The sequence below is a fragment of the Cupressus sempervirens genome, chromosome 10 (genome assembly GCF_028749045.1).
Source record: "Cupressus sempervirens isolate cs-2001-9-10 chromosome 10, ASM2874904v1, whole genome shotgun sequence".
Taxonomy (NCBI): Eukaryota; Viridiplantae; Streptophyta; class Pinopsida; order Cupressales; family Cupressaceae; genus Cupressus; species Cupressus sempervirens.
This window is the reverse complement of record NC_143127.1, coordinates 53,529,760-53,601,848: the sequence shown is the minus strand read 5'-3', so window position 1 is coordinate 53,601,848 and position 72,089 is coordinate 53,529,760. Positions and strand designations below refer to the sequence as shown.

Here is a 72,089-nt window from a genome sequence, read left to right as displayed (position 1 = left end):
TTTGGAAAAGTTTCTTGGAAGACCAACAGGTCTATCGTAGTGCAGATTGGAGAATACATAAAGCAACTTGGAGATAATTTTGAGACTATACTAACAAGTTCTTTTAAAGAGTTTAAGAAGTCAGTGAAATGAAGATAGAGGATAGTATTGCTAGTAGAGAAACATTTCAATGATGTTTGTTTTCTAGTTGATGTTGATTTCACTTATGTTCAAGCTATTGTTCCAAGGGTTAGATGGCTCAGGCTATTGCCTTATGAAATTAATGCAGATGAGGCATTTGCAGCCATCACTGCTTTACTAGAAAAGGAAGTAGATAAGAATGCTACTACATTTGGAAATTATGATGTAGCCAAGTCTAAAATCACAATGGACTTGAAGACAACTTCTGTGATGAGGAAGAAGAACAAAATCGTGAAAAAGCTCAAGGAACAATTTGGTGAAGACGTAGAAGGAGATGAAGAAGAAGACGATGATGAAGAAGATACATCTGCCCAAACACATCTATCAAGGTGAGGACCAAGGAGAAGAAGTAGAATTTGATGAACGTGTCAAGAGAGAAGAAGCCAATGAAGCACCTATTGCTATAGAAATGAAGAAGAGAAAAGCAAAGAAGCTAGCAACAAGAAAACCCAAGAAAGATGTGAAACCTTCACAACAAAAGCCTACAATTCCTGTCATTAGGGCTAGCACAAGAGCTACTATTAAGAAGACTCAGGAAGTTGAGAAGCCTAAAGGCAAGAGAGCTAGTATAACTACTAAGGAAGATGAACTTGAGCAAAGAAAAAGGAGGAAATATATAGCTCTAGCTGAATCACACAAGGAGAGAGGATTGAGTCAGATGATAATGACCAATTCAAAATGGTAAGTCACGGTCCCTCTTCTAATTTGGACAACTTGTGTGATAATATCAAGAACAATGTTGATTTATCAAGGTTCACACATGTTGAATCTGATAAAATTGGGAAGATAGAAATGAATAAAGTAGAAGAATCTGTGTATGACATGATGGCAACTTTTAAGAAAACTCCAATTGAGATTGCCAACTCTTTATACAAAAGTCTATCTGACAGAGTTGAGAAAAGGTGCCAATACAATCTCTCAGCTAAAAGGAATATCATAGAGACTACTCTAGCAAGAGTGATGCCAAACTTGGAAAATTCTACAATGACAAAGGCCATTAATAAGTATAAGGGGAGATTTGCTCCAAAATACAGAGCCTTTAACATTTTACAGAACAATGTTGAAGATGTTGTCCAAAAGACCACCTAGCTATGGAAAGTGATATATGGGGTAACAAGAGATGAGTCAAACAAAAAAACACCTGTGGAAGTAGGTGAAGACAAAGTTGAACAAGAGGAAGTTGAGGTAAAAAAAGATGAATATGTAAGGGAAGGACATGAGGAAGGCACTATAAAACAAGCAGATATAGAGGCTACAACTGAGGAAGAAGAACAACAAGATCCAAATGTACCAGAGGTACATATGTTGAGTGTCAGTCCACCTCATGTGGACAAAGAGGATCAACAAATAAAAACAATAAAGATCAAGGATGTCTCTGATAACACCATTCATAAAATCAATCCCTTAACAGAGGAGGATATGAAGAAGATGTTGATTGATACCACCACCAAGGAAAAACTATGCAATCATCCTATATTGGTGAGTGTGGATGAGATTGAGAAGGCAGAATTGGCATCTATAGTGGAGAAAACTCAAGAATTATCTAGTGACCCCCTCAATCTACAGAAGTGCAATGTACCATGCCTATGGTAGTATATCAAAGGAAGGACACAATGTTAGCACATTGGTGCAAAATGTTTAGTACATGCAATTTCAACAGATGAGAAAGATGGGATTCTAGTCCAAACAAGTTAGGAAGTCAGTATTGCACCTATAACACAAGCAAAAGGTAATAAAAAGATCATATAAAAGGAGAAGGATAAGGCTGAAGATTCAATCTTGACTATGAAACCAAAAGAAGTGATAGCAATTCAAACACTAATTACCCTACTAGATACTGCTACTCCTATTCCTAATTAAGCACTTCATAGGCCAAGTGTAGAAGTTGCACCATTGCAATCATCAAGGCCTACTGCTAGCACATCTAAGGTTGATGACATCACATCTTATGGTGATATCAACTTAGACGAGGTGAATGAACTACCAAAGTTTGATCTTTCATCAATCACCATAGAGCAAATGGGCATATTGCAGGATGCTCTAGCTGGAAAGAAACACCAAGAACTGCTCATAAGGGAGCATAGGTAGAAACAAGCATTTCATGACATCAAGGACATATTTCTTGATGCATTAGCCGACCTACACCTAATGAAGCCACGCCAATCATTGAGCAGTTGGAAAATATTATGGAGAAGATCAATGATGAAAACCTAGACACAAATGTCAAATTGTTTGAATGGTCTGAGAAGAAATTTCATACCAAGGTCACTGAAAAGACATCAAGTGTTATTGCACTTAATCAGGTTGAGTTAGCAACCAAAATTGATGGTTTGAAGAAAGTGTTAGAGAGAATTTTCTCTCTTTACACCAAGTTGTGTGATGTACCTTTGTTCATACAAGAAGTGCAGAGACGCATTGACCACTAGGAGGGAGATTTGAAGTCAATAGTTAAAATCCTACAACAATCTCTTGGTCAAAGTTAGTCTCATTTAAAAAATGTGTTGTCAGCATAAGGTCAGTTAGCAGCATTGCAATCTCAAGATGCCAACATTTGGGATACATTGATCAACATCCAATCTAGACCCCTCACATGGAGGTGTTACACAAGGAACTAGCCTTTGTAGAAACATTGATGAAGAAAGATCCCCATCTTTCTACTCATGAAGGCCTAGTTGACCTTGCTGCCAAGTTAGCTATTCAAATAAAATCTCTAGAGGTAGCGTGTGACAAATGGGATGCAACACTAAAGCTCATAATGTAGGTCCATAAATCACTCTTGGATAAACACACTATCTGTGTACCACCCATGACACAAGTGTCAAAAAGGGGGAGAATGCATAAGTTTTGGGGGAGATCATTCAAAAGGGAAGTTAGTACATAAATAAAGAGCTAGCACAACAATACAATAGATCTACTCAATAGGAGTATTCAGATTCTGAAAAGAACAATCAACTCAGGGGGAGTTATAAAATTCTGAGGTATGATTGTTAAGTCACAAGTTTTCCAAAATATTGAAGTTTTGAAATTTTGTATGTAAACCAAGTACTAAATGGAGATTATCTGAGTTATGCTCATAAGTTAAGGATATTCATGCATGATCAAGTTTTTTTCCCACTCATGTCAAAGGGGGAGATTGTTAATCACAGATTGGTTTTGGCATATGAGTGACAATACACTTAAGTCATTCACGAGGTAAAACTTAGTTCATGCCAAACAAGTAATGTATGTCGAGCATAAGTTGTTAGATAGTATATATCGAGCAAGATATAAAGTATGTACCGAGTAACTAGTAAGTGTCAAGTCACTCAAGTGTTGAGCAGATAGTTAATCTTGAATGATTTAGATGCTAAGTGATCAATGGATGTTGAGTCATTCAGAGATCGAGTTACACCATTAAAGATATAGTGGATGTTGAGCATCAAAGACTTCAAGTGTCGAGTAAAACAATTTTGGACATAGTTGTTTGTAATAGCACAAACTTCTATGTAAACCATTTTTGAGTCAGCTTAAGGATTGTTTTGCGATCCTAGATGATAAGGATGAATCTATAGTAAGGATCCCTATGCAGTGCATGCAACCAATCAATGAAAGGGATGGATTAAGTGGAAAAAATGGGTGAATCACAATCATTGATTCATACCTAACCCTAAGTCACCTAGGTCTTCTTAAGGGAGACAAACTCTCAACATTGTATGAGAGGAGAGAGAAGTTTGCATGCACAACCAATGCATTAATGGTGGCTAAGGAGTTGTGAATTGAGATACATTAGCAAATTAGTGAAAGGATAATAGAGGAAAGAAGTTAGAGGGTAAAAGTGACACATCTGGTCAGAGAGGATCAAGGATACATGCAAAGAGGTGATATGTTATCTAGCAACAGAGTGCTAACAATAGGACCATTGCTGAGACATTCTAATAGGTGAATTAACTAAATCTCTTATCAAAATAGTCCTAACATGTTGTAAATCCTTTAATAGAGTGCTTACTTCATTGTAAGTTTAAGTCCTTTAATCAACCACACTTCTAACAGGGTTTTGAAATCCTTTAATAAGGTAAGATCTAACAATCTTGTAAGCCTTTAACAGGGCAGACCTTTCATAGGGTAGATCATAGTTTATGATCAAACATTGTAACCTTCATTGGATACACTTTACAACTATAGTAGTGAAGATTTGTGTGTGCCATCCCCACCCCAGTTTTACCTTCGCATTGGAGGGTTTATGGGTAACCAAATGTCTTGTGTCATATATGTGTTGAATGTTATTTGCTTTCATGCTATGTATGAATATGTTTTGTTAGAGTGGGGTTGTCGTTGCACCAAAAGATCGATCTCTCAATGCCGGATACAACCACTCAACTTATGGTACACAAGAGGCAGTTTACCCCTTCTCATGAATCCTAAGGGGAGCGTTGAACAAATTTCCAATAATCTCCCCCTCAATATTACCTGAGGGTCTGAGGATTTGAACCTGTGACCAAGCTCTTATAGCACTTGTTAGAGTGGGGTTGTCATTGCAGCAAAAGACTGATCTCTCAATGCTTGATACAACCACTCAACTTATAATACACAAGAGGTAATTAAGCCCTTGTCATGAATCCTGAGGGGAGTGCTGAACAAATTTCCAATAGTTTTACCTTCTCATTGGAGGGTTTCTAGGTAACTAAATGTCTTGTGTCATATATGTGTTGAATGTTATTTGCTTTCGTGCTATGGATGAATATTTTTTGCTAGTTGTTTTAGTTTACATGCAAATTATGAGACAAATGTGTGGTGAATGATTTTATGGTTAAAGTTTTGAAGGACTGATTCACCCCCCCTCTCATAGTTTACTTTCCCTATTGTATTTCCAACAAAAACTATGTACAAATAGACTCCTAACATGGTGCTACGTAGGTTTGTGCTCTTTTTTTTATTCATTAAATGGTGTGTGAGCCTTTACGTGTTTTAAAATAGACATAGAATAAAGAGATCATAAGAAAAAAGACTCTAGGTCGAATGCAAACTTCCAAAGCTTTTAAAATTGAGAACTCATCCTCCTCCGTGCATTTCCATCAGCTAAACTACCATCAAACTGTGAAACATGGTTTTAGTGCAGGAGAATGCCCCAAAACTAAATTTGATAGTTAACTATTGGCACAATTGCAATTCATCAAAAATTATCGCAACTACAAAATTGTGAAGTTACACATCTGTGGAGTTACAAAGCTTAAATAACATGCTTTCACCAAAATTTCTAAAATTACAGAGTTGCAAAATTGCACAGTTGCGAACATGAGGATATCTCAAGATCAAGATTGGCAGAATTTCTTCAAAGTCCAAAATCTCAATTTCTGGCATCTAGGTCTGGATGTTCTTCAACCAAAATGATGTCTAGATGAGTCACCTTGAGATTTTGTATTTCTACAATGGTTTCATAAGGATTTGACAAGTCTAAGGCTTCATACTTATCCCTCACTTCCTTGTGGAAATCATAGACCTTTGCCCACACTTCAACAAAACTATCCATCTTTGAATCTAGCTCTTTGAGTGTCTCCTCGGACTTGAAAATTCACAAAATATTGTCCTCGAAGGACACTATTTCAAAACATGCTTGGAATTGCCACATTGTGGTTTCTGTTGAGTATAGATGTTTTCTAGAGTTATCCTCAAAATTCTTCATGCTTGTCATATTATATTAGTTATCTACCTCTAATATATGTGCTTGAGCTTTTCCCTACATATCTTGGATGTCTTCAAACATGGACGACAAAAAATTATTCCCATCCTCTATGTTTTAATCTAATCATCAATCTTATCTAGCTCTTTTCTTATATACATGACCAACAACATCCTTTTATACCTTAATCCTCTGTAGGGAAACAAAGTCATTGGACCATGAGTGTACCTCGTCTACTAACCCAAAATCTTGGTTGATTATTGTTGCCAGCTTTCCTGAATTACTTTATATACCATATAGCAAATTCATATTTGCCTCGATGATTTCTACTCTTGCTCTTCAAAATTGTGATGCCACCTTTTGCAAGCATCCAAAAATGAATCATTTGGTACAAGGGCCAAAGCTCATTTTTCAAGGGCAACCTTTAATGCTATCTAAGGGTGATCAAGGTCAGTGGGACCTACCACCTCTCTTACAAACTCTAGCAAGATTTCATTAATTTCTTCAAAATGTGGATCTCTTCTTCTTCTTGATCCAACTGATGAAAGACTTAATGCTACCCATGGTTGTCAAAACTTTAGCTACATCCTTTGTGGCCTTCCCTAATACAATCTCTTACATATAATAATTTTGGGGTGTTATAGTTTGAGGATCAATGTGTGGTGGAGGAATGTCTGTGTGTTCCACTAGATTGACTTGTCGATTCCTTGTTATAAATGCAAGCTATTGGGGATTTCTAATGTTTGCATGGTTGGTTGCACTGCATATGTCAGTACTATCATTCTCTCTACTAGGGTCGTGACATAAGTTCTCTTTTGCATTTCTACAGGTCAAGTCATCCATTTAAGAGTGGTGCCCAATAATGACATAAATAGACTAGGTGATGGAGTTGTTACTGATGCTAGTCCTTTTCCTTTATTTCCCTTTCAAGATTCTTCTCCACCCTTGGTTGTTATACCACTAGCGTGGCCATTAAAGTTCTTGGAGGAAAGAAAGCTTGTTGCACTGTCGGCAAAATTTTCTCTTCTCTTAAAGCTATTTGTCCTTCTGCAGGAGCTTCCTTGACTGCTAGAGCCTGCTCCACTTGAGTTGTATGTACTTGTCCCTTTGTGATATCTTGGTTTTGTTCATTGACATGAGAGGAGGTGTTTTTATCATCTCCAGTTCTATTGGAGGTGGAGGAGGTGTCTCTTGTTTCCTCAAAGGTGGAGGAGGTACTCCTATTTGACCCTATGGGAGTGGAGGAAACATGCCCAAATCATAATCCCATGACTCTCACCAGGGTGTATCTCTTATCTCCCCTTTCACATAATAGGTACCTATGGGCATAACATGTAAGTCAGAGAACTCAAAGTCATCTTACCCATCCCCCAACATGGACTTAGTCCATCCTTCCTGCTCTTGATCTATGGAGTCCTCAATTTGAATAAGTTGGTTTTGTGTAGTTGTGGTATTTGTGATTTTCTTGTCCTTCTTTCCTCCTCACTTGCTTATGTTGAACATGCCTACCTATTTAGAGGGATGTGTTCTACACAGTCCTCTTCCCCTTTCTTAGGTTCTTCCAACATTATCTCAGGAATATAAGGTGATTTAGTGCTCTTCTTCTTCAATCATCTTGTTTTAACTCTAGTCACCACCGTCTATATTCTACTCTTCTTTGGGACTAAGGGGGTGACCTAATGCTAAAGTTTACGGTTCTTCATATTGTGCTTCCTCTTCCTCCATAGCCTTTTTCTTCTTCTTACCCTTCTCCCTCTCCTCCTGGTGGACATATACAAATTTCCCATCTTGCATGTGTACTATTTTAGGCCTCATTGGAGAATTCTCTTTATACATAGGGATTACAACATTGGCCCCTTTACCTTTCTTCAGCCTAGTCGATGTCTTCAGAGTTGGTATATTAGGCAAGGGATCCAAGGGGAAGGGCCTTCACACCCAATCTCTAGTCATCTTAATGGCATGTTAAGCTCAATGCTAAATATCATTCTTTTCATCCCTGTTTACCTCAACATTCATTATTGGGTGTTCAAATATTTTTTTCCTTATTATTGGTGGGATCTACAATGTGAGGGGTGTCCTTATTCCACATCTTAAGGGGGATATGTAAGCTCAACACCTTTTATGTAATGCCAAATCTATTTGGTAATAGTCTTTGATCTAAACTTCATAGTCATCCACAAAGCTCAACCAATGATCCTCTATGATAGAATTAGGAAAAAAATCCCTTCTCGCTATATGCTTGAACGCCCCTATGTTATCCAAATAGGGACAGGCTACCAAGTACTCTTCCAAAGGATACTTCTCTCATTCAACATCAAATGTGCGAATATATTGCTTTTGTTTGACTTCATAGGGTTATATGTTGATGGGCCATGTCTATGTCTTCTTGTGTTTGTCCCAAATTCTATCATATGTTAAGCATAGTTGTCATGCAATCTCCAAGAAGATAAGTCTATTTGATGATGGTGTGGTAGCTTCTTGGGATGCAGTAGGGAGATGCCCACTTGAATGTAAGTCAAGGTGAGGTACTAGATGTAGTATTCCCCCACTTATGGAACCTTTATTGTGACCTCCACTGATTTCCTTTTCACATAATCCCCTTCAATGAATCAAATTATTGCAAAAATGAAGGCATCATTTACATCTTGTATTCGAGGTCTCATCTCAATGTTTATTATGTACCAATTGAGGGCACATAATATGCAACCATGCATTGGCATCTTCAATGCTCCCTATTCTTGTGAGCCTTGGATATGTGGCTCTTGCTGCTAATAGGTACACTATATATGAAGTCATGTAGAAGCGAGGGTCATTCTAGACCAAAGTCATTTGTTCATCCATGAAATCACTCATGATAGTCGCCCAATCAATCTTGTTTGTTCTAGTTTTGATCATATCTATAAAATGCACCATCCATGTTTCCAAATGGCTTGCGACAAGAAGTCTCATCACTCCACTCAAAATAACTATACAATAGCCAATATCCACTACCATATACCCCTTGGTCATATCCACCTTGCTAGGTCTATTATGTGGGGTTATGATAATCAAGTACATCTCTTGTACTAGGGTTTTAGCTTCCTTTTGATGCTCCTTGTAACATCTATTGATGCTCTCATATGTGATCTTGTAGTATTGATCAACCTAGGGTAGATGGAACACTTTCTCTATGTTATTAGGTTGGGTGTCTAGTACAATTTGCCCAGTGATGCTCTTCACAACCTTTTCATCAAGAGCACAATGTTGGTCCAAAGTCATGATGAGTTTTGAAGATTACACTGAGATTGGGTGCAAACCAACATTCACCAACCCACTCTTGTAGAGGACTAGAAATTCATTCCATGTATATGTCCTAGCTTCGTGTCTTGGATATCTGACTATAAGTTGATGAAATATGAATTAAATGTTACTGGTTTTGGTGAAATCTTGTTGCAATTGATGATGAGGATTCCATGGTGATTTTAGTGCATGCGAGGAGTTGTAGAGGTCACAGAAGGAGAGATGTGTGCAGGTCTATAGTTGGACAACTTGGGAGGAAGAATGAGTAGACTGATGGGGGGTCTTGTATTTATAAGATGGGTTTGGAGTTTGGCGTGCAATAGGGAGTTGCACACCTACACAAGGTGCATAGGTGCACACCTTCATCATTATGTGGGGAAGGGGAGTTTGAGGGGTTTACACATTTGCACAAGTATGCAATTTTGCACAGTTAGATCAAAAGGCTCTGTTTCAACCAACAAGCTCATACATCATTACCTTCTCCTGACTTTCAGACCTAGGTCTTGGTACCCTCGCTCCCTGAGGCACCTCAGAAAACACCATGTTTTGAGGAGCGGGTTCCCATGACCTAAAAGGAAATGTTGGGGGGGGCGGGGGGTCTCCTCAAATTTCAAATTCAAGATGGGGCGTGTGTTATGAAGCCACAACAACTTAGAACAATGTGAGAAAATATAAATAGATGCATATAATTGGAAGTTTTCTTTGGAAAATTATCTTACTAAACCTAAAGGAACTCAAAGTTAAATCCAAGAGCTCATAATCACAACAATAGAGATAATAAAATATTAATTATTGTGACCAAAATTTGATTTCCATATAGATGTGACCCATTTGACACAAAGCAATCGTAACTAAGAGTTGTGTTACAATAGGAGTCCTGCCTAATGCCAAAAAAAGAAAAACTAAGATTGAGAGGAAACTAAAAGGCAAAATTGACTAGTTGTAAGGTACAATTAATTGACAAACACACATATTTAAAACCTAACACCTAAAGTAAAATAACTTGTTTAATTACACAAAATGTTGCTTTAAATTATCTCGACAATTTGAAATGCATATTCAAATATTACTTTCTACTTATTATTAAATATTTAAATGCAAGATGTCTTTGATATTAACTATTTCTGTGCAAATAACTAATTATAATTTTTTATCTACTTAATTGTGTTACTCTATTCCCTTTGAGGTTGAAACTATCAACTTGAATAATGTTTATCTTAATGGCTACACTATGAACTTTCTATTTCAAGAATCCATTAGATACAAACATGAGATAAATTTAATACCTAATACATGAGTTGAGGATTAAATGTGACCAATTATAATTTCTCATAAATGAAATTCATGTTTATATGCTTGATTTCTTTTTAGAATAACTAGGGCCCAACTGTTCAATGAAGTTTCTTTCTTTTGGCATATGTGCAATCATGGTAGTATATCCACATGCGTGACAACAAAAAAGATATCAAAATTGGAATCATTAATTCGAGTTGAATAAATTTCATATTGTCCTTGCAAAGTGGGGTAAAATAGAACTTCCAATAAGCTATCAAGACACCCTATCAAATATGAATGTTTAATAGAATTTGTTTTTCCTTCAATATTTATCATTAATGAGGAAGGAGTTAGAATGGCGTAAGTAATTTGCTTGGAAATTTAAAACAATAGTTATTTTATGGAACTTTAAATTAACAAAGGTATGATTCATTGTTAGTAGTGTAAGATCACTAATTGCCCATGACATATTATGATATGTGATGATAATCCAAACGGATTTTTTTTAAAAATCTCACATTGAATTTTGTTTGACAAGATACCACATTACTAGGGTGCTCAAAAGCTTTAACATGTAGTTAATAACATTTATATTTAGATGCTTAGTTATTAATTTTAGCTCTCACATCTAAAAAAGACAAATAAATAGACTATTTATATAGATTTCAAAGCACTTAATGAGTTCCCTAAAATAGAAAACAAAATGAAATCCAATGAATTAAAAATGATAACAAACATTGAATCACACTTAAAATTTTGATAGAAGGGTCTTGCAGCTTCTGTTGTATGACATAACCTATTATTAGAAATACTATCAACTATTTGAAAAATTAGAAAACTAAATTAATCTTAAAGATTAAAGGATAAGTTATTAACCATGTCTCAAAGAAATACCTTGATCAAATTTTGTGTCACAAAATATAATGATTGTAGGGTATGCACAACATGGTGCTATTAGCGAGGACTTAGTTTCTCACATAGAAATGCCTAAAATCAATGATGTCTCATGTACCACAATGATTGCATGATATGTACGTGACACATTTGTTGGGTTTGCTAATTTTTTATTTTGGAGATTTTCAACCAAATACAAGGAGCACTAGTATAACTTAAGACAAAAAAATTGGCCAACATCATTCTAGTGCCAAAATGGGAGTTTTGGAGCATGGTATGCTCTAAATAAGGCTTCCTCGAGTTTCATGTGGTTGTCTTAATTTAGTATGTCGTGTACACGTAATGATTTCCAATGTTTGTTACAATTTATAGGTTCATTTACTCTCGGGTTTCTTCAAATGTGTTCATCTAAAATTTCATGTTTTTAATTAGGAGTTGGGGATTGAGTTTAGGCATATTTATTGAGATTTCAATTGGGTTAATGCACTTTTTGGGTTATAACTTTGTAGAAAATGGTAGATAAGGTAAGTACATTTGTAGGTGAAAGAGTTCATGGTTTGGTTTTTATAAGGAATGTGGCAATTATTTATGACACTTGCCTTCTTTCTCAAATCACAATTTACAAAGAGATTCTTTAGGATTGTTTATTAAAAAAATAGAGGAATTGCTCTTTGCGGAATATACAAACATGGTATACGATGCATATGAGTTTTGCTAACCAAGAAGACGGTTGACATTTTTTGTCACCCTTTAGCCCATTACATATAACCAATCAGAGACACCTTTTATGGTCTTTTTTTTTGACACAAGAATTGTTGTGTGTTTTCACCATATTCTTGGATGCTAAAAAACATTGTGTGTTTTAAGTGTCGAAAGACTTTGATTTATCATAAGAAGACATTATTGCTCCTTCAACATTCATAAGTCAAAACTATGGTGTGTTTTTTTAGATTTTTCACATTATTGTAGGAGGATTTGAAGAGATAGAAAATCTTGGTGTAATGGTGTGAAGGTCAAAAATCTACGATATTTTTTATTTTCCACATGATCGCATGTCATTTAGAAAGAATACAATGTTTGGTACAATGGTGCGTAGGCCAAAAATGTTGTGTATTTTTTTGCCTGCGTTAATTTTTATTGGTGACTTTGAAGAGATCCAAGAGATGAATATTTATTGTGGAGCTACATTTTTGGACTTTTACACTAGATGCAAATTCCTTTCCTTCCTATGTTGATACTTGCAGAGGGTATGAGCATGATTTTATTGACTGTAGGGACATTTATTGGCCCAAATCCTATCATATAATGAATCAAATACACATGAAAAATATATTTTATCTATTTTTTTCTTGATTTACACTATGCAATCTTAACTCCAGTGTAGTTGGAGTTTGAACTCCAATGTTGTAATTGATTTATGTTTAATCTCTTTAAAAGATAATTTTACATATTTTGGTGGTTCTTCTCAGAAAGTTTTTCTTTGGTTCTTTGTAGTAGCATTTATGCTCTACACATGTAATTTCTTTATTCCTTGCAATAATAGAATTCTCTTCTTCTTCTTTTTTAACCTAGTCTCACCATTTTGTATTTTGTGCATGTTATTTGCCTTATGCCAAATGTTTCTTTCTTATTTTTTGAAGTTAGTATGTTGTATCTATTTTGCTTATAAATTATATATAAGTGAATATATCTTCCTTATAACATCTCGTTAGTTCTAATGTGCATATGAGTTTTAAATAAGAATAGAGTTGAGTGTTGTGTATTTGGATATTTTATTGACGTGTAGTGCAATCCTAGGCAGAGAGAGTAACCGTAGTTTAATATGGTGCATCACCTTTTCCCTTTCAACATTTAAATTTTATGCAATCCTTCTCCCTTTTACTCAAACGTTAGAGTTAGGTGCATCTTGATTGTAAGGAAGTCAACCTTCTCTGGAGATTCTACCTAAAAGCCCAAGTCCCACTCTTGGATGCTATTTCTATGTTACACAAGGTCGCTTAAGAGTTGCAAACTTTTGTGTGAAAAAAGAGCTTTAAGATAAATCAAGTAATGAAGATGGAATTTATTTAGGTCTATGAAAGAGTAAAATGGAATGTTCTAATTCTTCTCCACTAGCCCCACAACACATTAGAGATGACAACTTTGAAATTGAAGAAGCAAAGGCATTAAAGAGAAAAAAGTAACACTTCGAGAACCTATAACAAGTTTCTGCTAATGAAATGGACCATGCCTAGAGAATTGAGGTAATTGATAGGGAAACTATAACAATTGCAACAAATGGAGCTCTAATAGTAGAAAACCCTCGTCTGAGATCTTCCAGTTCCATTAAACCTTTATTTACAAAGATTTCTCCAAATGTCGGTGAAGGCTTGTTGTTAGAAAAAGTAGACGGTGTTGTAGGTCTATGAGAAGGTAATTGCTACTCAACCCATAAATGGAAGATAATGGAGCTTTGGCCTATCTTTCTTTCTTTTGTCCTATTTATATTTTGAAGACATTTATGTCAATTACAAAAATAATCTTAGAATGACATTACTAGCCAATTATTAGGATTTGCATAGGGATTGGTAAAATTGAAATGAGGTGGTCAAAGTTCAACGAATTATATACTAGTCCTTAGATAAATTTAGGTTCAAGCATGCATTTGCAAGTCCTCAAAAAGCTGGAAATTAAGAATTGGAAAATCTTTTTAAAACTATAGTCTATCTCTATAATTTTTTCTTTAATAAATATTTGGGAATTTTTGAAAAAATGAGAAATGAGATGAAAATAGAATTCAAAAGATGCATAAGACATTGAGGAAACTATTGCAACTATGATTCAATATAATTACATTTGCATATTATCAAAACCAACAAGACAAAAACATTTGGGTTGTTTATAAAATAGATCCAACTCCAACATAGCCCATTTGTAGCTTTACAGATGGACATTATTGTTGAAAGATAAACCAAATTTTTTACCACAAAGAAAGAAAGAAAAGTGCATCCAGAGAGCACAATGAATTGACATTTTTCACATCTAATCATCACATTTTGTTAAAAAGAGAAGAGAAGAGAAGAGAAGAGATTGTTGAAAGATAAACCAATTTTTTTAGCACAAAGAAAGAAAGAAAAGTGCATCCAGAGAGCACAATGAATTGACATTTTTCACATCTAATCATCACATTTTGTTAAAAAGAGAAGAGAAGAGAAGAGAAGAGAATCAAAGAACACCCCACTTCAAATCTAGTGCAAATGTTGATATAAACTTGATAATTATTGAAAGACATAAAATTGAGATGCTCAATTTGTTCTCATGAAACATTAATGAAAACAAAGCAAAACAAAAAAATTTCTAAAATAAAAAATATTTTCTTATGTTTTTTGATAAGTAAGAGGTCGAAGTCAAGATTCACTCTCAAATAAGAAGCTCACAATTTACCGTTGTGTTGTAGACTCTTGCCTTTTTCTTATGTTGCTTTTTATTGACTGAACTCTTTTTTAATTTAAAAAAATATAAACCCCAACAAAATTATGTACAACCAACCATGAGAAATAAATAATTTTCTTAGACATCATGTTTTCCCACAAACTAGTAGCAAAATGGTTCAACCAAAACCACTAGCCTCTTCCTTAACTAAGGCAGGACTAAAAATAAAATTAGATATCTATGGAGAGTTTTCATTGGACTAATCTAACTGAACCTTTATATGACTCGTGCATGATCTTTTGAGAATAAACCTCTATATGACTTTGGTGCATGATCTTTTGAGAACAATCTACACAAGTATAAGAAACAATTTATAGAGCTATATCGATTAAAAAGGGAAAAGGGTAAAAAGAAAACGCATTATTTAATAGCTGGAGTAACAAAACCGATGCCCCCAATACGCGTCGACGGTGGAAGCCTGTCCCTTTTACATCATTCGTTGTAGGACGAGTAGAACGGAGTGACACTGCTGTGCCATCCTCAGTTTTAATCTCTTCCATTCGCGGTTTAGTCTCAGCGTCGAATTTGCAAAAGGACCGGAGAGAAGAACAGAAACGGAGACGACAAGAGGCATAAATCAGAGAGATTTATGACATTTAGGCTAGGTGAAGGTTTTTAAGAGTTTTATTGGCATCTGCGGTTGGGATTGGTAAAACAGATGGATTTAAACGAAGAGCAGTTGGACTACGACGACGAAGAGCGTGGCGGCGGCGGCGTTGTCGGCAGCAGCAGCAGCGGCAGACATTTGCAGGGCACCATCTCTGCTCTCACTGAAGCAGAAGAGGAGGAAGAAGTGCCCGATGACGAAGAATATGATGATCTTTACCAAGATGTGAATGTGGGGTTTATCGAGCCCCAGGAGGTACAGGTTCAAAACCCACAAATTCCTGTTTCACTTCCCGAGCTAGCAAGCCGGCCTCAAGTTGAAGGTCTTCCGTCTTCTTCGGAGTTTGGAAACCGGGTTACCGACTACACCGAGCCACAGGGAACGGCCTCCTCTTTTGCACCAGATGAAGAGAGCAGGCAAGGGTTTCAAGGGTTCTCTTCTTCTGTTGCAACTGCACCGGAACAAGAAAATGGTAGAGGCTTTCGGACGGTCTCTTCTTCCACAGCTGTTGGGGAAGAAGAGAGTGGCGGAAGGTTCCGAGCAGCAGCTCCGCCACTAGGGCTTGAAATTAGGTCAGTGCGTGCCGGCGGGGAATCGACCTCGGGACCTGCTGGTGGACGCGGTGGTGGTACGGGTAGCAGTGCTGCAGGTACGCCAACATCTACACCTAGGTCTGCCAGGGGGGATTTTGATTATGCTACGGCTAGTGGTGGCGATGCTAGTGGAAGTGGGAGCACGGTGTTCGTTGGGGATTTGCATTGGTGGACGACGGATGCTGACCTTGAAGCCATGCTTTCAGAATATGGGAGGGTTAAGGAGATCAAATTTTTTGAAGAAAGGGCCAGTGGCAAATCAAAGGGGTACTGTCAAGTACATTTTTATGATCCTAATGCAGCGCGCCTTTGTAAGGAGGGGATGAATGGGAGACTTATTAATGGGAAACCTTGCGTGGTCGCGTTCAAGAGCCCTGTGATCCTGAAGCAGGGTCGGGACGCAGGACCGGGAACTAGAAGTGGTGCGGGTTTGCAGGAAAAGAGAGTGATGAATGATGGTGGTGGTGGGGCAGGAGGAGGTGGTAGAATAGGTGGTGGTGGTGGGGGTTATCACGGGGGAGGAGATGGTAGTGGAGGCGGGCGGCATTACGGCCGCTCGGGCAGAGGAGGCCATGGGCAAGGCAGGGGTCCTGGAGGGCAGGGGAGAGGAAGGGGTGGAAAGGGAGCAAGTGGAAATAATGCTGGTGGACACTATGGGCACGGGCTTCTGGGACCGATGGGCATGCAGCCTGCAGGGATGATGCCTCCCATGGGGAACCAGGGTTTTGACCCGGGGTTTGGCGCTCAAATGGGTAGGGGAGGTGGTGGGGGTGGTTATGGAGGGTTTGGCCCTCACGGAGCTCATTTTGCTGGAATGGTGCCGACATTTCCCACAGTTGGATCCGTTGGTCTCCCTGGTGTGGCTCCTCACGTGAATCCGGCCTTTTTTGGTAGAGGAATGACTGCAAATGGAATGGCGATGATGCAGGGTGGTGGCAGCAGTAGTGGCATTCCAGAGGGGCACCAAGTAATGTGGTCGGATTCCATGTGGGGCACTGATGGGTCAAATAAAAGAATGGGAGATTCGAGCCATGCGGAAGATATGGGATCAGATTATGGCTATGGTGGATATGGTGGCGACAAGAGTCATGACAGAGGAGGAGGAGGAGGAAGTGGTGGTGGTGGCAGATCGAGTGCCCAGCGGACCAGGGATAGAGGGCTTGATAGTGAGTGGGTCGGAAATTCTGAGAAGAGACACCGAAGTGACAGGGACATGGACTGGGATAGGGAGAGGGACAGGTACAGGGAGAAGGACAGGGATGGATATAGAGAGCAGAGGGAGAGAGAACACAATTGGGATAGGGATGATGAGTATGGCAGAGATAGGGCTGCAAGGCCTCGAAGCAAATCCCGTGCTATTGAAGAAGAGGACCCTCGAACATTAGCTGAGTATGGGAAGAGGCGGCGCTAGGGATAGAGCCCAATATGCTTTACTGAAAACTTTGGCTCTTTTGGCTGCTTTTGCTTCATAGCCTAGAATATCTGGGTATATGTGGATCGCCTGAAGAAGATTGCTGAATCTTTCCCCACAGATCGTTACGAAAAAGTAAGTTTCATATATTGGAGGAAAGAAGGTGGTTTATCTTTTTAGTTTTTTACATTTGCCAGAACCACTTTTGCTTATAAATACACTTTATCACTAGCAAAATGACAAGTTCTTTCCCGAGCTTATATAAGCTGATAATAGTTTTCAGTAGGTCATCTAAACTTAAAGTATGATCTAAAAGTTAAGTAGGGACCTTTTAAGTGTCAATGGACAGTTATTCTATTTGCAAACTCAACATCATGGCAATGTGAGGTAGAGAGGGTCTTTATATTTTTATCTTGATGTTTCCTTTAGCTGAATCATTTGTGTATGCCATTGTTTTGTCTCATCTTTAGGTGATAATATATGTTTGAAAGGAAATATTAACTTGTTCAATGCAGCAACAAACTTGTTGAAACTCATTGAGGTGGGGCAACTACCCAAGTAATGGTTAAAATAGCCTTGTTAAAGCCTGTGGTATTGCTAATGTTCCATGAATAATAAGCATAATATTGGTGATATTTCTTTTGTGTTAGTATATTCCTAAAATGATTAGGTTTGGAAGATCAGTGTGAGCTTGCAGAAACACACAATTATTGTATTGCAAGCTTAACATCATGGCAATGCGAGAGTCTTTAATTTTTTATCTTGATGTTTCGTTTTGGGGTCATCAATTTTTTTATCTTGATGTTTCTTTTTGGTGATTGATTTGTGGATGCCTATTGTTTTGTCTTTTCTTTAGGTAGTAACATATGTTTGAAATGAAATATTAACTTGTATAAGACATAAACAAATTTGTTGAGATTCATTGAGGTGGGGCAACTACCCAAGTAATTGTTTCAATAACCTTGTCAAAGCCTGTGGTTTTGCTAATGTTCCATGTATAATTGGCATCTTATTAGTGATATTTCTTTTTATGTTTGTGTATTCCTAAAATGATTAGGTTTGGAAGATCCGTGTGAGCTTGCAGAAACATAATATTATGAAAAATGGAAGTATTGGAGGCACAAACTGCTTCTTCATATTTAAAAATTGACTTCATTTGTTTGTCTTGTGCTCGTGCATTTGCATGGTTAGAAATGGAAAACTTGTCAAGAATTGTGTTGATCCGACTTTGCTTTTAAATGATATCATGAAATATAGTTGGAACATTAGAGATGTTTTGAGAGCATTTGTTGGAACATGAGAGATGTGGTTTTGAGAGCATTTTCAGTTTATTCATATAAATTTAGGTCTTCATGCAAGTTCTTAAGTTGTTTGAAAGCTTCTCATAAGACTTGTAATATTTTTGATTTACCTCACCCCATGTTCAAAACGAATCAAGTTTGGTAGTTGTTCATGTTGGTGGCAGGTATGGTGTTTTTACACACTGCATTCTTCGATTAGAAAGCTCTTTTTTACTGATTTATACATGGTTGGATTTCCTGATGTAAACTTTCTTTTTGTTGCAGCACACTTGACTAAAATGCTTTTTTTTATTGATAATATTTCATTTTGTTGCAGTAATTTTGTCCTTGCTTTTCTCAGTTGAATCTATTTTTGAGCTTTATGTACATGTATATAGTAATATGTAACATTTTTTGCTGCGTATTTCGACATTTCAGGCTTTGGTTTGTATGCATGTATTTGTCTGTATAAGGATTGCGCATTTTAACTATTGTTGCAAATAATGCTTTACTTGTCATGTAGAACTTAAGCCTAATTACTACAATGCTTGTATATTTGTAATAGATAACAAGGTCTAGCCATATTTGCAATAAAATGCGAGGCCATATGGTTGTACTTATCTTGTTACTTTCCTCATAGTTGTCGCCTCTTAGTATGGAAGATTTCATTGATTGGTTCCAGATGTATGAATCTATGGTGGCTGAATAAATGTTAAGCTTAATGGAAAAGGCTAGGGAACTGTGATTGATAGTTCTAGACACTTGCATCGGTTTCCAAATATTATCTTCAACATAGTGACAAGGCAAGCAAAGAACACAGGAAAACCTACTTATTTGTAAGGTTAAAGGCATTTTAATAGTATAGAAACATATAGAGAGCAAATAGAAATGAGAGTTTAGCCTGTGAAACCAGAAGACAACTTTTTCCAATCTGTTTGCTGTTTTGGTGGAACCCTAGAATATAGGTGAAGAACTTAAAACCCAATATTGACAAAGAAATGCTTGTCAAAGTCACAAGGTTTCGGTTGCCTTTCCTCAATTAGCTGATATTGGCCTTTGGGGCTATGCTTGCTTATAAAATGTGGAAAATTTACAAGAAGAGGCTGCTGCATGGATGAAGGGGCTGTAATTAAAATGCCTTAGGAATATTAAGAAAAACCTCGAAGGCAGGGTTCACTTACGGGATCAACAATCTATGGCTGTTTGTCATTACAATTTCGGCAAACAGTATCCTATAACATATCTTGTATTTTGATATTAAAAGCTATCCTTCTCTAGCTATATTTTCTATAGCATCTATTAATTATCTCTATATTACATTTTTTTCTCCATTGCCCTTTCTTCGAGGAATCCATGTCCATAGAAAATGCCCAATTGACTAATGACATAAGACACACAGTTCTATCTTTCTTGGTTTTGATGTAGTGTATCATTTTATTGATCAGCATATGTAGGGCATCGTTGAAATGATGTTCATAAATGACTAGAGTACCCCAAGGTCAACCAACAAAGAGGAAGTTGGTCCAGAATACTTTACTATTTGGAAAATCCTACCTAGAAACAACCAAATCAAGAACATTGTAGTATGCCATTGATGCTTGATCAAAGCCATTGACATCAACTTTACAGTTTAAATGTATTCACTTGCCTTCGAAAAAACTTAAACAAACTTTGAGGCTATGCCATTATTAATGCAATACCCATGAGTTGTAGATAGAGATAAGTCACCTTACACTATTTGGAGTGCATGGATCATAATCATTACCTTCACCTTTAAAGTTTCTTTAGCCAGAGACCAAAAATCTCTTTAGTGAAGGAGTTTTTCACTTCGAGGCATATAATCTTGCCGTTGTATCAATTATGCACAAGTTTGTTAACATTCTGTAGTGAGTGCAAATAGAGCTCATTAAAAGTCCACTTTACATAAAAAACCACAAGTTCTTTTCTATTTTATTGCATCCTTGAGAAGTTGAGAGGACAAATATATTGATTTTGTGTTTGTTATAATTATAACATGTTGTTTATGGGAGAAGCACGTAATCATGGAGGTAAGGGATTAGACATTGAATATAAGGAGAATGTAATCATGGAGGTAAGGGATCAAACATTGAATATAAGGAGAACATACATGTCTTGTAGTTTAATCGTCTTTAAAAATTGTCCTATAAATACATGTTTAGTTGGGAAGGCCTCATGTTTGTCCACATTTGGTTTGATAATCTATTGATTTTTTGATTGTGAGCTTTTCTTCTTATTGTGTTTACAATAACTAGTCACCTTTTTATTTGCAATTTTTTAATGTCAAAATTAGAACATGTTTGTAGGTCTATAAGGAGCTCTAGCCTCAACTTTGTTATTTGTTTCTTGCCCTATGAACTTTGAGGTGGCATCAATCAATTCTTACTCATGATCCCATAAAATGCAATTGATACTAGCAATGCTCAAGTTGCTTCAAGCCTTGTTGAAGGTTAACTTACACTGGCCTAATGTCCCTTGTTGGATTTGGTAGAGGTTGAACCTTAATATCCCCATGAATGGGAGAACCCTCCAACTTGACCAACTTTTCATCAACTCATTATCTTAGGAGGTGAAATCTTTTATTTCATGATTTGGTTCTCGGCATTTTTATTGGCCACTCCTTCGATTACACTTTTTAGTTTTGTCATAAAACATTATATAATGGGTTCTTTCACTTGCAATACTCTCTTGTTCCCTTCCATATTTCCCAAATGGTGATTGAGGGATGTGTAGTCCAAATTGTAGATATAGTAACCTTGACATAGAGGGATGGCCACAAATGGAAGAGCTCAAATGGCTTTTAGTTTTGTGTCCACATGCCTTGGGGTTTGCATAGGGGTAGACATGTTTTCTTGCTTCCATAAGGTTTAAGGATATTTCTTTGAAGGTGAAGCCCAAAAGAGAGAGAGGCACACTTAAGATTTATTCCTCAAAAGTGAGTTTATCTTCTTTTATAGCTTCTCTCTAGTAAAAAATATTGGAATGTATTTATTAAATGTAATATAAGGTTTATAGTTTTTTTTGTGTTTTGTTTAAGTAAATCTTTCTAGAGGTAGAGATCTTATTCAAATTTAATGTAGCATCACCACTTCAACAACATACATTCATGATTGAGCAACTCATGGAGATAGGGTTTATTGTTGATATCCAAGTCGCAACATTGATATTCAAGTTCGGTAAACCATAAATTTGGATGAAGTTTGGCAAGGGTAAAAATTCAGAAAAAAATTGGCATTTAATTTGCCTTATATATATATATATTTAATATAGGTGCTATAATCAATAAATATTCTAAACATATAATAATAAAATTCTAAAATGTTATATAAAGCTTATAAATTTATAACAAATTTTAAATTATATTATTATAATATTCATATTTTGTTGATCATTTTTTAATAAGTTAGCAAAATAAATTTATTAGCTTGATTTATATGTTTCGGTCTTCGTTCTTAGATTCTCGAGGGTTCTAAGTCCATTCAAGTCTAGAGACAAGTCACAGGGACTCGCTAAATTTTTTTGCTTTTTTGCTTGGTTTTTGCTGGGGCTTATTGAGTTTGGCCAATTTTTTGCCGAGTCCATGCTGATCCGATTTCATTTCTATGTTTCCAATTTCAATAATATAAATTGTGAAAGTATTATGTAATTAAATGAAACTAAATTGAATAATATAACAATTTAGTTTCATTTAGTTGGTGTTTTTATCTGAATCATGTGTATATTATTTTTACAAATTGTATGTACATTGTATAATTTTCAAGAAAGGAAGAATTAGTCTTCCTTTCATCAAGGGACACCATATTTTAATAAAATATATTGTTTTTACTAGTATAATTATTAATTTTTAAAAATTTTTTTTTAGAAAGACGGGTAAACGCTTTGACCTGGGGCTATGAACCAGTGAGGCCACAAATGGGGGACCTCATCCCCATTAGATTTGAACCTTGATGGCAAGGATAAAAACTCAACAACTTAACCATCACAACATGCCACTATTGGCAAAAATTATCAATATAGTTATTAGAATATAATTTGATAATTATTATATATAATAATTATCAATATAATAATTATTATATATAATAATTATCAATATAATAATTATATTGTCAACATAATATAATAATTATATATAATATAGTTATTATCAATATAATATTTATATAATCAATAGAAGTATATTATACAACCTCTATATTATCTATGTTAGTATGAAAGAATCTAACCATTGCTAACATAATCACCCTCTTAGCTAGAGAGGAATCCTTGTCGATATCTTTTGTTTCATCCTCTTTCGTCCTCTTGACACTAACATCAACATTCCCTCTTAGCCAGGGAGGAACCCTTCTTATCATTTACAAGTTACATCACCTTATTTAGATGATTGATCACAATGGCTACATCTGTATGTGAAAAGATATCACCTTTTGTGATGTCACTTATCCACAAATATCACTTCTATATATCAATTACATGATATCCACCATGGCTATCCATAGATATCACCTCAAATGTATCACGTCACATGATATCCACCATTTTGGCTATATGTAGATATCACCCACGTGATATATTAGGGCTATCTGTAGATATCAGCTTATGCGATATCCACCATTATGGCTTATAGATATCTCCACATGTAATATCCACCAATATGGCGTTTCCATAGATATCATCTCACATGATATCCACTATTATGGCTATTCATAGATATTACTTCACGAGATGTCAACCATCATTGTGAGATTGTCACCTCACAATGATGGTAAGATGCACAATTGTCCATCATTGTGAGATTGTCACCTTACAATGATCTTCATCATGACTCATCTAAAGGATGAACACACAAGTACAAGAAAGTCACCTTGGATTCTCTCACATGGTGTTGTCGTGGTGTAACACACATGACATTCACCATGAATCATATCAGAGGGTGGTACAAGGGCTTTCACCTCAAAAGTCCTTTTTCACAAAGACATGTGCATTACAAGGGCTGACACCTCAAGTTTCTTTGTCTCAAAGAAAAACACATGCTAGGGATTGCAATTCAAACCTCTCTCTTACAGAGAAGAATTCATTAAGTAGGCTCTTTCTAAAACAAATATCAACCTTTTGACATCCTCGTCCAGGGTTGCTTCTAATGAAATGTGAGATTCCCTCTAATCTGATATCAATCTTTTGGGCTCCTCGTCTAGGGTTGCTTTGATGAAATGTTGGACCCCCTCTAAATCTGATATCAACCTCTTGACTTTTTTGTCCAAGGTTGTCTTTGATGGATTGCCAGACTCCCTCTCAATCTGATATCAACCTCCTAACCTTTTCGTCCAAGATTGCTTTTGATGGATTGCTGGACCACCTCGTCTCCAACTAGCAACTTAGTCTCATAGCAGCAGTTATCAAGTTCTTTCTTCCTTGAATGCAATCTCTTATGCCTTTTTTTAGGTCCATCAAAAACATTAAAGAGATTATCTAATGCAAATGATTCACTATCAAAGTTATAGCACATACAAATTTATGATCAATATCCAAAGGCATAATCATAAAATCTTTATCTCTTGTAGACTTTTAGTCAAATGATAACGCTCTCTAGGCAATACTTGAACCCCTTTTGAGCAATCAAGCCTTTGACTGAAATCGGGCCAGTCCTCTTGAAGATTAGAGAGCAACGAGTCTTTTGGCATTGGCCAAGAAATCATTGAGCATCATCTCCCCCAATATTATTCTGGTGGCCTTGATAGTCTAATATTTAAATTATAGCATTCATCACACAGTGTCTGGAGAGTGTCGATATGTCATCCTGAAAGTCATGGCAGTAAATATTTCATACACACTATATGGAGCGGGGGCCACTTAAGAGTTTATTTCCCACAACATTAGCTGTATTGGTTGCCGCTAGAAATAAAGCCTTCGATCAAATATGTAAGTCCCCGTAGTTTTATTACTGAGCATGGAATCTCTCCTTTCCTTGCACAACTCATGTATAAGCAGATTATATGTATGTTCACCAAAACATCAGAGTCTTGACACACAAACATGAGCTTAATACTGGAGAGGCTGGCAGATTTCCTGTCGTTATCAAATTTCATTGGGTATGCTCATTGTATGTGTACAAGAATGGAAGCTTTTCTCTATAACCTTACAAGTGATGCCCCTTTGCCAAATTCAGAGTAGAAAATATTTGTTCACACCTGTACTTAGCTAATGCTCATGGTAGATGGAATTTTGTAAGCCCTCTCAACTGGTATTATAATACACAATTCCTGAACTTTCTCACGGCACTGTGTTCATTCACGACACATGCAGCTATAGCAGAGTAACAACCAATATTATGTTGAAGACACTAGCTTATATGGGCTGATAAAATATTTCAACCCAAGTCTTCACTTTCTCACCAAATATAAAGAAGATATTCACGATGTGTGAATACCAAAGCTTAACTATTTATAAAATATAAAACTACAACTAAATATTATTGCCTGGCAATAACTCTTATAATGTTCGGCAATTTTTATTAAACATTGGCCATTTGAGTCCATCTCAATATCTTACGACAGATATTAAAATATCAGACTTTCACTTATAGCTGCAATATTCTAATGTTTGATTTGAGGAAAGATGCTGTATTTATTTATCTTCCCTGTCTAAGAATGAGTCTTTTGCACTTCCATTTGCTTTGCAAATAGTCAGTCAACTTTTTAATAAAACCTTCACTCAAAGTGCTAGTCAAAACCTTTAATGATGAATCTCCTGCAAATAATTAAAGTCCTGGCAATTTTGGTAAGGTTCATTTTATTAAAATATAAAACATCAAACAAGCGCTTAGATGAAGATATATGGAGCACCTTATTATATTTAACCACCAGGCTATACACAGTGAAATATTGTCTTATATTGGCAGGTCACAACATATATCTTTAACCCGACCTTATAACATTTCCACTCAGTAATATTTCAAGTATCGGCTCCAAGTTCTAACAATTGTTTCCCGGCAATGGGATAGCTTGCTACCATCAAAGCAGCACTGAAATAATTATTGAGTTTTTGAAGCGCTTGGAAATGATTTCTCAGTCTTATAATAGAACTGGAGGAAATAGTCAGCCTGAATATGTAATTAAATAAGGCCTTGTTGTAAAGACTGCCCCTACAAAATCAATGCCGCATCAGCAATCTTCATAAAATTCTGGAAGTCTACAAGAGTTAAGGTCATTGAATATTGACCAGTCAACAATAATTAATCTTAAAAGAAATATCTATAAAGATAGGAGATAAAATGAAATGTTCTAAACAAATCACAAACCAGTTACTGGAATATCATCATGTACCGAACCCGTTGACAGGCTGTCAAAGGTTCCAGAACCTGTCAAATATCATAAGAGGGTGAGAATATTGTAGGAGTGCTTTACCATCCTACCACGAAGTTGTGAAGCTTCCCTGGAATCTTTCCTGACTCGAAAGATAATTGGCCCGGCATCGAGGGAGTCTAAACAAGTAAAACTAGGAGAAGTAATGGAATTGTGTAGCAGATAATGTCAAATATACACAAATGTTGGAAAACATAGCTCGATAATATAACATGAACAACTTTTCCTTAGTTATCATTCCACTGTCATATTCTCGTCTCAAGCACTTTAAAATATAACATGTTTATTCAATAATGGAGTTAAATAATATGTTGAAACTTAATGCACCATATCTCTCTTCATAGAACAGAGTGTTTTAAAGACCCAAAAAAATGTTGATTCCAGAACTTCAAAAGACTGTTGTATGTCATCTAAAAGACAATTTAGATAATGATCATTCTATAAAATAAACAATCTTTCCAGTACTTCATCCCAAATTTCATTTCAACAGTACGATTTTTTCAATATTGAAAGGCACACTCTATTTTTTACTAGATAGAAGTATTTCTATTCATATCATTTACTCCCAATTTCCATTGATAAATATCAAAAAGGTTATTATAGTGAAGGACATAACAACCATGTTTATTTTCTAAAATAACGTGGCAGATTATAACAACACCTTCGAATAAGAAAAGTAAATCAATGATTCTTATCTCTCACACAGACTTCCGCAAGATTACAATTTAAGCAGGGCACACTTGCCATTTGGAATTTACATTTTTAAAGGAAGGAAAAGATAACAGACACAAAATTCCATTTACCCACGAGTGCCAGCATCGTCACAACACATGGTATGTTGTTTTTCCATCAGATACATGCTTAAGAAACATGATATACTATAAGTCAATGTCCTTAATACGAAATGCAGTGCATTTTTCAATGTAGATACTACAATGAATGCAAGCAGAGATAGTGTTGCTGGTTATGGTTCTAAGCACCATTTCCTTTACAGTTAGTGCATGTCAGAGGCACTTCTCATATGTTTTCCCCAACCCAGGAAGCATTCATCTATACAGGCCAAAAAAATGGTTTGATAGCACAAACTCTATCTACTTGCTCGGTATCGAGACAGTATTAGTTCATGGTTTTTATTGCAGAGTGAAGAAAAAGACCTTTACTTAGTCATGGGTTATTCTAGCGGGAGGCATGTTTCCTCATATAAAGAAAGCTTGTTCCTAAGGAGACAGATTAGGATGCTCTAAGCAGGTTTATGCAACCAGAAGATATTTTCCGGCATCAATTCTACTCAATGTCGAAGGACATGCAGGGATTATGTTTTCTCTAATTACAATATATCAAAACGTTACTGTGAAAGAACTTAGAGAGAGAGCCATGTAATGTCATGCAAAATATCCTGCAAAGTATCCATTCAGTAGAAGGCCTACCTGACTTTTCAAAAATCAAGACAGATAGGCTGGTCGGATGCATTACTTCTGGAAACTTCCCAGCTGTATTAGATCTTTCCTGCTCTACCTCCCTTATTCCAGAGAGTATTCTTCCATGCTTAACACCCCTCCCCAATTTTCCAAAGTTCGGTTTTCAAGAAGATGAGATTCAGCATGAATAAATGAATTTTAATAGAGGACCTGTGATTATGCCACTAAGATTTGCCCTGTGCCTTTCCTGCTCATCAGTGATCTCTGCATGCAGTGTTGGCGACATGGAGAAACATTGACCAGTCTGAGAGCATCTGGCTCAACACGAGCCTGTGAGTTTCATACCGTTCTCCAACATTGGAGGACATCTCCCCCCAACTCTATGAAATCTACCGTGTCAAAACTGATGGAAAGAGAGTGGATGTGGTGGGTATCTTAGAAACCCTTAATACTGCAACTGGAGAATCAAGAGGGTAGTGGTGGGTTTATGCGTGTGGGTATCTTAGAAACCATTAATACTGCAATTGGAGAATCAAGAGGGTAGTCGTTTGTGAAAATACTATATTTGTAACTGATTTTCCAAACGTTACAGTCATAAAAGATATTAGTTTATTTTACTCATCCATTTTTAATTAAATACAAGCAGGAGTGGGGCTCATCATTCCATGAGGCAACAGACAGATTTTTTTCAGGGAAGGTAAAGTGGGTTGTGACACCTGTGAAGACTTAGCCTTCGAATATTAATTTCCACTCCCACAAGTGATTCACTGCACAAAAGAAATAGCTCAATAAGTCTCCCAATGTTTCATCCTATCAAACAATTTAAGAGCCCGATGATTTATTGCAGTATTTATAATTTTCACCGCCAAATATTAGCCCAAAGTGAATGAAACACCAGTATAGAGTGTTGTCCAAGTAATTCATTCTTATTACTGTAAATTCATCTTTTTAAGAAGACTTTGCAAATTTGGCCCCTCAGGATGGCAGAGGACACCAGCTCTTATTTAATCATAAGATCTCACTGGCTGGTAGGGATCCCGCTCTGATACCATGTTTTTTTGCAGATTGTACGTGTGTTGTATGATTTTTAAGAAAGGAAGTATTAGTCTTCCTTTATACATATTGACAGTGCCCTTTCACTGAGGGACAGCACATGTTAATATAATATAATATAACTGTTATCCATGGTAACTTGGAGACGCGTCCGCCCCCTTGCTCAACTTCTCGGAGACAGGGACTTTGGGATTCCGTCCTCAGTGGCGCCACCAGATTCGGCCACCTTTGTCGAGGATGGGGAGATGTCTGGGTGTTAACTATTTGCTGATTTGACTATTTATGTTCAATGTTCGATGTTCCAATTCAATGCAATGTTCATTTATTTACTCATTTACATCTTTATATCTTATATTGCAATACATCTTTTCATAACTAGCATTTTAAGTACCATATGTATATTATATACAATCCACCTGTCCCTCGCCACTTCCCTCTGCTGTCTCCAACTTAAGGCCTGTCTCTCCCCTCATCCTGGAAACTTGTTACCCTGTTCCGCCATGCCCTCGTACCCCCAGTGTAAATGTGCTATTATTAATGTAATAATTATATTATCAATGTAATAATAATAATAAATAATATATTAATTATCAATATAATAATTATATAATCAATATGATTATATTACACAACCTTTATGTTATCTATATGTCAGTATGAATGAATCTGACCATTGCTACAATAACATTAAAAGTTGGTCGTAGTTCTCGGACTCTCCGAGTCCAAGCAAGTCCTGAGATGATTTGGGACTCTAGGAACTCACTCTAGGTGAGACCCCACTAGAAATTGGGGTTTTGCCAAGTTCTTGTCAGGGCTATCAAGTCTTGCCAATCTTTTGCTGCATCTGAGTCTTGTTTCTATGGTTTCGGTTTAATAATATAAATTGTGAAACTATTATATAATTAAATGAAATTAAACTGAAGTTAAATCAGTTTAGTTTCGTTTAGTTAACAGTAAAAAAAATATATTTTTCTTTTCACAAACCCAAAATTAAACTAAAAATGGCAGCAAATGGCATAATGGAAGTGAACTGAAGAGGTTAAAAGGGTCACATTGAAAAGGTGTTGCACTTAACTATTGAGGTCAAAAGCATCATACTAAAAATGGAGTCACAGAAAAGATGTCATGCTGCAGAATTGTTGCAGTCACCTGGCAGAGCTGGAGGTGTTGTACAACTTGTATAACTTCACCAAATGTTTTACAGATTGAAATTGCTGTGTATTTTGATTGGCGGTAGACATGTTTTTATAAAGAAAATAGATGAGAACCCCAAAATCTGTCAGAAACCCCCAAAATCATTTCAGAAATTTATTTTTAAAAATGAAATTTGGTGCAATTATTTTCATACTAGACAGAAAGTTTAAAATTTGCTCGTAATTTATAGCATGACATTTGCTAAACTTGTGTGACTTAGGTTGACATTGTAGTCAATGTGAGAATGAAAGTTCACCTATGTTTTATTACCAACTTGGGAATAATAGTTTATTTAGGGTGGAATATAAAAGGGTTGTGAAACAAGCATGTTATGAAATTTATCAAAGAATAAGAGGATTTCGATGTTGCAATTAACAAAGCAAAGGAAACAATACATCGTTTTTCCTAGAAAAGGTTGCACAAACCTTTAAGTGGCTTTAATAGTTTCTTGTTGGCCCATTGGAAAAAGTCTTTAAGGATGAGGTGAGGGAGGCTGTAGGTGAGAGCATTGCTCATTGCATTTATAGTAATGGGCTTCATGAAAACCTTGTTAAATTGCCATATTAATAGGATATCATGACAACAATTGTGAATGTGCTTGTTGATTATATTAGTTCTATCATGTTCCCTTCTTGAAATAGTATTAATTAATAGACACTAATAATTAAATTAAAAATATAAAAAGAATAATATGAAAAATAATTAAATATTAATTAAGTTAAACAAAAGGTTAAAATGCATGAATGCAAAAAATGTCTCTTTCAAATGAGACTCGAGAATTACAGAGGAACAAAGAGGGGAGCATAAGAATTAAGGGAAATGAAAGGGTTGTAAATATAAAGGTTGTGACTCTTTGAAAGGGTGATGATTATGACGGGTTGTGACTCTTCAAAGGAGGGGCAACTATCAATGGTCATGACTTTCTAAAAGGTATACATAATGCCTTTTGTTACCTCTCCCTTTGGATAAAGGAGAAGGATCAAATTGAAGGAAAAAAAAGGAGTGGTGGAGATCTATAGCAGATTTAGAGTAGAAGTATAAAGAGGGATTTGAAATGAGAATTGAGAAGGAAGAAAAAAAAAGGAGAGGATATGCAGATCTTAAATGGCATACATGCACATTTGCAAAGTAGTGAAGACAGATTTGATGAGTGAGAGATAGGTGAATCTTATATAAGGAGTGAAAGGGGAAATAGTAGTTGTCAAACAAATGTATCTTTTCATAACCAAAGGTGTGGCCCTTTCATAAGGGCATTAACAAAGTAAAGGATGTGACTCCCTACACTTGAAGGAATTATTATTGAGGAGAAGGGTCACATGGGATTTTGCAAAGTAGTAAAGACAGATTTGTTGATTGAGAGATAGTTGAAGCTTATATAAGGATTGAAAGGGGAAATAGTTGTTGACAAACAAATGTACCTTTTCATAAACAAAGGTGTGGCCCTTTCATAAGGGCATTAACAAAGTAAAGGATGCGACTCCCTACACTCGAAGGAATTATTATCGAGGAGGAGAAGGGTCACATGGAGATCTGCAAAGTAGTAAAGACAAATATGATGAGTGAGAGATAGGTGAAGGTTATATAAGGAGTGAAAGGAGAAATAGTTATCAAACAAATGTATCTTTTCATAACCAAAGGGTGTGACCCTTTCATAAGGCGCATTAAGGGAAAGGAAAGGGTTGTAATTTTGAAGCTTGTGACTCTTCGGGGTGATGATTATGATGGGTTATGACTCTTTGAAGAAGGGACAACTATTAATGGTCATGATTTGCTAAAAGGCATATATGACGAAGAGGTGTGACGTCTCCATTTGCATAAAGGAGAACAAATTTGATGAGTGAGAGATAGGTGAAGGTTATATAAGGAATGAAAGGAGAAATAGTTATCAAACAGATGTATCTTTTCATAACCAAAGGGTGTGACCCTTTCATAAGGTGCATTAAGGGAAAAGAAAGGGTTGTAATTATGAAGTTTGTGACTCTTTGGGGTGATGATTATGATGCCTTATGACTCTTTGAAGAAGGGACAACTATTAATGGTCATGATTTGCTAAAAGGCATATATGATGAAGAGGTGTGACCTCTCCCTTTGCATAAAGGAGAAGGATCAAATGGAAGGGGAAAAAAGGAGTGGTGGAGATCTGTAGCAGATTTAGAGAAGAAGTATAAGGAGGGATTTGAAATGAGAATTGAGAAGAAAGAAAAAATAAGAAGAGGATATGTAAACCTTAAATGACATACATGCAGACATGCAAAGTAATAAAGATAGATTTGATGAGTGAGAAATAGGTGAAGCTTTTATAAGAAGTGAAAGGGGAAATAGTTGTTATCAAACAAATGCATCTTTTCATAATCAAAGGTGTGACTTTTTCATAAGGGCATTAACAAAGTAAAGTGTGTGATTCCCTACACTTGACACAAATATTGAGGAGGAGAAGGGTCACTTGTAGATTTGCGAAATAGTAAAGACAAATTTGATGTGTGAGAGATAGGTGAAGATTATATAAGGAGTGAAAGGAGAAATTGTTGTTGTCAAACAAATGTATCTTTTCATAACCAAAGGGAGTGAGGGCATTAACAAAGTAAAGGGTGTGACTCCCTACGCTTGAAGGAAATATTAAGGAGGAGAAGTGTTGCATATTTGCAAAGTACTAAAGACATCTTTAATGAGTGAGAGATAGGTGAAGATTATAGAAGGAGTGAAAGGGGAAATAGTTGTTGCCAAACAAATGTATCTTTTTGTAACCAAAGGGTGTGAGTCTTTCATAAGGGGGCACTAACAAAGTAAAAAGTGACTCCCTACAGTTGAAGGAATATTAAGGAGGAGAAGGGTTTTCATTTGAGGAAGAATTAAAAAACAAGAGGGGAATCAGTTGGGGGAGTGATATATTATTCTCAAAGGCAAAGAATGAAAAGTAGCATTAATACCTTGCAAGATAGGTAAATCTTGCAGTGGAATGGATAAACCATGCTACATCATACAAATGCAATTGATAAGTCCTGCAATGGAGTGGTCCAAGCTACATTATATTAAGGAAAGAGTCTTGTGATGGAATGGGCATGTGCTACATCATACAAAGACAAAGGAATAAGGTCCACAGTAGAATGGGCCATGCTACATCATACAAAGGCAAGAGTTGTGGTGGAATGGGTCTGGGCTACATCGTTCAAAGTGATGCAAGAGTATCCAGGGTGTAAGAGCAATCTTGCGTCACCCAAAAATGTTGTCGAGTTTTTCGTTAAGGGCTATTTTTGTAGAGAGTTACTTTTTTTTAGAAAAAATACCATTTTTAGTAAGTTGTTCATTTAAGCACAAATTGTTTTAATTACTTCTCTAGAGGTTCACTCTGGTCAAATAAGCTTGCCAATAAAGTTTTATTTGAAGATCAAGTATGGTTTGAAGTTATTATAAAATAAAATCTTGGTTTTTGCAGGGATGTGCAAAAACCTTGAACTTAATTTTAAAGGCTTTAGAGGTTCCAAGAAAGTTTAAATCTCTGTAAAAACTTTGAACTCAATTTTAAAGGCTTTAGAGGTTCCAAGAAAGGGTAAATTTTGACCGGGTTGTGCTTTGATACAATAGGTCGTAGAGTGCTTTAAGAGGTATTTGTAATGGGGTTATAACATGCAATCAATTGTATTAGTACTATTGTTGATTCGTTCAGGTGGGAAGATTCTACAATCCATGACTAGAGGTGACTCAATTGGTTATCCTTGATCAGGTGTTTTTTGAATGATGACTTTTCTTGGACTTATGGGACCAACTTCTCGTTCTTGGTTTCACAAGTTTTGTCCTCCAACACTACTTTGGGAGGACAAATAAAAATAAAATAGAATTCCTTCAAACACTCCTATGAGTTCCAAAATTGCTTGGGGCATATTCTCAACATTTTCCAATGTAGGGGAAAATAATATAAGGATGGTCGGCCTCAAAATGGGGGTTGCAATTTTATAACTTTCTAAGGGGGCTAAACTTCCCAATATAAAGAATGCAAATAGGATTATCTAGGTCACTTCTCATAGGGCATATGGTGGCTCTGGTTTGCCGAGTATTGAAATGAAAATGCTCATGAGGCTGTAGCATTCTATTTTCTGAATATTGTGATGTCATTTCTTTGAAGATAATAGAAAGCAAGCATTTTTGTTCTTGCAATTGTTCTATTCTTTCTCTGGTCTGTTATGATAGTCCATATGGAAGAATTATTGTGAGAATCCATAACCATATAGGCATATTACACTTATAATACATGCCGTTTGCAGATATGTGCTCTTTATTTGGTGATTGTAAGACCTAAATTATAGTTTTCCTTGTTAAAGGCTTTTTAAGTATTAAAATTATATCTCTAACCATTTGACAATTCTAAATTTAATGGGATTTGTGATTCTAGGGAAAAAATAAGGGCAATCCCAAAAAGGGGACATTACAAGTTCCATGTAAGAAAAGGTTCACACCACCTTATTTACCCAAGAGAAACCTTTCATAGAGGCATCATTGAGGGCAATCATGGCCTGAAATAATAGTGTCCATTGTATTTGATAAATGAAAGAATTGCAACAATTTATAACTAATTAATGTCATTGTAGTACTTCCTAATAGGGGTTTGTTCTTGAAGACAATTGTTTGTGAGGGGTAGCGAAAGATGCAACCTTCATTTGCTAATTTTCTCATATGATATGTTGAAATTGCATTCATTGAAAATGTTGAAGTTGTAATAAAGAACCCAAAAATTTAAGCCAGTTGGTTCAATAATGTAGGGTACATATGCATGTGTTTTTTGGATGACATGTGCATCAATTCCATTAATTGATGGTGCAAATGATTGGCACAAAGATTGACTGGGTCAAATAAATCTACATAGAGTCCAAGGAGATCGAAATGTTTGTGGGAAATCATTATTTTCAAAGTTTATTTAATGACCTTTTCCAACTTGTCACACTTACAACTTAGTAAGTAATTTATAGTGTAATATATTCTTTATTTTTGGTGATATTATCTACTTCTTAGTTTGTTTATTTTTACACACCATATTAGGTTGCTGAAACTTGCTTCATATAACACAATTGTCTTGACTTGTGAGAGTGTAAGAGCCATTAACTCTTTGGAGTATATGGATTCTAGATTAGAGTAGGTGTAAGCATTGATCCTTGGTAATGAGTGGTTGGTCTATGGGGAATATGTTTTAAGTTTCATTGAACTTAACCTAAGGATGATAGGGGAAGTTGACATGGATCGATCATGTGCAGACAAAATTTACGATGGCGTGGATTTCATAGTCAGAATGGATCTGTTCCTATTGAAGCATTTCTCAAAAGAGTGCAAAAATTGGTCTGTGGTGTTTCAAGTTTCATTTAACTTATCTCGAGGAAGATAGGTGAAGTTGACATGGATTGATTATGTGCAGATGAAATTTATAATGGCATAGATTTCATAGTTGGAAAATAAGGACCCTAATAGTTTAAGGAGAATGATTGATTCCCAGTGAAGCATTTTTCAAAAGAGTGTAAAAATTCATTATTATTGTTGGAACAAGATGACCACTCTCTTGCTTTGTCCCTAAGACATCCACACACAACTTCTTGGTTGAGGTAGGTGGCACCATAGAGATATGAAGAGTTCTCTATTGGGTACAAGACTATATTGAAAAATATTTGTCTTTAGAGTGTTTGGTCACTATTATATCTTAAGGAGTCGTGAGGATTGCACTCTTGGAGACAAGTACAAGAAAGATGCTATGAATGGTGGTACATATATGGCCAAGCTTCTTCTAATAATCTTTTTATTCTCAAGTATCCATTCTTTAATTTTTTAACTTCCTCACTTATATTTTGTTGTTATGTATTACAGTTGTTAATATTGCATGAAGCGTGTATGGAACTTCAACAAGTTGTGAGTTGGTTGAGTGGAATTGGAATATGTGCTCGTTTTTCGTAAAGTGCAACTAGTTGGGTGCAAGAAAGGCTGAGGATTTGGTCTATGTGCATTTAAAGTTGTATCTCTTACAAACATAATGAACTTGATAACAATGAGGTGACAAAGAATAGGGATCTAAATCTTGCATATGTTGACTTCGATGCAAATGTTCTGCAGTATGCTAAGTCTCTTTAGATGGGGCAACTTTTACCCATATCATGAGTAGTGGGAGTGGTATTGCAATTTATTGTGGTTCAAGTGAATTAGAGGTTGAATTTGATGCCCTTGGAAGAGCACTACAAAGATTAATGATTTTAACTTTCTTCTTTTATAAATTTACATTTGACAGATCAATGAATTTTTTTTATTCTTTTGTTTTCTCCTTTTTTTGGAAAAGATGAGGTATTTCTTTTACAATTTATTAGGTATTTTGTTTATCGGCAATTATGGTCAATAGTTATATGGAGTATTACCTTTTAAATATATTTTATATCTAAGTTACTGGTACTTTAGAAATTTCCATCAAATGCTGGTACAGTACGTATCAGAATCGGATATGTTGGAAAATTGCCATGGAATCGAAGAGGGTTCAATTTTTCAAAGCCTGAATTGTATGTGATTTTCTCAACCTGTATTCAGACGTTTTTATCCTGACGTGGCGATTTGACTTCGAATCTTAGGGTTAATGTGGTGTTTTAAATTTGTTTTCTGATGAATTTGAAGTTGACGTGTTATATAAACCTTCTTTTTCACATTCGAAAACTCTAAAATCTCACAGCTAAAGCCTCTCCTCTTTCCTTTCTATTTGCGCCAAACTGTAATGATTGCAGACAGTAGCTGTTTGAATCCATTGCAGACTGTGTTCAGATCAAACTAGGTCTAAACTAATCAGTTCTAACTGAATCAAAGTGCAGACGTTCGCCCTGTCTGCATTCTGGAAATGGTATCTGTGACGACGGAGCAACCTGCGTGCGGCAGCTATGAAAGTTTATAAAAGTTCTTAGTTAACAAAAGTTTTAAATTGGTTTAGGTAACGGGGACTTTTAGGATAATTTAAGATTTTTTAAAATTTAGATTTATATAATATTATAAATTTTTAAAGTTTTTAAAACATTTTAAAATTAAATTGTAAGTTTTTAATGCATAGATAATATAATATAATATTATTAATAATTTTTAATTTATTGTTTAATACTAATGTGTTTTTTTAACTTGTTGGCTGGTATAGATAACATAATGGATAATATTCTATTTTTCAGACTATTATACATATATATTTATGATTTTTATATTTTTTTGTCCAGACGTACCCAAATGTACCCAAACCCCCTTCCAAAAAATTGCCGTACCCATGTACCGTACCCGCGTATCTGTACCCATGCCTGTACCCATACCGGCAACTTAGTTTTATACTCAAAGTACCTGGGGAATTATTTCTTTTTGCCAATTTACCATTCCTGAACATTGAACCGATATATGTACCAGGACCAAGTAACTTGGTCATATATAATAGTTACTAAATATGTGGCTATGGGAATGTAAACCTGGGCTGCATTCCTCTAACATCATTGTCAAACAGAATTTTTTAATGATAGTTCTGTAAGCTAATTGCTGTTTGTTTAGAAAACATTTCTTTGAAAAGTTCTCTCAGTTCAGATCATAGTAACGTGAATCGGAATCGGCACGGCCGAATCGAATCGTGAATCGGGGGTGAATCGCCGGTGAATCGGCGATGAATCGGCAAATTTGAAAAAACCCTTTAAATGTAAAGATTTTAACAATTTAAGACTTATTTCATGCACCCTTTATTGAATATAACTTGAAAACTCTATAACATCATCAAATAGAATCTAACATACATAAACATGAAACATAAAATCCATCACATACGTAACTATGTTATCATTATGTACTAAAATGTAAATTGTATGCTAGCTGAAGTAAATAAAAATCAAATGATCATAATGATTCAAATCATAGAATCAGTAAGATGAAATCATGAAGATCTATAAGACATCAAATCATAAATGTATGTATAAATCTAAGATGAAGATCCATGAAAGTTTGAAACATATGTCTATCAGTGATTCAGTATCACTATCAATATCTATACAGTGTAAACAAAATATAAAAACAAGGCTCCAGCTCAAGCCTCATCATCCTCATCATCATCCTCTAGCTTTGCTACAGCCTCAACCTCAGCCTCTGAGTATCCAGTTTGCCTATGAGAAAGGCGTGTAAGGTAGGTCCTAGAGGACTGTCGAGCCATGTCCCCTGCATGGGCAATGGGCTCATGAATAACGTCGCTAGGGCCTGCGTCTGTGTGTCCGCGTGTGCGTCTACCAATGCCTGAACGTGCTCTAGCTGCCTCCTCTGCCCTAGCCACAGCCTCAGCCTCTACATCCACCTGGTCAACCCACACGCGGTCTTCCTCAGTGAAGACTGGGTCCACGGTCTTTGTGATCCACTCTGATTCTGGATCAATCTCCTCTAGAATGATCGGAGAGGAGTCAGCGTTCAAAATCTTTCTAATCCTAAGACGAAGGTTGTAATGAACAAAGACAAGATCATTCAACCTCTGCACTGTCAACCTGTTTCTCCTCTTCGAGTGGATGTGCTCGAACATGGACCAACTGCGCTCACATCCAGAAGCGCTGCTCGGCTGACTCAGAATGCGGATGGCAATTTTTTGAAGGTTTGGGGTTGTGGCCCCAAACATTTGCCACCATCTATCTGAAATAAGGAAAAAACAAAAACAATTAGTCTCATTTACAAATTACAACTCTAAAATTAATGCATTATATAATCAACTTTAAGTTTAGAATCTAGATTCATGAATATTGAATATATTATTTAATTTTTACCTGGCTGTAGTGTTGTCTGAGCATTTATGGCCATCCTGCCAGAGAAAAGTGGCCCCTCCTTATTGTTGAACTGGTCTAGCTCAACAATCGCAGCAGCGCTATTTTCATCGCTACTCAATCTTTGAATCACTGTGTATAAGCCAGTGAGAACCTCCGCATCCGCCTTGAACTCAGGACGGAAACGAAATGCCGGATTCAGATAGTAAGCTGCTGTGTGGATGGGTCGATGGAGCTGATTCTGCCATCTCCTATCGATGATGTCCCAAATAGGGCCATACCTCTCCTGCACTCCTGCATATTGGGCTCTGATGGCCTCCTTGGCCCTATCCATGCCCTCATAAATGTAGCCCATAGAGGGCTTCTCCCATCAGCAGTTCGTAGCAAAGCTTCAAGGGGCTCAGTGACCTACATATAAAGTAAAACAAAAAATTTGAGTCAAAACTTAAATATAAAATAATATAACTTAAAGTAAAAGCAAAATACTAAATGTTAAATTGCAATAAATTTACCTTAAGGATTTCTCTAGCGGGTTTCCAAAAACCATCCTCATCAGATATGCAATTCGCCACATCTAACCCTACAGTGGTCGTAGCATAGGAAGAGCAAATCCACTCCTGCCCAACAAACATGCTCCTCAATCCATCCCTTGATGTCAACAAGGACTGCAAGGTGATGAAATTCGAGGCAAACCTCGTGATACCTGGGCGAGCTAACTCCTTGCCTTTGTGTACTTCCTCATTGTACTAAGGACAAATGCATGATTATAAATGAATTTACATATATTTTTTGCCCTTTCCACACATGACTTGACAAACTCAAGTTTGCTAATTTCCTCCAACATGAGGTCAATGCAGTGTGCCGCACAAGGGGACCAAAATATGGTGGGGTGCCTCTCCATCAAAAGTTTACCTACAACAATTTTAAGTCAATTAGAAACTCAAATTTCAAAATTCAAATAAATTTATTTTCAAAACTTGCAAAGTTAAAAGTTTACCTGCTGCAACATAATTTGTTGCATTATCCGTCACCACCTAGATCGCATTTTGTTCTCCCACCTCTGCTATAACTTCCTCAATAGCCTCACATAAATATGTGGCATTTTTCACATGTGCGGAAGCATCAATGGATTTTATGAACATGGTATATCCTACAAGTAACAAAACAACGAATTATAATATTAAATGGATCATTAACGAATTAGCATTCAACAAATCAAAATTTACAATGTATGTAGGAAAGTAGAATGATCAATCACCTCCACAGGATACAAGAAAATTGAGGAGTGTTCTATTCCTCCTATCGGTCCAACCATCAGTCATGATGGTGCAACCCTTTGCAATCCATTCCTTTCGGTTCTCCTCGAGGTCAACCCTAATGTCCTCTACCATCTCATCCAGGAGGTATCCGCTCAACTCAGCCTCAGTTGGGGCTTTAAACCCCGGACCACAAATAGCAACCGCATCTATCATATTCTGCCAATAAGGAGCCCTGTCACAAATAAAAGTTTAGATGTCAAAGACTAAAATTATAAAACAAGTAGATATAATTAAAGTTTTACTTTTACTTTTAATTTTAGCTTTAAAGAAAACAAAGAAAAAAGAATCAATTACTTGGCTGCAATAAATGGAATGTTGCAAAAGTACCAAAATTTGCATATCTCCTTTTTGGCAGCATCGTGAATCTTCTTGTTCAAACCCATGCCCTCAAGCGTGGGTTGGGAACTAGGAGTAGTGCGGGGCACAAAGTAACTATCCATTCTGTTTTTCCGCACTCTAGGCTGCAATAGGTTGGTGTGGGACTCCATCTCAGTACGTGACCGACTAGCACTAGCACTAGCACGAGTAGAAGAACTAGGATAAAAAAGAGGCCTAGAAGAACCCTCTCCAACACAACCTACGGATGCGGAAGCTGATGCAGATGCAGATGTGGATGCGGCTGTGGATGCGGGAACATGGGAGCCAATACCCCTTAACCCTTCAACTTGCATTTTCCTATTTGCTTTGTCTTTTTCAATTTTTTCTAATGCCATTAAGCAAGTGCGTTTTGGCTCAGGAGTTTGGTGAGTGCAAACTGTAACATCATGTCCAGGTATAGCAGCAATGTGGAATTTCAATCTATAAATACCCCCGGAAGTTATTTTTTCTTTACAAAACATGCATTTTGTTTGATATTTGGTTCTTCCAGGAAACTCTTCATTATATTTCCAACATTCATCTTTTTTACCCATTGGAATTTGCGAAAAATGAGAGCAAAGGCTGCTGCAATAATTTTTTTTATGTAAAATATCAAAGTTTGAAGCTAATAAAAATTAGAAAACAACAAACCCTAGCTTGCAACTTAGTAAAAATAAAGAGCATTCAAGATTTACACTAAAATTCTTGAAAATTATAGAAATTTAACAAAAAACGCATAATACACTAAAAATTTAACAAAAAATGCATAATACACTAACATGCAAGAAAAAAAATAAGCACGTACCTCTTGCAAATGAGTTGAGGAGTGTTGATATTGGCTCCTTAATGCTCCCAAAGCAATTGATGGGCTCCCCAAATGGCCTGCTGATCTCTTTGGTGCTCCTCTTTCTTGCCGGTTGGAAACCTATGGCTTTTCTTTTCTCTTTTTCTCTCTCACTTTTCCTCTCTTCTACTCATGCTTCACAAATAGAAGGCCCTTTAGGGTTATAACAAAGAGAATAGGTCAAAAACAAAGTGAAAAAAACAAGTGATTTTTTTAAAAATTTCAACTTCCCTTTTTACATGCCGCGGGCGATTCATAGTCGATTTTGGTGATTTTTACATGAATCGCCTGAATCGGCGATTCAGGCGATTCATGGCCCAGAAATCGGCAATACTGATTCACGATTCAAAAAAAAATCGCGCAGGATGAATCGGGTCGCGGAATCGCCGATTCAGGCGATTCTCGTTACTATGGTTCAGATGCATTATTTGGTAGCTATGCATTTTATAATGCAGATCGTTAAATAGAAGAGGCTACTCTAAGGAGAAGGGAAATTCAGCTGTTTCTCAAGACACAAGTTGTTTAAAAAGTTTCCTCTAAATGTGGCTGGAGTTATAGCCTATAGGTGTGCAGCATAATATTACTTGAAGTTAGCAGCTGTACCCTCTAGTTTTTTTTCCCTTCAGTAATTTTTTGCGAATATTCAAGAATCTTATTAGATTTTCTATTGATGCTATTTATGCTGCTGAGGAGCTAAGTATTATGGCTGACTTTCCACAGCAAGCTTTATGCGTACTTCTTACATCATGTATTCAAGGACAATAAAGCAATTATTTTTGATCTATTGATTTTTTGAAAAAGGAGTTTTGACAGATTCAAAACAGAAACTGGTACAAAGTTGTACCTGAAGATCTAATGTACTAATTACTTGTGGAAATTGAATGTTTCTACAAAGTTTAGATTTTCAGTATCTTGGAGTTTAAAGTTTTGTTTTTATATTCTACTTGAATCTTGTAGAATTTACCCAGTTTTTTGGGGCACAAGTCAGATAAATGTCACCAAAAAAATCAACTATACCATTATTATTTATGCTACAATCTTGGACTCAGTGGATTTATATTGTCAATGCACATGTCTTTGCCATCCTATAATCTCTAGTTGTAATGTAGGAGACTGTTTTTCTACATATCTGACAGTTTGTTTAGTACATGCTATATAGAAGGCTATTTTTGGTTTTAGTTTTTTGAGCTGTTGCTTGATACATTTTTTGTAAAATAAGATGACACATGAGTAATTGTTATTGACTGAAACTGCCTTTGGATGTTTATAATTAAACATCTTCTTTGGAAGATGATTTTACTTTGTATTATTTCCTTCAACGTTCTTTTAGAATGCTTATTGTAGACAATCACTGTTAGAAAGGAAGCTTCAAATTAAACAATTAACAAATTTTGCAGTACCAAATTCTTATAATTTTTTCTGTTTGTCTTCATACTTCAACTGACTATTTTTTTTCTGTCTATCTTTTTACTTTGACTAAATGTGATTAGCTTATGTTTGCAATCATTTTTCTGTGTTCAATAACTCAAACGTTGCCCTAAACATTCAAGCATTTGGGTGTTTGCAGTCTTCCAGTAACCTAAGCTGGGTATTGTGATGGACAAGGCAACCTGCCACATGTAAATCGGTGAATTATTTTTGTTGGATAGGTTGATGATAAGGGAATGTATATTTGTGTTATTTAGATCAATCTTCACAATTCCTGTACACATTAGTTTTGCTTAGGCAAATGGAAGCCGTTGGTGATGCTTGGAGTGTTTGTCTTCATGAAGCATTGAGTTGGAGTGGTCTAATCAAAATTTAACAAATGACAGGCAGGTTTTTGAGGATATCTTGAGCATTCTGCCTGTATTTCTGAATTGCATGTCATTCTCTAATAAGAGAGTTATCATGTATCTTTCCTGTTGTAGAAATCTGCATTTTCAACCATATTAAAATGCAGCTAAAATTGTTGTTCATTTGTGGCCTTCTATAGAAGTCCATTGTAACATTATATGTAAGGGTATTATTGCTGCAGCAAGCTTTAGAGGCTCAAATGTAAGGATAGAGTTTGTAAAATGACAAAGGTGAGAAGTCTGTCCATGTCTGCATATTACAAGTATATCTTAGACAAATCCTACACTCTGCTGCCTTCTGTTGTCTGTGCAGAAATAACTGTAGCATGTACAAAGACGTGGGCTTCTTGCTTACAAGAAAATGGTCAACGATGTAGTTCTCTTTAGTTATTGTAACTTATTTAGAAGCTTTTACACGTTTACCTACTGTAATTAATTAATTATTGCCTTGTAATTATGTAATAAACCTAATGGGTTTTTCGAAAACTCATGCCCAAGTATTGGTTTTTAATTTGTTGTAAAACAATATGATGGAAATTCTGATGTCCATCTATGTATAGAACCCTAATGGGTTTTGTGGAAACTTGTGCCCAGGTTTTGGGTTTTTTTGTTGTAAAACAATATGATGGAAATTCTGATGTCCATCTCCATGTATGGAACCACATTTACATAAAATGTGCATTCCATCTTGTATCTGTAATACTCAAATTCATACAGAAGTAGCTGATAGGTTGCATTCCCCCACCCTTAAGTTTTAAACATAATATTAGACACTTAATTCAGTTTGAGCATTTGTGTAATTCATGGAGTGGTCTTCAAACGAATTGTCTTGGAGGAAGTTACTGCTTCTCAGCATGAAATTGTCATTAAAAAATGTACAGCTTGGTTCTTGTTGGTGATTAGCTCTGGATCTTGCAAATCATTATTGGTTATCTCCCCTTCTCAAACAGTGAAAATGTAATTGTTTTTATAATTATATGTTCCCCTGAAGAGCTGTACCATTGTCAAAGGGACTTGTAATGCTTGATAATTCCATGTTACTTCTATTGTCATCTGATCTGTGAGTAAGATGATGTTTAAACAGTGTGGAATACTATCATGTATGAGGCTGAAGATACGCAAATGAATTGGGTATATATAACTGTAAAGGACATCATCTGTTCGCTGAAAGGCACCTTGCTTGCCACTTAGTTGCACATGGTTAGGTGATTTCGATTGGTTAATGCAAATCTTGTCCAGCTATTAATTTGGACATTGCTGTAACAAACTTGATTATTGATTAACTCTTTTGTGGTGGTGGGTGACTAGAGTAACCACTTCTATCAAGAATTTGTGATCGAGAGGATTTAATAATGATGGATACAATTTCATCATTTGATTGGTAGGTGTTTAATGCTTTTAATTTGTTGATGGTTTCCAGTATATTTCATGTTGTGGAATAAAAGGTTCGTCTTTTATAGGATACCTGGTTTTTTATTAATTTTTTGATGAATTTAAGATACTGCACCTGCTGTAATTCAGAACTGTTGCAGATATGAACCAGTGAGCATCCCAATCTTTTAAAAATACTAATTAGTCTCAATAATGGATCTGCAGAGTTTCATATCTCTCTTCTACTGGATTTTGTTGTTCTGTATATGTAGTAATTTGATATTTGCAGAAATATTCTTTAGATGTTCAATATCTGTTACCGCACCTTGGTTGCTTGTTTAGGCCTCGTATTTGCAGATCCACTGTACTGTTTAACCATGGATGCAGCTATCACTAGTCAAATTATTCAGCCATTTCTACAACTCATCCACCTCAATAAGGCTTTGAAGTTTGATGCCCTTTTTGAGCCTTCTGGCAGGGGGCATACAACTGTTACTACATTCATTATGGGGCTGTCTGCCAATATACCAAATATGGCAGGTGCCCTTGAGGTACTAGAATCCTTTTGGCCTTTGAGAGTGTTTCTTCTTTCTTAGTGTTGGATGATGCATAGGTGTGAAGGTGCCATGTGATCACCAGTTTCTGTTTTGACTCCTTTTGCAATCCTTGTTCCACCCCAATTAATAGGAGTCGGGTAAAGCATCAAAGCTACCTTGGTCTGGGAGAGTTATTCTGAAATGTTGTTTCCTTGAAACGTATGCATAGTTGCCAATAGGGAGAGTGTTACATTGGCATGCAATTCAACAATTCACCTTATTGCAAAGGTTTATCTCAATATGAACTTAAAACATTGATTTATTGGATAGTAATCATTGAAAGGCAATGATAATTTTTGAACCAATATGATGACAAACTTTTCACCTGAATGCTGACATTTATGCATTCATTGCCTCCAAGTTGTCCTCGGTGGATGACAAACAATTAACGTGGTTCCATGGTCCCTTCTACTATGTTTATATTGGTACTTGTTTGTGCAACATTGTGTTCACAATCCCTTGACAGTTCTTGGCCACCAATTTTCTCTCAATAAGAATGTTGCCATTTCCTTTTTGCCCAAGGGCTATCACTGACCTTTAGAAGCAGCTAACTGCTTTTTGATCTTATGTCAAAAGATCTCAAGCATAGTACAAACAAGACACCACAATGGCAAATATGCTATAATAATATATAAACTCGGATTACTCCCAATAGTAATTGGAGGAATTGTACAAATAATTTTATTTATTTATAGTTACACTGACATGGGGTGTGGTGGTGTGGGGGGATGTTTAGGAGTTTCATGTGCGAGAAAAAAGGCCTCAATTTGGGGATGATGGGTGTGTGTGTGGGGGGTGCGGGGGGAGGGGGAGTGGTTGCATAATATACATATATGACTTGAAATGATACTTCAATAAACTTACCAATTGTATTGAATATAGAACATGTTGAGATGGGATTCACAAACCTTTAGTTCAAACTTGAATCTTGAAACTTCATAATCAATGGCCATTGAACTTAGTAGCATGTTAAATATAGTAAGGATAATGATAAATGAAAAATATATACTATTCCTAGTACCATTTAAGTCAACCATTGGCTATGAAATGACAAAGATGAAAGATTCAAAATTTATTGTTCAAATTATAAATATGATATATATAAAAATCAAGATGATCATGATTATAATGAGAACAGTAGCATGAAATAGTTAAAAGGAAATGATGTATTGTGGCCATATTAAAGTGAGCACACTCTAGAAAATGTCAATAATAAAAATCAAAGGGTGGGAACTCTCCAATCATCCCCCAAATTGAAGTCCTCATCACTAGAACTACTAGACTACTCATGGGTAATATCTTGATCGTCCAAGGGTATGCTAACTAGTCCTACTTTGCCTTCTGTTGCATTGTCATCCTCATCAATTTGAGTTGGATCCTTTGCTCTATACCCCATTATGTTGTTGGGCTCTCTTTGTACTTGTGTGTCTTGCAATCTTTTTGTTACAAGGAACCACAGGCAACATCAAGCTTCTCTGCTCTCTTAGAGGTAAATTTATACCTCTTAACGAATTGGATGAAGCTATAGGTGTAGACACCTAAATTCGATCACACAAATTCGTAATTAAACAAGAGCTCTTTTTGAGTAGGAGTCCTTGCCTATTGTAAGGAAGGGGGGGAATATGGGAATTTAGTTTATGAGAAACTATTAGATAAGGTGTAGAATTATAATAAGGCGCATAACTTTTGTTTTTCAATATATGATATTTGATTTGATTGTTTAGTCTTTTTTTTTTGGATAGCTTAATTTGGGAAGAGTATTATTAGTTGCTAAATTTGAGTAGTAGTTATGAGAAGAATAATTGAACAATGTATTGGGAGAATATAATCACTTTGAGATTATGGTATGTTCACTTACATCAAGTCCAGTGTAATTCTAGTTGTGTAACTAATTGTAGATAAAATAATTTTTTAACTAGGCCACAAGGTAGGAAGGAAAAACAAAATGCATGTATAATAGACTTTTAGGAAATCCAAAAATTGCATAGAAATAGTAGATGCAAGATGTAAAAAGGTATGATTATATAATAGTACATGGAAAATGACCATATTATATGCATCATAAGAGTAGTAATTAGATTTATGTGTCTATATGGGCAGCGATTGTATAAAAGAAACAATATATATAGTAGGTTGTGCTTGCAAAATGAAATAAACTTCATGAAAAAGCTATTTAGATGTGCATGGAAAATGAGCAAATTGTATGCAACATATATGCAGTGATTAGGTTTGTAGTGTGCTAAACAAAAGCATTGAGGCCTAATGAAAATTTGGGAGTAAATGAATCAGAGAACGTAAAAAATTAAATGAAAATAGATTGCTAGACATTTTACTGGCCGATAGCTTATTTGTGTTTTGTTGGTGAAAGCTATGGAAAAGCAACACAAATATCATCTACATGTTTTGCACAAATAAAATGTCAAACATTTTACTGGTCAATAGCTTATTTGTTCTCATTATATGATGAAGGTTTTTTTTTTTCAAGAACTAAGAAGGAAAAATGGAAAATGTGAATATATGACTATGTTTAGTGTTGATGAACAAAATATATGATTGCAAGGTCTTATCAGCTTGCAAGCTTTCATTTGATAGATCATATGTCTATTAAAATGACTTGTCATCTATGTTTTTTTTTAAAGTACGTAATAATTAACATTGTAATTACTTAATTAAAAGAACAAATCACTATAAAAGAGTATATGAACAATTTCTCTTGTACTGGACATAAAAATTTGATAAAAAAATCAAGTCAAAGATGTAGAAGAAAATTTGATTCGCTAGACTTACTTTTAAGAAGTTTAATCATGGCAAATGCTATGGAGAAATCGCTAATCAGCTATTAGAAATAATATATCAAACATTCAAGCAAGTAATGAAACCAATCAAAGGTAATTAGTCTTTCATCTTTAATGTAAATTCATGTGGTTGTTAAATACCAAGCCAAAAGAGGGTGGGAAATGTATAGTTTTTGAAAGGGGGGAAACCAAAGCCCCTTAAACAAAAAATCTTTGAGCGACAAGTAGCAACCATTGCTTTGAAAGGTACAGGCATGTGATTAACAAAATAATCTCAACTAATTCTTCACGCTATCTCAATGTCACAGTAAAAAAAAGGTCGTCTCTTCCCATTGACATTGTTTGAGGGACTTTCATTTGAGATCAAATTCAGGCATTGCATCAAGGTCTTGAAGATATCACTGGAAACCAGGTAAGCGCTAGTAGAGAATCTTGTTTTTTTCAATATTTGTTGGTGTGTTTGCTAATAAGGATAAAATAAGGCTAGAGCTAAGAGGAAGGGATGCTATTTTTTGTGGGTTTATGGAACCTACTTGCAGAAGAATAATCTATTGATAACATAAATCATTGCTTGATGTGAATTTCTAATTACAAATCTATAACTCATTGTTTAAAAAGAAGGGGGTTTACTATAACATATTCATTTTTCTTATGGATTTGTAACAATGCCCACTGAGATCCATGCATTTACTTTTTATAGATATTCCATTCCAGCTCCTAGCATTTTAATTTTCCTTTTGCAAGACACCACAATGGTATGGACCCTGGGGCATGAGGGATAAACTCTCTTCAAATTTGGAGGGGAACCTAAAATAAACCCCAAACTAAGCTAAACAGTAAAATTACAGACATGATATACAGATTTGCTGAGTATACATGATTTGTTGAGGGGTTTTGCATAAACAAAAATGATTAAGTGCCTATCTTTTTGCCTTGGACACATGCAAAATACCATTAAAAGAAGCAGGGGGAAATGGGATCAACCCTAAGGAGTCGACTAGGAAGTGCCTAGAGGATAAAAACACATAAGTAGTGCCCACAGACATAAGTTATATTATTGATGCAGTGTAACCGTGTATGTTATGCAGTGCACAATGTAATTAATGATCAGATTTTACTATGTGGATCCGAGTTGGAGGTACCAGTCATCATCAGAAAGATATCTTCATTGCTGTTTGTTACTTCCCGTCGACTACCTCACCTTACTTCATTCATAGTGTTGAGGATGGGAACCCTTTTTCATACCTATTTGAGAGCATCTCCAAGTTTGGGGCTATGGGCGACATCATCATCTTAGGAGATTTTAATGCACAGACTAAAGATCTCCAGACCTCCCAATATGACCGTGGGTCCGATTTGATTTGTACTACTGAGAGGGATCTTACTAGTATGGGGCTTCAACGTTTATCCGAGGATCACAGTGGACCTCTAACTTGTTATGGTCACCACCTTCTCCAGCTCTGTGAGTCCTCCAACTTGGTGATTCTGAATGGCCTCTCTTGTTTCCCGGGTTCTGAGCTTTTTACGTGTTGGCCTCATAGTGGGGGTGCGAGCATGGTGGATTACATCCTCGTTGTTGCTTCCTTCCTCCCCTCCATCAAAAATTTTACTATCTCCCATCTTCCCTTGGCTGATCATGCCCTTCTTAGCCTTTCGGTCCATGTTTCTTCCCACCCTTTACCACCCATCTCTACTCACCCTGCCCGGTTCCGCCCCCACACTCGTTTCTGTTTCGAGGATAGTGATCAAGACCTCTTCATTTTCCATTTGAGAAGATTCCTCTGCCCAGCTAGCTTCACGGATCACAGTCAGGTGTCCACCATGTTTCACTCACTTGCTATCGCGATTTGGGAGTCGGTTCTCCTCTCTATCCCTCACCACTCCATTTTTAGCACTCACAGATCGGCTCAACGAAATACTTGTCCCATGAATCAGTGGTTTGATGATGACTGTAAAACTTTCCACCGCTCCTTGCGCTTGGCTTTTGATACTCATTCCCCCGCATTCACCAATTTATGGCTCTCTTACAAACGCTTTCTTTGCCATAAGAAGCGATTATTTATTGCTTCACAGGGCAGATCCCTCCGAGACACGCTTATTTAGTATCCCAAGTTGTTTTGGCGCATCATGTTCCCCAGGCATAGCCAACCCCAGTCCACCCTCGACCTTCATCTCCTTGCTTCCCATATCTCCACGTTGTATGACATCCCGGGTCAACTTAGCCCCCTTCCCAGCTCACTCCCCCATTGTCACTTATTCTCCACCTCCAACATTTACGAGGCCATTAGACTTATGAGATGCAGTAGGGCGGCTGATGAGGAGGGTTTTTCGGACTCTTGGTCGAGACACATTATTCACCCGATCCATAAGTCTGGGCTGACCTCTGATCCCGAAAACTACAGGACCATCATGATTGGACATGCATTTGCCAAACTTTATGTTACAGCTTTGAATACTATTTTATCCAATGAGCTTGATAGGAGGAATTGCAGGGCTAATGGTCAAGCAGGATTCAGGACATACTACCAGACCATAGATCATATCTTTACACTACAAGCTATTATAGAGGAGGCTCGACATCACTCGAAGAAAGTCTACTGTTGTTTTGTGGATTTTCGTAAGGCTTTTGATTCCATCCCCAGAGCAACCCTTTTTCAGAGATTGAGAGATATTGGTATTTCTGAGATCTTATTGATGGCTATTATGAGGTTATATGAGACTGTGATTGGTAGACTCAGGACCACAGAGGGCCTCTCTGATCCTATCCAGAGCACCATTGGGGTGAAGCAGGGCTGCCCTCTCTCGCACACCTTGTTTAGGATCTACATTGATGAACTCGAAGCTTTTCTTAGTGACTCCTCGCTTCTAGGTGATGGTTGTCATCTACACCAGCTATTGATCTCCATCCTTCTCTTCGCTGATGATGTGGTTCTTCTTGCTTCCTCTCCTGAGGGTCTTCAGAGGCTTTTAGATAGACTTTCATCTTTTTGTGTTATGAGACAGCTGGTTGTGAACCTTGAGAAGACTCAGGTTATGCTCTTCAACGGTCTGAAGACTTCACATCTCCATTTTCACTTTCAAGGTCGGGAAGTTGAGATTACATCATCTTACACATACCTTGGGTTCAATTTTCTGGATCTCGTTTCAGCTTGAGATCAGCTATTCAGCCTCGGATTAGTAAAGGGTTGGGTTCCCTTGCCATGCTCGAGAGACAGTGCTTCAAACACCACTTTCAGGATACATCGTCTAAGCTATCCCTCATGGATTCCTTAGTAAGACCCAAAGTGCTGTATGGTTCGGTGATTTGGGGTCCTTCTCTTTTAGACTCGGATTGGGCCAAGATCGAGAGTACCTAGATTATGCTCCTCCGTCGGATTATCAGATGTCACGGTTCTACCCCCCACAGTAGTATTTTGGCCGAGTTCGGTGCTCACCCATTCAGACTTGCAGCCATTTTTCACATAATTTGGTTTCTCCACCGTCTTTGTGGCTTTGCTAACTCAGAGGAAGGCCAACACAGATACCCTCATTTAGCATACTGCTCTTCAGTTGCTATTGCTAACTTCGATCCTGCCACTAGAGCCCGCAGTTGGTATGCTCAGGCTACTATCCTACTGAGTTTAGTGGGGATCGACATTGATCATCTTCCTCCCTACCAGTTCTCATTGGATGCCCCTGCTCATCTACTCCCTTCTCGGCAGGAGTTGAACGGGCATGTCAGACTTGACATTTACATGAAGTATATCACACGGACCTGGGTGGATCCTCTAGGGGGACTACGTCTAAGGATGGCTTTCTACACTGAGCACTTCTAAGTTATCCAAGATGGGATTATTGTACGCCTTGAGTACTTACATAGATACTGGACTCACGCCTTGCGTATCTCCCTTGGCTCCTTTAGGGTGGGCTCGCACAAACTCCAGATTCAGGTCGATCACCATATTGCTAGAGAGGATCGGGTGTGTACATTTTGTACCTTAGCAGAGGCAAAATCCGAGATTCATTTTCTTTTCAGATGCCCCATATACTATGAGATTAGAGGGAGATTTTACTGTCTGTTTAGAGATTGCAGATCCCTCTCGGATTTTTTCAGGTACACCGATCAGCATTGCATTGCACTCTATCTCCACGAGTCCTTATAGCTTTGTGACCATACTTTACAGCTTTCATTTCCTAGGAGTTAGACCCAGGCACAACTTATTACGACCTTCTTCTCGCCCTTAACTCCAGCTCAGGGTGTGAAGCGACTGTACAGTTTCCCTAGCATAGGCGGTTCTAGATCGGTGAGACCCCGCAGGGGACCTTTTTGCCAGCGACACTCCTCTCGTAGCACTCAGCTTCATCACAGGGCTTCTGGTAGCCGCACAGATCAGTCATTGTTGGACTTTTTCCCTATGAAGACGGATACCTAATCTTTTTCGTGAGCTTTCTTCTTCTTTTGTTGTGCTTGTTCTTTTTTGGACACCGTTTGGTGTTCCGTTTGTTTGCTTTTTCCTTGTTGTAAGCTTCTAATTCCATAGACCCACATTGTGGTCTTTTGTTGGACATTAATAAATTTATCTTATCTTATCTATGAAAAAGAAAATTGTTTAAAATAGAATTGTGAAGAAGAGAGATTTTAGTTTGTTACAAGCTAGTGCTAAACAATAGGATGGCATATACAAATCAGTGGGCAATCGAAAATTCAGTCTATAACCTACAAGAAAATTGAACCAAAATGTAGATCATGCAATGCTAAAACCATGTGCTTCGACATCCGCATTGGGCAAAAAAAAATGAAGTGTGGATGATGCTGAAGATGGAAACCAGTTACAGGAAAATGAAGCCATTTTAAATCGTGGATAGTGCGTAGAACATGTCACAGATAGCCGTGGGTTGTTTTCTATCTTTGATTCTTGTTCTACCTGTAAAATGGATCAATATTTGTTGTAGTGGACATTATATGGAACTTGTTTTTGAGACAGTAAAATCAAAAATGTAAATGTAGTGCTCTAGAATTGTATTGGGAATCTATATGTTGAAATCCAATAACTAGTTTCAACATCCAAACATAAACACAATTCGTCTACATATGTGATTAAAACAAACAGATAACACCCATTTTTTTTAAAGCAAGTGCTAATTTCTAGCCCAATAGATTATAGGTGTTGCAAATAGATAGAAGGGAAATGAAATTAAATAAGGTAGTATACAAGCAAGGAAAATTTGACTGAAAATAATGTTTTCTTTAGATAGCAAAATATTAGATTGCATGTTTCTGAGTGCATGTTTTTTGTTTATGCCTGAATGCAGGATACAAACTTGTAGTTGTATGACATAATTCTACGTAAAGTATCTGCAAGATCTTTGCACTGGAACTTGTCGACAACAAAATTATTAAACTGCATATAATTGCAAGTCATTTATGTATTGAACATGATATTGTTGATGAAATCCTTTCTATATATACCAAAATTTTAAGATAGAAGTCATTCGTATGAAAGTTATAGTTGGCAGGACATCTGCAAGGTCTTCAGTAGATTAAATGTGACGGTGTGGATTTAAGCTGTCCAATGACAAAAAACCTGAGTTGTAGTTTATGAGCCTTAATTGATCTACAATAGAGCCCAAAATTGCTTTGTTAAGTGCAAAGGCTTCAAAGGGAAATAAATATTTGATAAAGCAAAAGGAAAATAAAGACGAATTAGTTTTATCTTACGTTGTTGGTTTCTCCTATAATGGAGATTATATTGTCATTCATTGCAATGGAAAAAGTTTGCTGTATTTCAAATGTTCGCAACAGATACACGACTATTGACATATTCTTTTTGTAGGACTGAAATAGTATGTTTGTAAGCTGCGACAACCTTTGCTTAAGCATTTTGCTAGTCATGGTATATTCAACAATTTTATTATCAATTTCTATGGTGCATTGCAAGAAAGGTCCATAGGCGAAGTCTGTGTTTTGGCTGCATGCAAGACATTGGCAATTTTTGGTGGTTGAGGATGGGGCCAATGAAGTTGGATGGTTGCATTTTGCACATAGTAGCTGGTATGCTTGCAGATAAGCATTCTTTGGCCTGAGGGTACCGGTGACCTAGGAGATTGAAGGAGATTTTGATATTAGTTTGAGATGTCTTTTGTCTAGAATATGATTGCAATTTTATTTGAGAAGTGGTATGGTTTTGTCGGTTACCTGGATACTACAAGAGAGTATGTTCTGTAGAGCATTGACTGTACTTTCATCATTGAGGCTATCAACATATGTTGGTGGTGTTGTTTTAATGCTATTTGTTCCTCTAGGCACACAACGCACAACATTCTTCAAGAGCAGGAGCAGTGTTGTGGTAGAATGCAAGATTCATTGGAGTGTTGTGTAAGCTTGAGCATGGAATTTAGGCACAATTACCTACAATAAAAATAAATGTGTCAGTCAATAGAGTAGGCAATTGTATAATGACTAAGAAAAGTCAATGTTGAATAGAAAAATGGAATGAGAAGATTACAATAGATGTGTTCGATATAGATTCCCCATCTTTGACATGGAGCTCGTACTCCTTTGGCGTTTGTTTGTGAGCTGCCACTATAACACCCAATGTGCCAATTGAATAGTTGTTAGGCGATTGAATAAGTTGACATATTCTTGTATCGGGCATCAATTTTTGTTGCCTGCAGACTTGGTCAATTGTTTCAATGGATGTTTGTGCAGTGAACTGGATGCAATAGTTTGGGTTGCCTCTTTCATACTGTGTTTTTTTCTTGAGAGAGAAATCTTTGATGTGGACACTTGCACCAAGCAAAAGCTTTGTCATAAATCTATCTATTAATTGGCTAGTTATATTTGCTGTTATGCTCATGTGACCATCATTATCGACAAGATCAACATGCACTATAGGAGACTTTGCTGGGCTTGTTAGATTTTTTGCATAAGCAGGACCATAAGTAACAAGGACATCACCTTCAATAATAGTAGTTTATTGCATTCTACAAATATCTACAATGGTGGATATATTTTTTTCTTCTGTGCTCAGTTTGCAAAGAGAAGACATTATTATTATAGAGTCTACAATGGCATGGAAATGAATTAAATAGTTTAAGAGCTATACAATCATTTACACCTTTTTGCTAGGTCTCTATCATGAGAGCTGTTGTTTTCTTCTGCAAGGTTTTCTTGTTGAGGTGAGGATATGAACGAGGTTCTAGAAAATGTAAAAAAGTCAGTAGAATAACTAAATTTTTATATAAATTAAATGGATGCATGAAAAAGGTATGGAATGTTGCATATATTATTGCAATACCTTTTTGTGAGACTTCAATTTCGCTTTTGCAGCTCATTCGTTTCAAGGCTGCTGCCAGCTTCATGTTTGCTTATTTTGGATTGCTCCATCGCATATCTGTTCATGAATAAAACTATGACATTGTTTAGATGCAACAACAATACGAAAGTGAGTTTGACAAAGGTCATGTGAATGAGCCAGGTCAATATTCTTTTGCAACAAAATGCAGAAAACTTATATGCACTTCTCTAAAGATATGGTTTGAGGGAGGCGTATAAAGCAAATTAGAAAGCTGTGTCAAATAGTGGTTTTGCAATGCTTAAGTAAAGAATGTAAGCTGTTCTGTCGAGGTTATTTTCTAAGACAAAGACTTCATAATTTATAGGTGGAGTTGTAAAGATACTGCAAAATGATCTGTCCAATATGTATCTAGAAGAATAAATTTTGTAGATTCCTGATTAATATTATGTATCCAAAAGTGGTCTAGAAAAGTACTTGCAAATGTTGTTGCTTTGTCAACCATTAAGGCAAATTTGTGTTGTTGCATGAGTTTTGCAAGTATTTTTTGTTTTTAACTAGGATGTAGCATGTCAACGTTGAAGTTTCTAGTGATTATTACTTTTGAATTTGTTTGCAACGAGATGAAGATAGTTAGTATTCAATTCAATATGTCAGTGATGGGTGCACCTGGTCTAATATAAACATTAGTAATTTGTATGGTATGATCGACATGTAATATATCAATGGTGGTTGACTCTAGAGAGTCTATTGCAAAAGAATTTGTATTTAGTATTGTAGTTGCTTTTGTACAATAAGTCTATATACCATGAATAGCAAATGAAGAATGACAATTGTATATTTCATGTAGCAATGGGAGGTGTGCATTGGTCTTGTATCTTGTTTCTTGGAGGCACAATATAGTTTCTTTGAGCAAATCATGGTCGTGAACAATTTCCTCTACATGGAATGGAAGGCTTCGAGTATTGAGTGAGCATATGATAAGATGGAGCATTGATAGGGAAGGGAGGCTATATTCAAGTTTCCATTCTGCTTGATTTCAAAGTTCATTCATTTCCTTGTCTACTTTTTGGGAGACTTTGAAATTTTGATGTTGCAGTTTATGGATCAAATATAATGTCTCAATTGTTCTTACACAAGACAAAAATGTGTAGGCGAGATCATGTTGGCATACTTTTGTAGGATCAAAAGCAAGTGCATCCATTGTAAGACCCTGTGCCCTATGGATAGTTCTTGCAGATGCTAGTTGAATGGGGAATTGTTTTTGTGTGATAAATTTGGTAGGGATTTTCATTTTTCTGCCTATTTTCATAATTGGGGTCTAAGAAGGTGGAATAGAACTGGTGTAAAGGCTTTGCATTTTCCTGCGCCCTGATATGCCAATTGTAGTGTCATTAAATTGAATCCGTAGAATGCCTTCATGATTTGTTGTATGAAGTTAGAAGACTCCATTAGCACCATTGACCAGTCCATCTTTTGTGTCAAGGTTCCCAGCTATTAGCTCAACTAGAATTCCTGGCTTTAGATAGATTACAACAGGCAATGATGATTTTTGAGCTTGGCAATGGAAACTGTCAACGTGCGAGTCTGTTTCATCGAGAGCCTCAAATACATGGAGCTTACTAGGTAAGGAGTCCAACATTCGTTTATTATGGTCGAAAACAGTTGAGTTTCTGTGAAACAGGTGTAGGAATTCAGGATCATTAGGAGGTGTCTTATAACATGTTAAATTTAAGTAGCTAAGGTCCTCGTCATTTTGTTGACCAGTTCTTGCACAATTTAAAATGGAAATGAAGTGTTGGTTTGTTTGTCGCACAATAGTGTTCAACTCAAAGCATAAGATGTCTAGCCAAAATGTGTATGGGATTTTTGAAATATGTATGGAATTTTTCACTGTTTAATGTTGGCTCTTCAAAAATCAAATTATTGCATACAGGTTGTGCTTGATATAAGTCACCACAAAATACGATGTTAACATTGCCAAATGGTTTTGTTGGCATATGCTTGATTTGGCGAAGTCTTCTGTCAATATAATATAGTATTCTTGAACCAATCGATTAAGACTTGTAGTTGGTCCAATATCTTGCTTAAGTTGTAAAGATTGTTTGAGTCCAATGGCAACATCTTTGAAGAGTTATATGGCAGTTGGAAAATAGAATGTGCAGTTATGCCGCTTCCATTGAATGTAGCTTTTCTTGTTGAAGCGACAATAATGCCTTCAGGCTTGTAGGGGTCACTTTCTAGTTGCCTTTCATAGATCCGAATTATTGCTTGAAAGAGGACTTTTGCTGTAAACGTTTTTCCAATGCCAACACCCCCTGTCAAGAACAAGTAATGTGGTTTGTCAAATGCAAGTCTCTTTTACATGAGAATATCTTTCACTATTGACTGCTGCTCTTGGTTTAGCTGCCTTCGCAAGTTGAAGTATTTTTCATTTGGAAGAAGAAATGGGTGGGGAATTTATGAGAATAGCGAGGATCTAGTAGCATGCATGTTTTGTGAGGCTTTTATATGTTTCATGTCAACCATAATGTCGTATTTCTCAATTTCATTTTTAACTTCTTTCTGTACATGGTCAATGTCAAGGTCTTCTGTCGGTTGGTTGATTTTGCTAGCTTCTGTTGCAGCTTCATCGATGTCACCCCATTTACTATCTACTGGTCAAGTGAACATTTTTTCATTGCGAGCGATTTCTACTTTGTGTGTTTCAAATGCTGAATTCCATGATTCGTGCCTAGTCAATAGCAAGGTTTCACTGTTTCTGAAAGGGACATAAAGCATGAGTTTTTCTTGAAATTTTTTTTCATAATCAATATGTGGATTATATCATACATAACATGTGATGCATGGTCTTGTTCTTTTTTTGGGCTTCAATGGGTTGTTTGGGTAAAAAGCTGTATCTTCTACAAGTGACATTTAGTCAAAGAGTTTTGGCCTCTATATATACTTGTTTATTGCAGATGCATACATGATATTTTTGGAGTCATATTTCTCTTTTGCAATTAGCTTAGGACTCTTTAGCATAACAATTCTATTAGCCGGTGGAGAGATATTGATGAAGATGGTACTTCTCGAGCTTCTTTGTAACGGTAAAGACAATGCAATATGAATTGCTTGATGGCTGGACATTTGTTGGTAATTTAGCAATGCATTCCCTAGTTTCTGTATGAAATGCACTTTGTCATTGTAAGCATAGGTGCATTGTTTTCATATTTGGTTAAATGCTCATGAAAATGTTCTATCTTCTTTTGTCATGTATGAACTACAATATGATGCAACATCATATGCATCCAAGATAAATTGTGTGTCTGTATTTGCATACCATAGGGCAGAAATTTTTCTAGCAAATGAATTTATCCATATATCAATTGGTTGCCTTTTTAGCAAAACAATTTTATGGGGCAACGATGCTTGCAACATGGCAATGTAATCAGCTTCTTCAAGTTGAAATTCATTCAAGAAATTGTCAAATGTAACTTCCTTTGTGTAATGTTTGGTCTTTAATTGTTTGTAGAAAACTTTAGCTCTATCTTTAATTGTAGGATCAACTTTTAACAAGGGCCCCAATATTATTGTTTGTCTCACTGGAGGTAAGGGAAAGCTAAATCTATAGCTAGATTCTTTATACTTTTTGCATGTTTTTGTGTGGTGGTGAGTTCGCATTTTGACAAGATTTGGATCTAATAGTGTAGAGTCACATGAAATGTACTTGTCAATGAAGTCCTCTATGTTACTGTTTTTGCAATGTCCGAAGACAGGTGCATCTTTGATCCATAACATGGTGTGTACATGTTTATTGCCTTGGTTCTGGAATTCAGTGACAAATAAGTAATCAAAAACTTTTCGTAATAAGGTATAATTTTTGAGCACCATCTTCCTAAATACATTTACCCTGTGATTGAAGTAGCGGCTGTAAAGAACTAGGTTTTTCCTTATTTCGAAGTCCAAGTCTTTATCATCAAAAGATTCATTTTGGCTCGGTTGTGTGCTACAAATATGCCACAATGCATTGCATAGTGGCTGCCAAAAGTGCTTAGCACTTGTCAAGGTAACAAAAAAGGTAGGAGGACCAAGTTGTCGGATCATGACGAAAATATTTTTCCTCATATTCTATAAATAATCAGGAGACCTACGAATACTCTTTAGAGATCTAAAACCTATTAGAGATTTCAATATGTTTTCTAGGTTTGTAGGGTTTCATACATCTTTACATATAGTTTTTTACCTTATAATTCAGCCTTCCTTATACAAACCCATGGTATTGATGATATTTGTTGGATAACTATTTTGACAGCCTTAAAAAAATGTTCGTTATATGTGTTGAGAAGTCGTTGTCTTAGTACATAAGCTCCCACTTAACAATTTTTTGGTAGGTGAATTTTTTGGTAATTTCTTCTGCTTGTGGGAATCTGAAAAATAATGTTGGGAAGTTCATTTCTTTTGAGTAAGTATCTTGGAAAATGCCAAGAGGTTTGAAGCCTTTTGCCAGGGAAATCTCTACAATAGTTGAACCAAGATCATTGATTGAATGTGATTCATTAAACCAATGTATAAGTGATTTAGCTTTAGCTTCTTCTTCATCTTCAACTACAGTATCGTGGATGTCTATTTCGCCATCTATGTCATTATTTGTTTATTGTTGCATCTTCTTCTTTGCAAACAGAAGTTGCCAATTTTTATTGATCGAGATATTTCCCTTTCTATACAATGGTGTGTTAGACAAGATTGTTAAACCATTCATGACATGAGCAGGTCTCACTTTTCCTTGTGCATATGCATTTTCATATTGCAACTTGCATTTTAGTCTAATTGTAATAGTGTTTGTCTCGTCAATGTCTCTAGGCAATGCATGTTGCACTTTATCAAAATTGACAAGAACATTGATTATTGTACCATTCAAGTTGTATTGCGCTTTTTTGTATCCCAATTGCCTTATCTGTGCAAAAGCAATACACAAGTAGACAAGCCTTTCTTCTAGGGTAGTCAAGGTTTGTACGACAGGGGATTGTTTGTTCTGGTTAATACTCCACGGAGTAGCATGATTAGGGATATTTCCATCTACAATGGCATCTACACAACATTTGCAAATCAAATCACCTATTGTAATTATTTTTGCGGCTGGTCAAAGAGAGAGCAGAGAGAAAACATTGACAAATGCACTAGTGACTTTGTGGATTTGTTTGTTGAAGCATAAAATTTTGCAAAGTGTGCATGGTTCAGTTGGTGTATCGTTGATTTCATGTAGATACTTTCTAATTGATTTCTCCTATGTTTTGTTCACTGTACTTTGATATGGAAAGCTTGTAGCTTGGTGTCTCATGCGTGGCCTACAAAATACATACTTTTCCTTAACAAGTGTAGATGTCCCTTCTTCTTGCGTGGTATTGCTAGTGTTGATTGATTGGTTGTTGGCCATGTTTGTTGATAGTTGTTCTCTATTGCAAATTGTTGCTTTCAAATGTCTAAGTGAACAATGAGTCTTTACAATGGTTCTAGACATAGTTGTAATAATTGAAGTGGCTAAGATTTTGACAAGAGACGAGCTTCTTTTCCTTTTTCTAGTTCCAATCTCTTTATATTTGTACAACTTGTGTCCACCTCTTCTAATTTGATTCAGTATTTGTTCCTTTGGTTGGAGTGGTTCATAATGACAATGACCTATTCTATTCTTGAAACAAATCAAGTCAATGCTTGTTCTTGGTTGAATTTAATTACAGTAGACATGAACTTTAGATAGTGGCTCTGGTTGCCATATGTTTATAGCAATACTGAAGATGTATGAAAGCCTTAGCAAGCATGATGCACAACCTTCCAAGTTACTTTTTGCATATTGTATTCCAACCTTTTCGACTAGTGTGTGCGCTTGCAAGAGGAGTTTGTTATCTGACATGGGCAACTACTTGTCCATATGGAAGCAACACAATGCAAATTTATTGTTTGCTTTTAATGCATTGGCTAATGACCGAGCCATGAACAATCAAAAGGCAATTGCATCAAACCTTTTGTCTACCAAGTAGGCTATAACTGCAAACATGCTTTCACCATATGGAGAAGTAAAGGCAACAGATTGTTCCAAACCAATGTGAGCCAATTCTTCTTCAGTTATGTCTGGAATATTTGGTGTCGAGGACAATAAAAGTGGCATTTGTTGTTGCATAGTTTGAATTGTATTTATGTACTTATTCTTGAGAAGATAGGTTCATAGTGCCCGACCAACAGATTAACACCATGGAAATGAATTGATATTGTAGGATGAGGTGCATCTTTTTTGAAATGGAGGTATGGTTTTTTTCGTGTCAATGATCAAATGCATATGGGTATGTCTAGCTAAAGGGACAACTAATGAATACAAAATGTGTCACCCCAAAGGCCTAATTCACCTAGCGAGTTGATTTCAGTTGCTGAGAGGAAAATTCTTCACAAGTATGTTGTCTTGTCAGTTACTCTATGCAAATCATACAACAATGAAGGGTGAAGCTCATGTTGAAAAGAGGTTGAAGCTACATCACAACCATGGTGGTGCGAGTACAAGAAATGGTCGACAAGTCCATTTCTAAGTTTAGTAGATGTATAACAAGAATGAAGCAACACTTGTATTGTATCAAACAAACAATCACCAATGTTGAAGTTAAATGAGTTGATTCGAAATCAGTGGACATTGTTTAGAACATCGTCAATTGATTTGTTATGAAATATCTTACTTAATTTGTGTGTGTCTCATATTATTAGATTTGGTAATGACTGGCCTGATGTAGTTGGTCCACCTAAAGTTGTGTCTGTCATTTGATGAATGAAACAAAGATGAAGTAGTAGTGGGCTCAAGCTAAGTACTGGATATGATAATCCTCCTACGCTAGCGCTTGCAACATAGCGGGGAAAACATGTTGTCAACTCTTACACTAGAAAGACAACATGCTTAGCTATGAATAAGAAATATTCATAAAGGTAATAGCCAATGCCAACATAGATAGCTATGAAAGGAATACAAAAAATTAAATTTAGCCATTGTATAAAATTGACCATGATTGTAGATATTGTATATGAAGAAAGTATATGAAAATATGCTACGCATATGACTTACATATGGAAAAGGTTGGAGAAAATGAGCAGAGATGTTTGGTTCCATGTGTAAAACCTTACAAAGGGAAAGATGAGTGGTGACATGTCAAACTCCAACTTCTAAGATAGTAGGATGAGGAGTGCCTACTTTGAAATTTGTAGAAATTTTAATTTTTGAACAAATTTTGAAATCAGTAGGAAGAATGCATAATTTTTTTCAACTATATCTATATTATACATGCACAAATTTCGATGGTGTGCAAGCGTCAGATTAAGAAGGCTTATCGATACAGGGATAGTTACATAGGCTTTCTACGAGCTGCGATTCTTGTTGGCCTACGTCAAAACAATAGAAGAAGATTTGAGAGGGAATACAATATTTAGAAAACCTTAGAAATGAAAAGATGAGTGGTGACATGGCTAATCAGAACTTCTAAGAGAGTAGAATGAGAAAGACCTACTTTGAAAGGTGTAGAAATGTTAATCTTGGACAAAGATTTCAAATGTAGTAGGAAGAATTACATTGAATAGACATTTAAAAATTATTGGTACTGTTGTTGGTAGGTTCTAATCTAGGCTGAAGTTGGAGAAGCGGCCTATGTTTAACACATAGTTCATTGTTAACATGATTGTGGAATTACTTCATTTGATGCTCTTGATGGGAGTTGTTTGAGAGATTTGTTCTAAAAAATCTCTACTTATTATTGGAACATTGTCATGGTACATCCATTTGCTATTCTAGTGTTGACCTCATCTATATTCTACGCTCTTGAAAGCAGAAAAGACTAACAAAGAAAAGGCCACAGAAGCCGCTGAGTGCAATTTTAATAGAAAAGATGGTAGACATATGATTAGTTTAGGACCTTCTATCAATAGTCACTTCAGGGGAAAATGAGAAAGAGATGGTAGATATACTCAAATCCTAAGATGCTAAAAGAGGTTTGGAACCTTGCCAAAAACTTGCAAAATTTCAAACATGTATGATAAATAAATGAGTATACTAAAAAGTATTAAAATGGATGAATTTTATTTCAAATCTTAGATCTTATCCACAATCCATGAAATTGAGAAAAACATACCAACACCTATGTTAAAATTTTTTTTTGAAGAAAAAAGATGGTTTCCGAATATTCACAAAACATCTAACAAAAAAAAATATCACAACTAAAAGAAGAATGTTCACATGTTGAGCATGATAAATAGAAGAAGAACAAAGTAGCTTTAGAGGGAGAATAATTTTTTTAGAATACTTTCTTTCAATTGTATGATTTTTACATTCAAATTAGAAACTTACCAATCTTACAAGATGATGTTTACATTTGAGTTAGAAACTTATTAGCTAAATAGAGTTGAAAATTAAAAACATAGATATGAAATAAAATCTAAATATATGATTAGAAAATAAAAATAATGGGAAGGTCTTATAACTTTTCTAGTGAAAATTTATTTTTCACGGAGAAAAGCTCCCACAAATAGCCTATCAGCTAAATTATTAGAACAAGTAGTTCTATTTTTTCCATACATGAGTTGATACACAAATTTATATTGATTTTTGAGTTAGGTATTTCAACGGCATGGGAAGCAATCTGAAACAATGACTCATTTATACTACACATTCTCGTTGACACAATTTATTGTATGGCCTCTCACCTTCTTTGGAATAATGACATAATGTTAGAAATCAGAAGAGAAGGAAAAGATTATTGTCTCAAATCATTCTTCTAATTGAGTAGGTTGATGGAAGTGTTATCATATCTATGAATTCAGGGACATGAACACATAAACTAGTGGAATGGATACATATCTCTAAACTCAACAATATTGCTAATGCAGGGCAATGGACTTTTGCTGAGCATCTAAACTATTAGAATGGATACATTTCTCTAAGCTCAACAATATTACTAATGCAAGGCAGGGCACTTTTGATAGGCAATAGGGCAGTGTGGTGGAATTTATGTGAGGTAAATTTTAATTTAGAAAGTATTAGTAGTCACGAGGGTTGATTTGGTATGTTAGTAAATGGTGTTTTAGTAGGGTGGGTTTAATTATTGAGAAAAATCATAGTTCAGTGTGTTATAGTTGAAATAGTACTAGGATGGGTGACTTTTCAATTGGTCAACTTGTGTGAGCATCACTTAAATGCAATGAGTGTTGAGTGTACCATTCAATTGGATGCATAAAATTTCTCTACATAATTTTCCTCTATATCACCTAGCTTTGTACTTTAGCAATATACTTATTCCCTTTTAGATTTTAGATCTTTGTATCTCGTGTTATACAAAAAGATTTTGTTCTTGTACTATGTTAAAATTAATTCCAACAACAATTGGAACAATAAAAACAACAAAAAGTAAAAAGACAAATTGAAATTTAAATTAATGCAAGGATATTTGAATTTCTATAAATTTAAAAAATTATTATTATTATTATTTTTTTAACATTGCTCTTAAATATGTTACTAATAATTTATTTTGAATAAAATATCAAATAATTCTTTATTTATCATAGTACTTTGTAACAAGTAGGTTAGAATTATTTTTGCCATTTATAAATCATTTCTAGTAAAATTAAAATATAACCATTTTAAATTCTTAGAATGAAAATAAAATATATTGATTCAATGCTATGTTTATTTCCTCCTTATTATAATCAATTAGATAAAAAGAGATATAATGACTTTTTTTTATAAATTTACAACAGATATTGCTAGAAATATAGATAAATTTTATAAAAGTATGATTAATCACTTTACATTGCATGGGCAGATGAGAATAACTTACTCTCAATTTTCTAAATGGTGATGCCTAAATAAGAGGAGTTAGAAAGTTGAACAAGAGTGAGACTTTGTTCATTCAATGGAATGACCTTTGGGATTTTACAAACCAATTCTTTGTATTTGATGGGGGAATGGGAGAACAAGCATTGATAAACAAACCAAGCTAAGGGAGATGATTTTTCAGTACAAAACCTTTGCAATGAACCATCTTGACCAAGAATTTGAACTCTTATTTGGTAGACATAGTGTACCACATATCTTTATCATTGATTTGGAGAGGGAAACATGTGATTCTAGCTATGGGAAGCAGCTATAGGGTTATGAATAAACACAGGAACAACGAAGGCCTTTTCAATTCTATGGAGAAATGCCCTATGTTTTATGTAGAATTCATGTTTAACATGATTGAGGAATTACTACATTTCATGCTCTTTCATGGGAGCTATTCGAGAGATTTGATTTGAGAAATTGCTGTTTATTGTTTGAATAGTGTCATGCTACATGCATCTGCTATTCTAGTGTTAACCTCATTATATTCGACATTCCTCAAAGCGGAGAAGACTAACAAAGAAATAGCCATAGAGGCTTCTCAATGCAATTTTAATAGAAGACATAGTCGATATACGATTGCAATTTTAATAGAAAAGTTAGTAGATATATGATTGGTTTAGGAGCTTTTGTCAGTAGTCACTCCAGGGGAAAATGAGAAAGAATAGACATCAATGAAATGTACATTGAAAAGGCCTATCAACTTTGCAACAACAACAAAACTCTTGAACACTGTAATGTAAATTTTAGTTTTTAGAAAACACCTGTAGGTTCATGTTCATCAACCCAACTAAAGACTATAACTGATATTGGTACCAAATATTAAGACTCTAAATCTCTTGCCCAGACTATCATATATCACAATTTCAGTAGTTAGAATATAAGGGAGTACATGGTAAATATTGAAGGGGTAAAACGATTTCATAGTATTAACATTATTAACCTCTCTCTATCCAGATATGTCAACATTCAGATAACAATATTAAAATAGTATCCACATTCTAATATAAGGGAACAAGCGTCATGGAAGTCTATTTCAGATTAATATATGAAATTTTGACGACCCCTTATACCCTTCTTTTCTTAAATGGAATTATCTAAGTGCTCAATTGAAGGGTCAAATATTAGGATTGGATTAAAACTCCCACTTGTTTTTGGCCGGTGACTAAGTTTACAACTACATCCTGCAATTAGATCAAATTTATGGTAGTTCAAAGCATATCATATATAATCATATTTCTTGAGTTATTTGATCTAAAGGGACATATGACACGGATGCTGGCTAGTATCTTATTTCTCCGAAGATCTTTTCCATGTAAGACTTGAAATAGGTTGAAACCCAACACATAAAATGCGCCTAGCCGTTAATTAGTAATTTTTGACTATCATGGAAATAAGTTGCAGAGTTCAATTGGTCAGTGTCCTGAATGCCATGAATCACAAGGTTGATATCTCTGGAATGTCCTGCTATATCTTTCTAGATCCTACCATTGCAAGAATCATAGTGAAATAAAATAACAAAGCTAATGTTTAAGGTGCGCCAAGGGTATTTGTTGAAGAGAGTAGTAATTGAAACATCACCTACAGATGTCATAGGAATTTGAGGATTCCCATGACTAGCCACAAGTTTAATGAGCTACAAATTTTTTCTGTGTTATACTTGTCACTGCTATATAAAATCATGGCTCAAATTTTTATGAAATATTTAAATTTAGATTATTACCATTAAATGACTTCACAAGCCAAAGACAATGGACAGAAAGCATCCTAGGCTCACAAAAACCACACCCTCTATCCTAAAGCCACCATAGCCATCTTGATAGCATTTGAAATTGGCAATCACAAATATAAGGTATGATATACAAGACCAAAATAATGTCAAACCAAACCCATACAAGAAGGCTTAAAATTCAACTCACATAATAAACACCACCTCTAGTATCTCAATGAAATCTATAATGTTTGTAATTAAAAATGTAGAATGAACATATCCAAAATAAGGCAATCAAGGTCTGCCTTTTCTAACTTCAAACCAGACAAATAGCTTACCTAAAATTCATAGCGTGAGTGCCAAATGCCATTAAAAAAAATTGCCAGGAAAAATGTTACCAATGCTAAATGCTTGGCTCTACCATTATAGTTAGTATAGAATACACATCTACAAACCCAACAACTATAAACCAAATTTATGACAAAGGCATGCAATTTTTTTATACTATGCCCTATAAATTTATACACCCTATTCTTTTCCATAAAAATATAATTCATAATCTAGAATGAGAACAAACATAATGGACAAAAAACATCGTAGGCTCACAAAAACCAGACCCTCTGTCCTAAAGCCACCATAACCATCTTGACAGCCTTTGAAATTGGCAATCAAAAATATAAGATAAGATATATAAGACCAAAATAATATCAAACCAAACCCATACGAGATGGTTCAAAGTTGAACTCATATAATAACCACCACCTCTAGTATTTCAATGAAAGCTATAATGTCTGTGATTAAAAAAGTAGAATGAACATATCCAAAATGAGGCAATGGAGCCCTAAATTTTTTGATTTCAAACTAGATAGACAACTCACCTAAAATTCATAGCACAAGTGCCAAATACCACTAAAATAAATTGCCAGGAAAAATGTTACGAATACCAAAGGCCTGGCTCTACCATTATATCTGGTACAGAATACACATCTACGAACCCAACAACTATAAACCAAATTTATGGTAAAGAAACGCGATAAATTTTAACTATGCCCTATAAATTCATATACCCTGTTCTTTCCATAGAAAACAAAATTCATAATCTACAATGAGAACATACAAAACACAGAAGATGAAAAAATCAAGACAAGCAAACAACAGCCGCTGACGACCTCCTTTTTTCCCCTTTTTTTTGTTTTAGACACTAACTCAGTTACTTTGATGAATTTAAAATGAAATTCATGACTAGGAAGATGAAACCTATGGAAGCTCTAGCAAAAGAAAAATCCCTAAACCATATTTTGGGGATCGACGAATTAGAGACAACAAGATTCGGTCATGTATGCAACAATTCTGTCATATAAATTCATATACTCTGTTCTTCCCATAAAAAGAGAATTACCTTGAAATAAATATCCCTAGATGATGGCCCATTCAAAAATCTTGACACATATCTTTTTTATTATCTAATGCTCCCTCTACCTTGGTACCAAAGTCTACAAGTCAAGGGTTTCAACAAAACAAAAGACAACCCAGTTATGCACAGGACAAGGAAATTTGTAGCAAAAAAAAAGCTAAAAAGGATAAGGTGAGTTAGAAAGTGTACACCAAACCAATGTCCCTGCTTCTGACTCCCACAAACGCAAACGCCCAATTTTTGAAGAAGACAACAAAAAAAGCTTCCAAACTCCACAGATCTCTAGCCTCCGCTCTCCAATGTCCAATGCTGACTTAAACTCATTCACACCATGTTATTCTCACCCTTAAAATCATATTTGTGTGCAAATTTCACTGTAACATCCATTAATAACATTAACAAGAAGAATAAATACCGTCACTTGAAACTTGCCAACTGGCTCCCTCACAATGCCATTGCATGTGTCCCTCTCTTGATTTATCTCTCCCTTTTTTTTTAACAATAAAACCACTAGGAAAATGACAAATGATGAATAGGAAAGTAGGAAAAAAATATATAAAATAGAAATATATGTCATTAAAATAGTATAAACCATAACATATCTTTATTTTCTCTATGGTCGGTCAAATCTGAGAGCACGATTAATAGTTTATATTTCACATGAAAATAATAGTCTCTACCTTTTAAAAGGTAGGGACTAATAATTATTTAATTTAATTAAGATCATCCATCAACTCTTATTCTAACAAATCCATCCACCTCCCACCTCATCTAGTCAATTGAGCCACCTCACACACCTTAACTAAAACACATCACCTCCTCTTGCATAAATTAAGGCATAATTTATTCCATCTAACTCAAGCCCAAGTCCACTCATGCCACGTCTCCTCCACCCATCTTAGTTAATTGAAGCCTATCTCACAACTCACCCAGTTAACTATCCATCAACAATTCTTATCTCCTTCTTACCCAATTGCATATAAATTGAACCCCTCTCCTCTCACAAATCATCTGCCTTCATATACAAACTAATAATACTATTTTGAGAGCCTAAGAATTATCAAAATTCCATTATAATTGCAAAATCCATTCATTCCTCCATTGTTGAATCTTTCATCCATCTCTCATCCATTGAAACTTGAGGCCACATTTGAGCATACATCTCCATCCTTTGGATGCATCTACTCATTGATATAAGCTTGGAGTGCTCTCTTTTGGTTTAAATCCATCTTGTTTTCTTTTATTCTCTAATCTATATGTTGGTATGTGATTAGTTTGTGAATGTTTATCAATTGCTTAATGTTCTTTGCACTCTAGTTTTCATAGCACACATTTTGGCATGCTCGGTGGGACCCCGCAAATGACTCATTTTGCTATCCAAATTTCATTTTTTCTTTGTTAAAGGATTACATGATTATCTAACGCTTGTGTTTTCATGATTCATTTGCATAGATTTATTGAGTTTTTTAGGTCAACGTTGATATCAAGAGCTTACAAAAAATTCAGATTTTTTGGATTAATTTTTGAAATTTATAAAATTTTAATGATTTTTCATAAAAAAAATTATGTTAAAAAATAAAAGATTTAGAAGCTAAAAGTTTTTATGGAGGTTCCTTATGATGTCAGCAGCCTACAGTAAAAAAATTTAGATTTGTTTGAGCAATTTATGTTTTTTTATATTTTTTGTGTGCTTTTTCATTAGAAAATTATTTAGGAGCTAAAAAAAGAATTAAGTGCTCAATTTTTTTTTGTTAGTTTCTGTTGATGTTACCATGCTAGATTAAAAAAACCAGAATTTTTGGAGTCATAGGATTTTTTATATATTTTTGCATGCTTTTTCAACAAAAAATAATTTTGGGTAAAAATAAAAGAATTACTAGCTCAATTTTTTTAGAACTCTTTATTCATGTCTCCATGCTACAGTAAAAAAATCAATTTTTTTTGAACAATTTATGATTTTTAATATTTTTTGCATTTTTTTAACAAAAATATATTTCGGGTGTAAATAAAAGAATTAAGATCTCAAGTTTTTTTTTGGAGGTTATTGATGTCGTTAGTCTACAATAAAAAATCAGATTTGTTTGATCAATTTGAATTTTTTTAAATTTTACATGATTTTTCATTAATTTTTTTTTTGAGAGCAAATAAAAGACTTGGAAGCTAAATTCAAATTAGAGTTTTAAGATCAACTGCTGTCGATTAATAATTTTTTCATGATTTTTGTTAAAAAATTCTTTTGGGAGCAAATAAAGGAATTGTCTAATGAATTTGTGTTTGCAGGTTGGAGATGTTATTAGGATGCTACAATAAAACATTCAGATCTAAACAAAGCTTTGGGAGCTAAATTTTTAAATCTTACAATTTAACTCACATTTCATTTTGGGTACTAAAAAGAACAATGCATGCTCTCACATACACAAAATCTTGAATGATTAAGAGAATGTACCAAACAATAATTTTTTTGATTTGGGTCTAAAATGAAGTCACAACCTTGAATATATAAATTTTCAATGAACATAGTAAATTGCACACTTCAATTTGGGTTTTCAAATGAATGCACAATTCTTGAATGGCTAAGGTTGACATGCTCTTATTCCCTTCCCTTTCATGCTTTCATGATTCAATTTATTAAGTTGAACCCTTCGAATAATTTATCAAATTGTTGATCAAATTACTAAGTTGACCACACACATTTACAAAATTGTAAAAATGAATATTGCATCTTAATCACGTGTGTCTTCTATCATTGATAGCTAATTTAACATCTTCAACTTGGAAAGAATAAATTTTTTTGTGTGTTTTTAGGAGTGTTTCTACTACAACACTTCTGTGGGCTCATTTGATTTCTTGCATTTTAAAATCCTGTTAATTAAGTGACATGTGTACTGAAAGGTTGTTAGCAAGATCATCTACAAAAACCCTATGAGCACTTCTAGAGAGGCCTATCCATTGGGAAGCATTACCCCACTAGAGAATGACCTCACACAGGTAAATTCCCTAGGTGATATAGAAACAAGATGCTGAAAAAAATTCTCGCTTTTATATGTATGCAAGTTCAGGTGATGCATTCTGATGGTAGTCTGAGGTAGGAAAACTTTCTCACGATTTCAACATGGTCATACGAGACTCTTAAGTGGGTCACACACGTAACAACTGTTTGGGAGGAGTCCATAGATCTAATCATGAACCAACTTAGTAGCTACATATTTAGCCATATTCTAAAAAGACAATTTGACCTTAGGGATAATGTGTTTCTAAAGTGCTTGCATTGTGATTTGACCTTGTGAAAACATTTGTTGAATATACATAGTTTATGGTCCTATTTTCCAAAATCCTTTTTCAAAAAAGATTGTACTTGTCTCTCTCAAAGTTGCTATGTCTGTTGAGAGACTATTTGTTCATGTTTCTTATTTATTGTTAAGAAATCTATCTTTGGGGACCGATAGGTTAGCAAGTTCATTCACAACAACTCTAGCATTGTTTTGATTGAAATTATAATATCATACCATTGCTTTATCTATTTGAAAGATTACTTGTCCTATTTATTATTGAAATTATTTATTTGAGCACAAAGAAGTCAAGTGATCATGTCTAACCAACCAAAGCCCAAGTTTACAAATGTCAAACTTAAACCATCCTTAGCATATAGATAAAGAGAGCCAACACACCAAAAACTAGCACCTCCAATCCTAGACTTGCGAAGGAAGTACAAATTGAGAAAGGAGTCGAAACAACATTACTAACTGAGTGGAGTAAAAAAATCAACTATTTAATCCTTAGGAAAGGAATAAACCACATGCTTATTGACCATTCATCCATCAATAATCATGATTCATTTTAGCCTCATCACACATCCTGCACTTTGTTGTTGAGATTTTTATCATTTAATCCCAAAAGGTTGTTAGCTAGTTAATTTGCAAAAACCCTAGGATTTGTTCGAAAGAAAGTGGTTATTCAACCAAAGCTAAGGTATACTAATAGTAGTCACTACGTGATCTAAAAGTTGTTATACTAAAAAAATCCAACAAATAAAATTGAGTCCTCATGTCAAAATGATCCAAACCCAAGTTCAAAAGAGAGCTCCAGCCATCCTGAGTATATAGAGAAATAGAAGCTAAACAAAAAAAGTGGCCCTCAATCAATTTTTTTTTGTTGATTAGATCAAATTGAGAGAGAGGGAATTGAAAGCACATTATAACTAGAGTGGGAGTGAAAGATTGACAAATTGA

At 35.6% G+C, this 72,089-nt stretch overlaps 3 protein-coding genes across 3 annotated transcripts; 1 reads left to right on the top strand and 2 right to left on the bottom strand.

Annotated features, from left to right (window-relative positions):
- Positions 1 to 15,148: 15,148 nt before the first annotated feature.
- On the top strand, positions 15,149 to 44,189 carry LOC149532524 (uncharacterized). The gene is made up of 2 exons (XM_089807133.1): positions 15,149 to 17,501; positions 42,549 to 44,189. The coding sequence occupies exon 1, from the start codon at positions 15,414 to 15,416 to the stop codon at positions 17,364 to 17,366; it is 1,953 nt and encodes a 650-aa protein (XP_089663259.1). The 5' UTR covers positions 15,149 to 15,413; the 3' UTR covers positions 17,367 to 17,501; positions 42,549 to 44,189.
- On the bottom strand, positions 36,110 to 39,952 carry LOC149532525 (uncharacterized). The gene is made up of 6 exons (XM_089805729.1): positions 38,465 to 39,952; positions 38,177 to 38,333; positions 36,911 to 37,057; positions 36,500 to 36,578; positions 36,377 to 36,415; positions 36,110 to 36,229 (listed from the first exon to the last, which is right to left on the bottom strand). The coding sequence occupies exons 1-6, from the start codon at positions 38,814 to 38,816 to the stop codon at positions 36,110 to 36,112; spliced, it is 894 nt and encodes a 297-aa protein (XP_089661855.1). The 5' UTR covers positions 38,817 to 39,952.
- Positions 39,484 to 39,933, bottom strand: LOC149532526 (uncharacterized). Its single transcript, XM_089807134.1, has 2 exons — positions 39,720 to 39,933; positions 39,484 to 39,611 (listed from the first exon to the last, which is right to left on the bottom strand). Exons 1-2 carry the CDS (start codon positions 39,931 to 39,933, stop codon positions 39,496 to 39,498), a joined length of 330 nt encoding a protein of 109 aa, XP_089663260.1. The 3' UTR covers positions 39,484 to 39,495.
- Positions 44,190 to 72,089: the final 27,900 nt, after the last annotated feature.

Coding starts and splice junctions, on each gene's coding strand:
- LOC149532525 (XM_089805729.1), bottom strand. CDS start 38,816: ATGGGCTACATTTATGAGGGCATGGATAGGGCCAAGGAGGCCATCAGA. Junction 36,579..36,910: donor GGGGGTTTGGGTACATTTGG/GTACGTCTGGAC, acceptor AAACTTTCATAG/CTGCCGCACGCAGGTTGCTC. Junction 36,230..36,376: donor AAAGAGGAGAGGCTTTAGCT/GTGAGATTTTAG, acceptor GTCTGAATACAG/GTTGAGAAAATCACATACAA.
- LOC149532526 (XM_089807134.1), bottom strand. CDS start 39,933: ATGATAGATGCGGTTGCTATTTGTGGTCCGGGGTTTAAAGCCCCAACT. Junction 39,612..39,719: donor TTTTCTTGTATCCTGTGGAG/GTGATTGATCAT, acceptor TGTTACTTGTAG/GATATACCATGTTCATAAAA.
- LOC149532524 (XM_089807133.1), top strand. CDS start 15,414: ATGGATTTAAACGAAGAGCAGTTGGACTACGACGACGAAGAGCGTGGC.